The 69,796-nt window shown below is 45.9% G+C and overlaps 3 protein-coding genes across 4 annotated transcripts; 2 read left to right on the forward strand and 1 right to left on the reverse strand.

Annotated features, from left to right (window-relative positions):
* Positions 1 to 4,332: 4,332 nt before the first annotated feature.
* On the forward strand, positions 4,333 to 22,720 carry UBE2L3 (ubiquitin conjugating enzyme E2 L3). 2 transcript variants are annotated; one of them, XM_086623483.1, is made up of 5 exons: positions 5,097 to 5,132; positions 10,326 to 10,331; positions 12,971 to 13,066; positions 16,407 to 16,593; positions 19,959 to 22,720. In XM_086623483.1, the coding sequence occupies exons 1-5, from the start codon at positions 5,097 to 5,099 to the stop codon at positions 20,111 to 20,113; spliced, it is 480 nt and encodes a 159-aa protein (XP_086479609.1). In that variant the 3' UTR covers positions 20,114 to 22,720. The 2 variants fall into 2 exon arrangements, with proteins under 2 accessions (XP_086479608.1, XP_086479609.1); XM_086623482.1 differs by lacking the exons at positions 5,097 to 5,132; positions 10,326 to 10,331 and adding an exon at positions 4,333 to 4,403.
* A 2,288-nt stretch (positions 22,721 to 25,008) lies between these two features.
* YDJC (YdjC chitooligosaccharide deacetylase homolog) lies at positions 25,009 to 38,266 on the reverse strand. The gene is made up of 5 exons (XM_009992550.2): positions 38,109 to 38,266; positions 29,365 to 29,524; positions 28,571 to 28,670; positions 27,511 to 27,688; positions 25,009 to 25,333 (listed from the first exon to the last, which is right to left on the reverse strand). The coding sequence occupies exons 1-5, from the start codon at positions 38,264 to 38,266 to the stop codon at positions 25,009 to 25,011; spliced, it is 921 nt and encodes a 306-aa protein (XP_009990852.1).
* A 9,145-nt stretch (positions 38,267 to 47,411) lies between these two features.
* Positions 47,412 to 50,850, forward strand: SDF2L1 (stromal cell derived factor 2 like 1). The gene is made up of 3 exons (XM_086623430.1): positions 47,412 to 47,580; positions 48,415 to 48,611; positions 50,268 to 50,850. Exons 1-3 carry the CDS (start codon positions 47,412 to 47,414, stop codon positions 50,544 to 50,546), a joined length of 645 nt encoding a protein of 214 aa, XP_086479556.1. The 3' UTR covers positions 50,547 to 50,850.
* The last annotated feature ends 18,946 nt before the right edge of the window (positions 50,851 to 69,796 follow it).

Here is a 69,796-nt window from a genome sequence, read left to right on the forward strand (position 1 = left end):
CATGGGAGGAAGAAAATTAGTTTATAATTCTATCCTGGATACTTGCCTGATAGAACAAATGTCAGATAACAATCATCATGCATAATTAATTGCTTTAAAATACTTGTCATTAGAGATCTGAGAAACTGAAGGAACAAGAAAACCTATATACAAACTTTAATTTGTTGGCAATTTACAGGAATATAAGATGGAGGATTGTCAACAAAAAATAAATTAAGCATATCTTCATTTTCTTAATCCGTTTTAGCTTTAACAATTCCAATGGATAGGCATGTAGTGATTTAAAGCATTCATCATTTTTACATTTTTTTGTCTTAGTTGCTTCTGGAGGTGAGCTTTGCCCTTGTGGATTACAGGTAGATTGCAGTAATGTGTTTTGAATAAATTAGAATTGGTTTGAAATCTGAACTCTATCTATATTCTGCAAACCAGCATATCCAAGGAATCCTGATGTAAGGAGTGTCCTGTTGGACCAGAAGAGAGGTCCATCTGGCCCACTAATCTCTCCCTGTCCTTGGCAGTAGGGGATGCTTTATCTAGAGACCAGCATGCAAGCCCACGGTCTGTTCATCTCGTACTCCCAAGTATCCATAATTATGACTAGAGGTATCAATTAGAGGTGTTAGATGATGGTTCCATGCCTATTCTCTTTTTTTTATCTGTTTATAGACCTGTTATCCAGTTTGACTAGTTTCTTTTTGAACCTGCTACCTTTACTACAGCCTGTGGTAGGGAGTTCCAGACATTAATTACCTGCTGTGAAAAAAGGTACTGTCCTTTGGTTGTTAGTAATGCCCGATTAGTCTCTCTGTGTGCACTTCCCTTCTAGTCCTGTAAGATCTGATAAATAACAACTTTGTGTTCACCTTAGCCACTGCCTTTATGACCAAGGCTTACAAAATCATATCTTGCCTCAGCCTTCTCCTCTGCAGGTGGAAGAGCCCCAGCCATTTTAATCTCTCTTAATATGGCACTGTTCCACCCTCTTGATCATTGTGTCTGCCCTTCTCTCTACCTTCCCTAATTCTGTTGTAGTCTTCTTGACGTCTGTAGACCTGTCCCCCTGGAAACAAGATGTGAGGGTACCAAGGTTTCATGCAGCAACAAAATTGTCCTTACTCTTTCCTCCTCCCCTTCAGTTTTCATGAGTCTGTTTTCTTTCAGATGGCCGTTTCATAATAGTAAATAAGCAAGGAGATTTCTTTTTCCTAAACTTTTCAAGAGCTGGCCTGCGTTGTGGCTCACCTGTTCAGAAAGTCTGTTTACACAATTCCTTTTTTGAAGTTGAACAGTTATGTTCCTTAAAACAGTGGCAATTTGATAGAAAGTTATCTTTGGGAGTGGGCAGGCATAAATGTAGTGTCTGGTCCCTTGAAGATATTGCAGGATAAGCACTAAAACATGAATTCTGGATGCTCTTAATTGTCAAGTAAAATAATGGATATAACCTTGAAACCATATAAAAAAAACCCAAACATTAAAAAATGCGGAGCCATCCGCAAAACTCAGTGTTAATAACTAATGGCCTGTGTCTTGTTCCTAACAGGAAATTAAGAGATATAATTGATGAAATTCCCTCTGAAAGGGAATTCCTGCTGCCTCTTCAAGACCGTACAACAGCACATCATGACTGCCAGTAACTGGCATCCAGGCGAGATCCAGCAACAAGTATAGTTGCACAGCCCTTGTTCATAAACAAGATATGCACCAGTGTTAGCATCATAGGATCTGCTCTGGATCCCATCTAAAGCAAGACACTGAAAGGATCCAGGATACTGGTGGCAGGTAGTGAAATGTGCCTAGTTCTATGTAAATTTCTCAAACACCTGCTGCAATAAAGGATTTCAACATTAAGTGGCAATTTGTGAGGACAGCTACACTCAACAATGATTTCTTAAGAACTGGCTGGGCTATTGTTAGTTATAGTGTGGGTGGTATTTTTTCTTGTCAAAGGAAGTGCGGATTATCTTATAATTATCCCAGATACTTCTGACACTCTCTTACAAGCTATAAATTCATGGGTTAAAATTACAGATAGTAAATTCAGAATTCCCTGTGGTGCTTCTAGTATTGTCTTGTGTGTGTGGTGGCTATGTGTCTCAATGCAGGTATAGGCAAGGGCCTGAATAACTGCATTTTGAGGAAAAAAATGTTTAGAGAGTACTCTAAGACATATGGTGGTCCTGGAAAAGTATGCAGTCAAATAAAGAGGAGGTGAAGATATGAACAGAGATTTGGCAAATAAAGAAATCAATTTAATTTTTGAAGCAGCTTGCTTTTCATGTTGGTAGACATCTGGAAAATAAGTTGTAAGAACTGTTCTTCCAAGTTACCATGGTATCAGATTTAGGTATTTCTAAATTTCAGAGGCATATAATCCGAACTAGCCCTTTTATCAGATGTCAGCATTTTTAAATCTTCACCACCAGCATCCTATTTCAGCAGCACATCATGAATCCTCAAAGAAACTCTGCAGCTTCTGTTTGCACGTAACATGTACCTGCCTGGCACGTGTGTAACTTCTCCAGCCAGGGAGCACGCATGCTTGCTTTACGGCTCTCTGCCACTTCACCGGAATGGTCTGCCTTTTTCCATTTTCACTTTCCTCTGACTCCATTTGCCTTGAGTAAAATGGATGCAATAATCTTTAAATATTTAATAGAATGAAGTTATCATAACATTAAACATCTTCGAAGATCATCATATAATTATTTACAAACTATTTAATAATACCCATATGCAGTAGGTGAGTATTAAGTTGGTTCCTGTAAGTGCTGTATAGCTTACTTGATTAACAAATGTTAATTGAATTTTTGAGGGATAAGCACTGTATTAGTGCAAAATATTGATTATCAAATAGCTGTTCAGGGAATAATTTTAAGATAGCATACTAGAATCCTGTGCTTCATAATTAACGAATTTGTTGCATTTTAATGAGTTTTTGAAAGCCTCTTGTGATAACCACATTTCCTTTTTCAGGTTGTCTGAGTCTGTGAACCTTATTTTGGAGCTTAGAACTTTTTCAGGTGACAAAAGTAGCTTTTCCATAGAACAAATGTTAGATCAAGTGAGGACATCAAGTGACATGAGGGAGAGGGAAAGGGGAAATAGGGCCACACATCGACAGAGCACGTCTTGGAGTAATTCTTGAGTACACTGGGTCAACGAATGTTTTAGGGAGCGAGTCAGATGCCTGGACACAAACATCCGGTGGCATTTTAGATGTCATGTAGTGTAGTAACTTATGTCCCACACCGTATCTGATAGCTTTGTGTCTTAGATATCCTAGGGCACCTGAAATGACACTGGATGCTGATGTCATTTCATGCATCTGCTGATGTCATGCATCTGAACTGCTCCTACAATGGTTGCTACAGGCCAGCTGGGGAGGATCAGAGCTGGAGAGCAGTTACAATTAGAGCTCCATTAAAGAGCTAAAAAGCACATGGCAAATTACAGTCTTGATTAATACTGACAGTGACATTATCTCCTCTTCCACAGCTTTCCTTTCTCTAGGTGATTGTGGCAGGGCAAAGCAGGCTGGAAACTCGGAGGCAAGGCTGGGTTGAACTGTCATGGTAAGGTAAGGCCAGAGATGTGCTCCAGAGGGGGGTTAATCAGGGACCCTGGTCTGGGGATGGTTTCTGTAGGTCAGGTACCTCTTCTGGAACTGGAAACTGCTCTCTCTTCTCTTTTCAGAGCGTATTTTAAGAGACTAAGAAATCAAGGTTTGTGAAGGGCTCATCAAACAAGCCCACGTTACGTTCAAACCTGTAACTTCAGGTTGTTGTCTCCTCACAAAGAAGATGATACCGAATTTGAGGTGATGTACAGTAAATAAGCCACACCGGCATTTAAAGCATCGCTCGGTGATTAAAAAATGCACTCAGACAAAAGACATCACTGAGCACTGTTGGAAGGCAGCCAGCCTTCGCAGAGAGGATGCTCCAGGAGCGCTCAGCCCCCAGGGCAGCGTGTGCGCTCCCCGGGCCGCAGGAGGGCCGTCCGGCGGGCTCCGGCCCGGCGCGGAGCGGCTCCTGCCTTTTCCCGCCGGGGCACGAAGCCGCGCGCCCCGCACCGGCGCTGCCCCGAGCGCCGAGGAAGCGCCGCGCCCGGGGGCTGCGGAGCCGCCCGGTTCTGAGCGGGCAGCGCCGTGCGGGGCCGACGGGGCGGGGCCGGGCGAGGCCCGCGGGGAGCCGAGCCGAGCCGAGCCCGTCCGAGCCGAGCCGAGCCCGTCCGAACCGAGCCGAGCCCGCCCGAGCCGAGCCGAGCCCGCCCGACGCGGCCGAGCCCCGCCCTCCGGCCCCAGGAAGCGCAGGGGTTTAGCGCCCTGCCCGCCGCCGCCATGCATTGTGGGGCGCAGCAGCAGAGCCAAGATGGCGGCCAGCAGGAGGCTGATGAAGGTAACAGGCAGCGCCGCGCCGGGAAGGGCCGGCGGGCGGGCGGCGGCGGGCACCCCCCTCCGCTCCGGCGCCCCTCTGGGGGCGGGGGATCGCCTCCCTGGCCGCGGCCCGGCGGAGCGGCCTCCTCCTCTCCCCTCGGGGGCACCCTGGGCTGGAGCGACCGGAACGGGAGCAGCCGGCACCTAGGCCGCGGCCGGGAGGGCCCTCGCTGTCTCCGCCGCCGCCGCCCCGGGCTCCGGCGGCGCCCCGCGGCCCCCGGCCGCCGCCCGGAGTTGTGCGGAGGTGCTCGGCGGCGGCCGGGGGCCGCCGCGGGCCGCCCCGTCCCCCTCCCTCGGGGGGCTCCTGCGGTGACTAAGCAAAGAGGAAGGGCTGGGGGGGAAGGAAACGCCGCTGCCGGGACGCCTCGGCCCTCGTCCGGGGCCGGGGCATTCCCCGGGGCGGCGGGAGGGGTCGCTCCGCCGCCGGCGGTGCCGCAGCCACGGCGCGGTCCCCGGCCCTTCCCGCGAGGAGGGCTCGGCCGGGCGGCGGGGAAGCGCCTCTCCTCCTCCCCTGCGGGGGAGGGCTGTCCGCGCCCCCCGCGCTTCAGCTGGTAAGGAACCTTCCCCAGACCCCCAGGGGTGAAATAATTTCACGTTCGCTGTTTTGGAGAGTAGCCTCTTCCCTGTATGAGTAAGAGGTTTATCGCGCTGAAATATGGACCTGGGTTCAGAAGTTTCCTCCTTCACTGCGGCGCGGGGATGGTTTAGTCCTCGCTCTGTTTGTTCTGAAGCGGGGATGATACTCGCGAATGTAAACTCAGCCTCAGCTGGGTGTTAACCAGGAGCGCGTACAGCTTACGGTAAAATGCTGCTGGGATTATGTTTCGTTTTGCTTGAGGAGTAAATTACTCAGAAAACGATAGCTATTGCCCCCAAAGCATACGCGTTTATTTTATGTATATAATTGACAATTAACATTACAGACCGCGTGCAGTGGGGTTTGCCTAGGACATGCATGCATATAGTGGCATAAAATTTAGTCGTCTGTAAAATGCTATGGCAATACCCTACGGTATGTGCATGCAGAGTGCCCGTAACATGAATCAATGAGCTTTACATTTACGGGATCGCCTTGTGAAACGTGGGAGAAAGACCCTGTAACTGTCAGGGGATGTTTCAGCCTTATTAAAACACCTGTCCCTGTGGGCTGCAGCGTAACCACGCACTAGAATTGGACAGCTATATGGATGATTCTGTTAAATGTAGTCTCGTAATGTTGGATTTGCAACTGGCTTCAAGGACGGGGACCCCTCACAGGGCTGGGATTTCTCTAGGACGTGTGGATGGCGGGTTTTGAAGTTGCATTTCCTTAATTGTGCAGATTCATAATTAACCATTATAACTTGGTCGTTTCTGAAAAAAAAAAAAAAAATCTCCGCAGAGCTTTCATAAGGCGAGTTCTGTTGTTTCAGATGTGCTATGGAGTGATTAAAAATTAAGTGGTAAATACATCACGTGCAGAGTCATTCATCTATGTTAAATCAATAGGTGTAAACCTTTAATTGTCCTTAAGGATCCTGATGAGGTGGCAGTCATTTTTTTTAATTTCATTTTTGATAGCTGTTATGTTTTGTCGCAGCTTTTGTGTCGTAATCAACATGTCTGTTGCTTTATACTCAAATAAGGTTCCTATTAGTTTCAGACGGTAACGAACCATTTAATTTTTTCTTTTTGTAAGGCAGCCTTTCTGTCTGTTCTGAAAAAAATCCATTAATTGTTCAAAAGCATATCACTACTGCTCTGGTAGGAAAAAAAATAATTCCAATTATTTTTGCTTTTTAAATTTAGAATAGAACATAAAAGTCTGAAAGGCAAGAAAAATTGTCCTTAATATTGCTGTTCAGCGCCTTCCCCCCCCCCAGTTCCTCAATACTTCTAAAACGTTAGTTTAGTACTTTAACCTTTCACTAAAATGCTGTAAATACGGATTTTGACAGTGTTGACCACCTCCTTTTCTAGAAAACCGGTGTGGCAGTTGCTTTCAAGAGGGAGTGGTGTAGGAATGAAGGAGACATTGATAACTTCCCTCTTACATTTTTACTTTCGTTTTTATTGCCTGATGTTTGTGGGTTGTGCTTGTGTGAGGGTTTTTTTTTTTGCCAGTTCGAGAGCTGTGAGATGCTGTATCACACGACTTGTAGAGGCTGTTAAATAAGCAGCTACCTTCGTGCCTTTTGGAGAGTCGAGTCAGCCCAAATGGCTTTGAGCTTTGCCATTCATCTCAGTAGGAACAAAGTAGAGCTCTCGTACGGATGATGTAATCTGGATTGCTGCAGCACGATGTTTTGAAGGTCCAAACTCACGTCTATCAAGCTGATATCATCATTTAAGTTCCAAATTCACATCCACTTCAAAAAGTCTTTCACTACTGACGTTTTGCAGTATAGAAGTCTGTGGTTTCTTTCTTGGGATCTTAGAATGATGAGTGATTGTAACTAAAGGAAATAGAGTTTTTCAGTGTGTCACTCAATTATGTTTAAAATAATTGAGGACAAACATTAACTGTATTTTCTTTGAGCTAAATATCAATTTTGTCTTTGGTAAGTGAGAATAAACTTTGAACATTTTATAGATCACATAAAGCAATTCGCGTCTCATTAAGGTCTTGCCAACATTTTGAAGTACTGCATTTTTTCTGGACTTGTCATGCATCATAGTTATTCATATTAATCACAGTGGCTCAGAGAGACTGGATGTAGTAAGTTCATAATAACTCACTGTCCGCCTGTGGAAAACTGGGAGTATGAGTATGGTTTCCACCCTCCAGGTGGAAATGGATGTCCTTTTCAGAGTGCGGAAGCCATTTCTATCCGCAATTTGCAAACCTCCTTGTGAAAGACGTATTACAAATTTTGCCATTGTACTTGTGCAGGTCAGTTTTAAACATGAAGTCAAGTTATAACAAGAATAAGATTGTCTTGTTATCTCAGACTTTGTTTGAGCAGATTGTATTTCCTAGGCCAAAGACCTTATTTATGGCCCATTTTTGCAGAGCTTTATACCATCAAATAGTCTAACTGAAGTTTTCCTTACTGATTTACGGAAAATCAGTGGAGGTGTGCCCTTTCCAGGAGCACACCTAGATTAGGAAAAATGCGAAACAAACATAGTTAATTAATCATATTCCGGCGACATGTGAGGTGGAGTTTTGATCTGTGAGCCACCATTACACCTCTTGAAAGAGCCACAGTTGTCAGAGCTCGACTCCACCTGAAATGTGAGAGGTGGTAATAAAGCGGTCTTTGTCAAAGGTATGTTGTTATGGTCGATTTTCAGGGTAAAACCAGACAAATATGGAATAATTATATTTAGGAAAGGATCTAAGGCTCCTCTTTTAAGGGAGCTACTTTGCTTCGTGACCCTTTCTTGTAAAAAAACAAATTGTTTCTGAACATGTATGATTGGGAACATAGATCTCCAAGAGACATGCCAGAGATTGCAATGAAATACTTTTCACAAATGCCACCCACTAATGTAAAACAAGCCGTTTTCCATGGAAGATCCGTAGCAAAGTGCTATGTGGAGAGGTAGTGGGTAGTTGCAAAGGGAAGACTGTTTCAGTGCTGGATACTTGTAGTACTTACTTGGTGGTGTAGTAACGCATGGTACTGAGATGCCCCTTCAGTAGGTGGTTCTAGGTGGTGTTGGAGGAGGCCATCCTGCCCGGTGTGTGTGGAGCTACTCTGCTGTGTTCATCTACTGTATGAGTAAGCTAAGGTGTCCGTAAGATCCATGCTGTTGTTTCCTGGATTTTAGATGTTCAAAAGCATTTTTAGTGTTAAAAATTGAAAATAGAAGTAAAGAGTAAATAACACTTCACATACGAAGTGAGGTACGTAGACAATTTTAATCTTAACTGTTTTCACCCTGCTTCCATAATTGCATAGTCAAACATTTATGCAACTGTTGAACTCCGTGATAAAGTACAAACACGAGGCCGCACCCAGGCACCTGCTGTAGATCACCCGTAATCGCCAGTGTGCTGTGGTCTTGTAAAAAACAGAGCCCTTCCAAATAAAAGGGATTTAAACAGCTTTGATATCTGAAAAACAATTCTAAATTGATCCAAACACCGGTTCTCCGTAACAAGGGAAGTGTGATTCTGAGCAGTGTATGATTGTCCTTATGCAGAAGTGAGAATACCGATTCATTTTCCCTTTTCAAAACTGAGAATTGACAAAAGGATTTTTAAGCAAATGATAACACTTTGCCAGAAAGTCCAATTGCTCAGTAAATAAGAGTCATGAATATACAGGGTTGTGATTTTATAGTGGAAAGTTAGTAATAGAGCTAGAATCTATTTGGGGTTTTGTGGGATTTTTTTAAATTGTATTTGATTTTAAGGTGTTGTAACACTTCTCTGTAGTGTATGAGCTTCAGAAAGTAAAACTGGCCAGTTCCTCATCAGTGTCTTGGAGCCTGTTTAACTTTGTCACTCTTCTTTTAGAGAATGTATTCATAAACAGGTAAATATAATTTGTAAACAGTAGAGAAACATGGCTTAGAGTTATTTCAGTAAACTTTTGTTTTTCTTTGTGCATTTAGTAGCATTTTGGGCTTGATGCAGACCTTACTGAAGTCACTATGAGCTCTTACACTTATTCCCATATTCTTGGATTGCACTCTTACAAGTACTTGTCTTCACTGCATTTTCCTGTCTGGCTTGGGGCTTTTAGAGAAGTCTCATAACTTGAAAGATGTGTGGGCAGAACAGTTGCAGGGTTTTTAAGACTTACTACGTTTCAAGCCACTTTTCTTTTTCATTTCAAACATGTAATTTTTGCTTTGAACAGCACGAATGATTACACAACATTGAGAATCAAAATTTTAACGCCTTATTGATTATACATGAGAGGTAGTATGTGCTTTTATGACTACTTTCAGCATTATACCTGAAGACCAGATGCTACCTCTGAAACAATGTTTTCTCCATTTCATGTGCTGTGTATAACATTTTATCTGAACATACCCAAACCACAAACATCACATTTCTGGAGGACCCCACGAAGTAAGATGACGTTTCTGTTTTACAAGTGGGGAAAGCAATGCAGCAAGATGGCAACAGAGTGGGGAATGAAAGACTGATTGAAGCTTATACTGGAGTCTTCTAACCTTTAGTTACACTCTTCCTGTGCTCCTTTAATTATGTTACGTGACAAAATTAAGGGGTGGAGGACAAGAAAAGGAATTAATCTACTGTCTGCGTAGACTCTTAAGTATGATTTTGAAATAAATATTTGGACTATATTTTTTTACCTCATAAAGGTAATTTTTGTTGCTTCGGAGTTGCTCAAGTCCATGTTAAATGTGGTATTAAATTTTAATCTGTGCTGTTTGAAAGTATTTAGTAGCTCATTCACTTTCTTAACAGCACGTTTATGCTGTAGTTGTGTCTGCCTCTGCAGCTCTGAGGCAGTTAGATCTTGATTATGGGTTTTGGCAGTTGCCAGAAAAAAAAAACCCAAAACAACCCACACACCCCTTTAAATTGTGAATGCTGAATCTCCTACCGCTCCTGATGCATGAGATGCAAAAACCCTGAAATCCTGACTTGTGAGTACAGAATTACGTTGTATTTGTGGGGGTAGCAGTACGAGAAAAAAACCTCCTTGTAAATAAGTCTAACATGGAATTGATTAATTTGGAGTGTCATATGAAATCTTAAACACTTCTAGTATAAGAAAAGTAATTTCTCTTATGAACTGGAACCTGTCTTGAGCATGTAGTTCAGACAAGTCCTGCGCTAAGGTAGGCCTGATTCTCCATGACCTCTGCAGCCGTGCCTGTGTGCGAGGGAAATAATTGCCTGGTTTATCCCCATCTATTCCCTTTTTGGTTGTCAGTTATTACCACAGGGCCTAAGGCAGCAGGAAGAGAAGGACAGGATATGGTCCTGATACACCGCAGAAATTCACCACTTTTTTGATGTTGAAAGTGAATTCCTGCAAAGGCTTCACATGTCAGTTTAAAGAGGAAGAGGTCTTGAATTGTTTTCTGCTAGTTCTTTAGTGTCTTCTAGGCTGTTTAATTCCCGCTCTCCTGCTGGACTTGAGGGAAAATGGGGAGCACTTTACATATTTGCTTTAAACTTTTCTTTGCTTTCCTACAAAGTTTTACAATTTTGTAATGATCTCTGTACTGGATTCTTGCATTTCTTAATTCAGCATCCGTTTTTTTAACCTGAATCTAATTATTAACCGTAGGTGTTTAATTTATCAGTAATGTGAAGCCAGGCTTTTCTAATTTGTTTTATTAGCCTAATAACATACCTGAATTATAGAACCAGTCCTCCCTTTTTCTGTGTCTGCGCCAGCAGCAGTGTAATGCTGCCATCTGAACCTGCCACAAAAGCTGCTGCAGGGAAGCTGCGCTCCCACTGGGACATTGTGGGGGAGATTCCTGTTGTATGTATGATGTTTCTAATATAGGAACTGGAGAACTGTCTAAACCTGTTTTCCTTTCCTTCTTTTAGAGTGAAGGCACTTGTGATGCATGTTTATTCATGCTTAAATATGTACTGGTTAATTGGCTTGTTTTGTTCCCAGTATTTGATGCGCTATATCTAGTGTGGAATGGGATTTATCCCTCTTACATGCTGCAGAATAGTGATTTGCCAGGACTTCTGTTCTGTATGTGTAGAGAGTGAGCTGCTCCAAACACTGTTCCAAACGAGTTCTGCCCCTGACCCTGCCAGGGCAGTCGGGCTGGTATCAGCCAGGCTCTCCCTGAGCTGCTGCCGTGTGCCCAGGGTGTTCCAAGCGGGCCGGAAGGCACACCGTGGGTTTGTACTTTCAGTGATTGTAAAGCATCTCTCATAGCTGTGATAATAAAGGTGATTTTATTTTGAATATTTTTATTTGCTCTGTATCCCTATAAATGTGCTTCATATGATTATTTTTGCAGGGTTTTTATAGGTTTTCCTACTTTAAGGAAATAGGATAATCCTCTTACCCTTTTTTAAAAAAACGAGCCCAAACTCTCTGGGATATTGCATAAATCTAGCAGCAGTGGAATTGGGAGATTAATCCACAGGTCTAGACTAAAAATTTGGTTTTAATGTCGTCAAGATTGTGTTAGGCATCAAGTCGATATCCAGGACTCCAAGGTTAAAATTCCATGTTCGGAGTGTGCTCTTGCTTTCGTAGGTGCAGTGGGTGGGAGTCTAAATGTTCATCATCTGATGTGTGGCTGTTGTGATTATTTTATTATTATTTATTTTTTTATGTGCATTTGGAAATCTCGTTTTCCCTTTGAGTTTGCGTTTTATCACGATGCTAAGTTTATGCAAGAGATTACTGCACGTATTAAATCTCTGCCAGTCAGATGCAGAAAAGTTTGATCTAAGATGAACATAGAGCTATTTTAGAGGAAAAAAAAAAAAGAAAAAACCCAAATCTGGACAGTGTAGCACTTGTGCCAGGAAAAATTATCTTTTTTGTTTTTCAATGTATAGTGCCTTTTCTTGTAGTTGGTGTTGCTTCATATTAATGTACAGTCTAGTTTTGCAAATACGCTAGCACCCAGTAAGGGCTGTGTGCTGGCGGAGTGCACCAGTGTTGCTATGTAAGCAACATTTTTCCCAACCCATGTAGACACACAGGCATGTGCTTCAGTTTTGAAAGCACTGGGAAAGCTTTGCATTTCACTGTGGGTGACTTTTGAATTTGAATTCAGTTAAATTCTCTTTAAAGATAAAACTCTTGAATTCAACAGCAAAGGACTGTAATTGCTATGGAAAAAAGTGGAATCTTCAGGTGTTTCTCTTTTGGTCTTATGAAATACTCCAGGAAACAGTTGCTACACTAGGGCTTATGCATCATTTTAAATTTAAAAATGCCTAAATACTTGTTTTCGTGATACCTGGATCGCCAGCTGATCAAAAATGACTTGACTGGTGATTGACTGGTGCAGAAACACACCTTGTTCAAGAGCAATGCAGCTATAAAGAGAGCTATCTTAATATATACTGTTAACTTTGATGTGCAGAACAGAGACAAAGCTCTGTCTTCTCAAGGTATTGGTGTAAATAAGGCTAATTTGTTAATGCAGGAATTTGTTAGTTTTCGGTTGAAACAATTGGCCTGTTCAGTGACTTTACCTGTGTTTAAAGCTGTTAAGAAATAATTCTTCCAGATCACGATTTTCCTTCAGACAAGTCCTAAGATGCACTTTATTTCTGTGCTTTGCAGAGTTACTGATAGTCTGTTATCAAAGGTGATTATTTGCATTAGAGATATAAAAACATTTTTAAGTACTTCTACTTCATTGTATCTGTAATGATGCTAAAAACAAGGCATTTTTGTGTTTTCCCAGCGTATCAAAAAGTAATGTTTTTTGCAATACCTGTGTCAGAGAATTTTACTTCTCACAGGTACAAAATTTTCTTTCTTAGTTGGGGGTTGCCACTGCTAAAACCTCAGAACTTCTTTAATGTTAAAGAAACCCACATTGGCCTCCAAGCGTTTTGAAAAGTAAATATGAGCATCTTGCTCAATACTGCTACTAACTTATACTTTGCTTGCTTTTCAGGAGCTTGAAGAAATCCGCAAATGTGGAATGAAAAACTTCCGTAATATCCAGGTTGATGAAGCTAATTTATTGACCTGGCAAGGGCTTATTGTTCCTGTGAGTATTGACTACTCCTTATTCTAACGAGCTTTAAAATAAAATGAGGATAAGTTGTATCTCATGAATCCACAGTTTAGTGGTGCTGCTGGTGACCATTAGATAATTTTTGCACCCTGACAAGAATCTGTTTTGTTATTACAAAACCTGACTTGGAGTCGGGGGTTTGTGCAGAAGCTAGTTGTTTATAAATACGACATAAGATTATACTGCAGCATCTTAAACATACCCTGGGCACTGAGGTGTGGTCCTGGATGTAATTCCTGTCTCTCTTCAGGTGTCTTGTGTAATCTTGGGCAAATAGCGTGATCTGTCTGCTTCATTTTGTTTGAGTGTCTTGTGTGTTGTCTTATCGAAGTCTGATAATGTTAGTCAGTGTTTCTTATAAGTAGTGTGAAGAAAAATCCATATGTAATTGAAAGGTGTTCTAGAAATCTCTGATTAATACCTGCCTGGATGTTTCATAATTGTGGGGCTGGTGCTATGCATGGCTGCAGCTGGTGAGGGCTGTGGTCTCAGTGATGGCACTGGGTTACTTGGGAGAGGTGCTGGAAGGGGGAAGCAAATGAACTTTGTAGTTAAAGGTACAGAATCTACATTATCATAGGTAGAAGTCTAAGGTATGAAACATTTCTTTATTCATTAATAGGTTTTTTTAATTGACTAGATTTTATTTGTTGTTTAAATTGAGTGTTGGAAAAAGTTTCATACAAGGAAAAGGTTTGGATTTTAAGAATTAAGCTTTTTAAAAGAAAGTTTATTTAGGTATTAATGCAAAAAAACCTCTCACTTTAATTTTATAAAACTTGACTGTCTTTTAAGAGAATGTTTCATAGGAGTAGATAACCACTGTATTAGTCACATAGAGAGGGATTTGTTCCTAAGGGGAAAGCAGGAAATCTAGTATGTTGAATTCCTCGGTTGAAGTCACTTGGATTTTCACCTTTATTTTCCACTGCCATGGCTCATGCTCCCTTTGTTACATGAGCTGCTTTTAAGTCTGCAGAGCAATAGAGACACTGCCACTAGGGCATCAGTGCTGCTTTTCCTTGCGTGCTATCGAAAAGGTCCCCCGACCAGAGTAAATTGGTCTTTTTGTAAAACTCTTAACCATCTCTTCAGCAGTTTCTCTGCTCTGTTAGTTGGAGACCATTCTCGAATTCAGATTATACAGGCTGAGATAATGGTTAGGCCTTTGCACTTTAAATACTGTAGAATACATTTAGTTGACTGTTTGTTTATATTCCTGCAAATTAATTCATTTGAGTAGTTGAGTCCACTCTTGCAAGTAAAGCAAGCGCATTTGACATTAAAGTTTGACAAAGCCGAGAAACAGTGTGCTTTAATAAGCCACTCAGATATTTGTGGCTTCTGTGTAACAGTTTACTGCTTTGATAATACCTTGAAGCAGTATAGGGTTGGTAAATATGGCTAATAAAGCAAAACACCAAAATGCTTGTTTATTCCTGTTAAAATTAGCAATACGTGGTGTGCAGCATCTATTTTTAACAGTTTCTGCTCACCAGAGTATGAGCTTAGTGTTTGTTTTGCAAAGGTTCGTATCATAACAAGCTTTTAAACATCGTTGCAGTGAACTGTGCTTCATACCTGCTTTTGGATTTGTAACGTGCCCTGGTGCAAGGGAAGTAGCCTTAAACTCACTACTGGTGTAGTTAAGAGGGAATTTTGTCACAAAATGATACTGACTATAGTAATTATTGAAGTGCTGTGTTGGGTGTGTTTACAGAGGAGTACGGTTATAATTTCAGTTAATCAAAACTACTTGCTATGGACAAACTTTTCCTTTGCAAAAGTGCTCCAGGTGAATGTGAGTTGTGTTTGTTGTTTGTGTTCAGTATTTATAATTCTGACTCTCCCTTGTCAGTGTCAAAAAAAAAAATAGAACAAATTATTGGAAGTTAATTGTTTGAACATTCTGTGTTTTGTCTATTAAAGCATGAGCAACCCTTTACATATGTTTCTAGTTCAGTTTATTGGTGAGTTGTAATGAAGAGCTATTCTGACTGACAGTCACACAGAAAAGGGCCGTTTTTAAGCCCGGTCAGTTCACTGAACAGCCTCACACATTATATGTGTGCTCGAGGTAAGAACAAGTGAGCTGTGTGGGGAGACGGAACTAACTGCTGAAGTTGTCACCGCCACCAGAAAGGTATTGGTTAAACTTCTAAAGCTTTTAGGATTGCTTGGATAAAAAGTGATTTTAAAGCCTTCTAGTTACCTCGTCCCTTGACTGCAAAAAACGTGCTATATTTCCTAGAAAAGCATGACCAGACTTCTCCATATGGATGAAACTAAAATTGCTTTCTGTTGAATCATATTTTAATAGAACACTCCCAAATATTGGTAAACCTTCTTTAACTTCTGGAGTGGGTTTGATTGCAGGGAATGGTCTGGTCGCTAATGAAGAATGTGTGTGATTATACTTTACACCAACTGGAAACTTTCATCCTTTGATTCTTACTCCCAGGGTGTTTGGAAAGGCTTCGTGCCATAGTTACTGTTTTCGGTGCAGAATGATATTTTCATAAGCTTTAAATGTAGCAGTGGTTTATTTTTTCTTCTGCCTTTCTTCTGCAGTTAGTGTTTGAAGCAGTATCAATAGTCTAACAGGTTTTCTAAATGAGATTCAGGGCATTGTTTTTTCTGTTTCAGCATGAAGAACTACTTTGCTTGCTTCATGGTTCTCTCACCATGCTTCTTCAAAACTGCTCTGATAAGAGTGGGTGCTAAAACTGCACACAAATTCAGAATGTTCTCATCAGCAGGCAGTGAATATCTATCTTTAGTATCAATGAATGCTCAGCAGATTTTTGTGTAGTCAGCACAAAAGCGTTCTCAGAACATATAGGGAATTCTGACAAATCAAATTGCTTTGCTGTTTGTGCCACCGTGTTGTGAGACACGTCAAATAACTAGGTTTACAGAAGGCAGTTTTTCTTGTCAGGCTTCCTGTTTGTGTCTAGGAAAGGGTTTACAAAGTATTTTGAAATACAAAGTTGGGAATAAAACTTCTTATTAGATAGGACCTTGAGTTCGGAATAAACGGGATTGGATGCTTTCTTAGCAGTAGAAGTGTCAGACAAATTCAAAACAATGTTAATCTCCTTTTTCCAGGGTGAATACGAATGTTGTAGAGATTGTATTGCCTGTGTCTTACCAAATAGGTTTTGATGTTTCCTGACACGTAGACACAGCAGTGTGTGTTGGAATAAAGTGTCTTTAAGAGAGGCCATTTGATAGATTGAAGTCTGGAGCATGTTTTTTTAATTGTATCTGTTAGGATACACTAGATTCTTGATATTCTGCCTTCTTGTTGCAGGACAATCCTCCATATGATAAAGGAGCCTTCAGAATCGAAATCAACTTCCCAGCAGAATATCCATTCAAACCTCCTAAGATTACATTTAAAACAAAGATCTATCACCCTAACATCGATGAAAAGGGGCAGGTTTGTCTGCCAGTAATTAGTGCTGAAAACTGGAAGCCAGCAACCAAAACTGACCAAGGTAGGACTCCATGTGGAGAAACAACTGGATACCAAGAGACTTTGTGTTTAAATTTAAAGCTAATAGCGTTTCAGCTTGTTAGATGGTCACTGTTCTTATGGGATATTCGTTGTCATAAGGTTTGTGTCATGAATCACGTGTTGTGAGCACAGTGTGCAACTCTTTTGGAATCTCGTTTTGTTATTGGAACATCAGGTAATGATGGTGATGTGTGACACATCCACCTCCGGGAAACCAGAAAACTTCATGACTGAAGAGTCCACTAAGGCAGTGTCCTTGGCATGCTTAAAACTTCTAGTGGTAGTTTGTGGGGGGGTTATTTTTTGTTTCTAAACAGTGAGTTTATAATCCAGAGGTGTTCAGTACATTCCTGGATGTTTGAAAGAAAGGGTCTAAAACCTCAAGGCTTTGTCTGTGTTACAGTCTCTGCCTGGGGTTCAGTGATTCGAATGTATAGTTTGAAATATATACACAGTCATACACAGAACCTGAAATCATACAAATTATTAACTCTTAGTTCTTAAAAGATCACTGCTGTGAGGATTACTGTGTGGAGTCTCTTTGGATAAGTAATTAAGGAAAAAGGTTTCATCAGGTTCTGTGACAGACTGAGAGTGTGATCTGAGTAGGTTTTTTCTGTGTTGCTGCCATTAGTTGTTGGGTGAGAATTTTGTGTTTTCTGGCAGGTAACGATTAGTTTGATATTAAGCATTTATTGTTGTACATCTAGAAAAAGCAAGCATCCTTGCAAAAACTGCATATTAATAATATCAAGTCAAATGAGTAGCTGTTTAGTCCAGTGCAAGAGCTTCAGTGACACTGAGGTATCTTGCTCTGTAGGAGACAGTTTCCTTCTTGCAGACTCCTCTTCAAGGTGTTTTCACTTGAACTGTGTTCCTGATAGTAAATGGTGATGTGCTTAAGATTTCCTTCTTTACGTGTACTTGTGTGTGCTAATAAACCTACTTACAGCTTGCACGGTCTTGCCCCAAAGACAAAATAGGGAAATTCCTGTAGCTGTTTCAGAAAAGATCAAGCAGTTGAATGTTGGGGGAAAGAAGAGGTGGCAGCAAAAAGAACCTCTTAAATAGACGAGTGAAAATCTTACAATTTGTTGTTGATTTATCCCAGATTATACAGGACAAAGATCCTTGGGAGAGATGAAATGGAAGCAATGTGCAGAAGGTTTCTGTTAACACCTTAGCAGCTGTTTTAATCTTACGAGCCTTCTCTGTAGCCACAGGAACAACACATTGTCTCTCCCCAGCTTGACATGCAAGTTGGCATCAGTTGGAACTATTGAAGCAGTCATTTGTGTGCAGGAAATAGTCTCCCCTTGGGAAGTAGCAATTCCCTTTTTATCTGCTAAAATCAGAATTTGGAACAAACCTTGAGTACCAAAATACTACAAATCTCTCCATTTCTGCTGTTTTCTGGTCTTTTGTTTGTCTTTTTTTAACTCTTTCCTTTCAAGGAGTTGTTTTAGTGTCAATGTCTGCTGCAGGTTCATATGATAGTGTATAACAACAACGTTGTTACAGCCTTGCTTAAGTGTCTATTCCTTTCTTCTCCAGAACTCTTCTGCACTGAAAACTAAATGTCAGTCTTTTCGCTGATCAGGCCTTTCTCAAGGAAATAATGCAATGTTGTTAGTACAGCATCAGTGATTGGTTTTGATCAGTCAGGTGTCAAAGTGGAGAGATTAGGTTTATCATAAATAATTAACTCACCTTTCGTGTACTAAACTTGCATCTTCCTGCTGTACCTTTTTATTAATTTATGCTTAATATTTAAAACAGGCTGTTGTGACAGTATAGTTTTAAAATGCTGTAGATACTGAGGCAACTCCTGTTATGACAGTCCTAATTTTTTCTAGCTTGTGTGTTAAATAACGTTAATAACACAGTAACAGTTTCTCTGTAGTGTTTTAGCTTGTTTTACTGAGTGAAGAGGGACTGTCACATGCAGTGTCGATGCTAATTTCATAAGTAGTCATTAATATGATGACAGTTGTCATAAGTCCAGGACTGGTGAGTTCCGGTGAAGTAAGCTAATATCAATTCTACATTCCTTAGATAGTTTGTTCAGTTTAAACTCTGATTTGTGGTAAGAAATGTTCCTGCTTAACAATACAGAGACAAATGTATTTCTCTGGATTTTGAGTATTTGTTTTGAGGTATGTTCTCCGTTCCTATCAGCTAAGGGTGGAAAATAGTATGAGCATGAAAAGATTGATGCTCTGAAAGCAGCCACTGTGGCAGTCTGGCATCTACTGGAGTGATAAGTATTTTAAGAACTGACATTGCAGAACTAGGAAGAATCCAGTTAAACTGCTAAGCAGCAGTTTCGGGACAAATGATAAACTGATTTTTAGCGCCACGTGTAGCTGCGTTGTGGAACTCCGGGCTGCCGGCGGTGCAGGTGTCAGTATTTCATGTGAGTTCGGGAGGGGACAGCTGGCCCGAGTGTGCGATGCACAGAGTTAAGAGTTTTGTTGTGCTCACTTTGAAAATGCTGCTTTGTATTACTCTGGGTAGCCCAAACTTACCTCAAATGGAATATTATTGATACGCTTTTTGTCTGCCCACTTTCTGTGGACTTGCCCAGTTACACATGCACCTTTTAGTGGATGGATGAGAGAACTCCTGATTGTTGTGACCTGTGTAGCTTTAAATGGTGGTGACAATGTATATGAGGAAAATGTGGCAATAAATGTCATCGTCAGGCACAGTTCAGTTGTTTTAAGAAGTTTCCTTTGAAGGCGGTAGGGGAATGTTGACGAAATGGCTGTCAACAGTGGGGTGAAAAGCATCTTGTGGTTCTTACCCATCCGTGTGCCCAGTGTATCTCTACTGGGGGATGTATTTGGCAGGTCAGAATAAAGCGGAGAATTGTCTGCTGTTTATAGGGGAAGTAAGTCATGGAAAAATAAAGCTGAAAGAACAGTTACAGCTGCATCATTGTGACAAGTGTTAGGAAAAAATGCTTCATGATGAACATTCCCTCTTTACCCAATCCCTTTGAGATGAACTTGTCTGTGAAACTTAGTTTCTTTCTCAGCCATTGGAGCGTATTTCAGACAGGACGCCAGTTACATGGGACATGATTTGTAGTGCGTTTTGGTCTCTATTCAAGGTGATTTTGTTGACAAATAAGATTTTCTGGGGTTCATTCACAGTCATCTAAGTAAATTTTGGCATATTGCTGTAGCTTATTCATGCTCTGCTTTTGAAAAGATCCTAGATTTATGGGGATGTATTTAAATGCAGCTAAACCTCATTTCTTACTGGGGAATTTTGCTTATATTCTGATTTTGACAAATGAACCACCTTAGTCTCTGACAGTATTTATACTTCTTTTGACAGTAATCCAGTCCCTCATAGCACTGGTGAATGATCCACAGCCTGAGCATCCCCTTCGGGCTGACCTAGCTGAAGAATACTCTAAGGACCGTAAAAAATTCTGTAAGAACGCGGAAGAGTTTACAAAGAAATATGGTGAAAAGCGACCAGTGGACTAAAATCTGACAATTGATGTCAGCAACGTATGATAGAAGATCGGAGCAGTGCATTTGAGACACCCCGTAAAGCAGGACTCTATGGAAAATTGACAAGTGCCACCTTTCGGTGTTAACTTGTGGCTGTTACTAACTTTCTACAGTTTTCTTAATCAAAAGTGGGCTAGGTAACCTGTAAAGAAAGGATTAAAATTTAAGATGTTCTAGTTCTGCTTTCTTTGTTTAAAAATCACTGCTTCAATATACTTTAAAGTATGCTGTTTTCTTTTTCTTGTCAGAATTTATCAAAAATATCTTAGACTTATATTCTGCCCTTAAATTGAAAAGGTTGTGGCTGTCATTTGTTATTTTTCCTTGCAGTTCCCACTATTTTGAGTTCATTTAATTCTTCATTGAATTTTATCCCCCTCCCCAAACTGATGTCTTAGAAAAAAATATCCCAGTTCTGGCAGAAAATGATTGAGTGTTTGGCAGTTTTGTTTACTTTTTAAATGTTGCACTGTGCTTTTGGGACTTGTTTCAAGTTCCCCTTAACTTCAGTTTGTAACGTAATAAACAACAAACAAACCAACCCCACAAAAACAATCAGAAATAATCTCCAGGTCTTATGTAAATCTGGCTGATGTTACCACAAAATGTTTATTAAATGAGGAAACCCAAGTTTTTGTGTGCGTTATTGAATTAAAATATGGCTTATGTCCTGCTTTTGGAAAACTTTGGAAAAAAAAAATTGTAGCAAACGAGTAGTGGAATGTGATTACAAACTTCTTTCACTTCTATTCTTAATACCTATGCAGAGTAGCTGGGGAAACATGCACAGAACAACATTGCAACCAGTTTAGAAGAGTTCCAGAATTTGGGGACCAGGAGGTACCAAAGCGATAAACTGGTTTTTGAGTTTAAAATTGGTATTTTGGAAATGTTAATTTTGAATTCAAATACTAAATCTGACAGCACTGCTAGTCATCTTAGAAGATTTTTCCATCAGAATGCATAAGAAACATGTGTGTTTTATGGGAGGGCACTCGTGCCACTTCCCAGCCCAATTGCTGTACCGTTCTCACTGACAATGGTATGAAATAGGATTAAGCAATAACCTGTAACAGAGAACGCTTCACTACTGCTGTGCTGTGGTTCAAAAACACAGGTTAGATGATTCAATGAGTGCTTCAAGTATCATTCTATCATTCTAACTTAATCAGGCAGAGCAGTTTTCCCGTTGCTCCGGGGCACACCTGTGCATGCCGAAGGAAGCCTGTTCTTTACTGTGTCTCTGCTTTTCTCCCAACTGCCTGTCTTTTTCACCAGACTGAAGTGCGATCATAGCTCCATGGTCAAACTGCCATACAATCAAACTGCCGTCTCTCCTGCCTGTCGAACTTGGGTATGTTACTGAGCAAACAGATGAATCTCCAGAAATCCATAGGTATCTGGGAGCACATATCATTTGTTGTGCAGAAGGTCGAGTTAGAAAATCCCTCACACCCAGATGGTTGCCTGTACTCCTAAATTCACTTTTAATACAGCCTCTGCCTTTGCAACCTTTCAGAACTAGTGTGTCAAGCGGTAGGTCTCTTTTGAAAAGTTTGAATGTCTTGTGTATTTGCTCTTTCTTCATTCAGCCCTCTCGTCTGGCTTTCGTTTCTGATTTAGCGTAAAAAATGACAGCCCAGTACCTCACCTCTGTTGAAAGTAATTTTTTTTTATAAGTTAGGGAGCTAAGAAATTTTATGTTGAAGTGTTCTTAGACAGATTCTTTGGCAGGTAAATAAAGTTAAACCACGTTCACCTTATTTACGGAAACTTGCATTTCCTAAGTGTTTTCAGGCTTGTGAGAGCACTGTCTATTACCATATTTTCACATCTTTATGTCTTCGTTTGCAGAAAGTTGGTACTGATTTTGTTTCGTTCACACTCACTCAGATTCATAATAAAATAATGCCAAATTATCTGTCAAACTGAAGTGTGTAACTTCCGCACCACGAGTCACTGTACCTTTTGGTCATGTCTGTTGGCATGGAAACTTGCCATTCTCTAAATTTTCATTTTATTTAAACCTGAATTGTAGCGCTAGCTTGCTGCCCTCATTACTATTAAACGGTGCCATTCTGGTTGTGAGCCTCTCGGGTCAAAGACTGCGTTTATCTGGAGCGGGGTGACTTGGAGGCCTGCAAGGGAAGCAGAAGGGCTGTGCAATCAGAGGAACTCCAGGCGGTCTGTACAAGCCTACAGCAGCGCTACACCAGCTATTCTGATGTCATCTGCGAAGGTCACGTAGAAGACAGATCCTGCTATCAGTTCTCTTAGTGTGTTCTCCATAGTCCCATTTCCGAACTACGAGATGTGTAACCTAAGTCACGGCTTTTGTTTGCAGGCAGCCCTCTGAAAAAAGATAGAGATCAAATACTGTATGGCTGAAGTCTGAGGAGAAGAAAAAGTGTGAAGTCCTATGTTAACTCAGGAAATCAAGCTCTTGTTCTCTCTGGTTCCCCAGGCCATGCTGAGTTCTAAACGTGCAGTTTAATATCGAAAATAAAAGCAACGTACTGGTGAAACTACACCCAGGAGTACTGGTATAGGCTTTCTGCAATTCCATTCTGCTACCCTAATAAAAATTGCTCTCAAAGGCTTTGTGGCATGGTCTTATTTTCAAAGAGATCTGGGGGTTGGATGGCTTTTCTTGAGTATCTTGGTACAATGACGTTCATAGTTAGTGGTCTGAAGGTGTTTTTAATTTGAACTCAGTGTTGTCTTTAAAGCTTTCATAGAACCACTGAGCAATTTCCCTCTTTATCTCTGTACGTTTTATGCAATTGAAAGGTTCCTTATTTAGAAGTCTCTTAGTTCTTTATTCATTTCTCCATTTAAAACTCCCTTGCATTTAAAGAAAATTTGGGGTTTAATGCTGTTCATTTAGACATACGGAACTTGCCAAACACGCTTCTGTTCGCGGTACGGAGGTAACTTGGGTAAGACTGCTGTCGTGTTGTCATCAGTCAGCTGGTGTGTAACGTCCTGATGGCTGTGATCAGAGCGAGTTCAAGGGTTAGAATATGGAGCAATTTGAATGTTAAAAGTAAGGTTTAAAAATGTTTATCAAAATACCGTCACATTACGTTAAAAAGCTGAGATCTGGTATTAAATAACTGGTGTTGCGATCAGGCTTGTCTGTCTGTCACCAGATGGCACTCATGGGTCTGACTCCGCTCTGGAACTTCAGCCGCTTTCTGCAGGTCTAATCTCCTGGGTTTTTTTTACTCTCTGTTATCACGTAGCAGGAACTTTGCTGTCGAGCACCAGCAAGAGAAGCTTCAGAAATGGAGTCGTTCCAACAGGTAACTACTGCTCTGGGCTGTGTGGTGTAGCACTTGCACAGTACAGTGGACGGGGTTTTTTAAAAACAAACTTGTCACAGAATTAATTTGGTGTGACAACAATGTAGGAAAGAACCTGGGAAAATATTTTATAAAGCATCTTTGATGGTGTTCCTCATACTTGTAAGAAGCAAAACCTCTGAGGTGTTCTATAGGGAAGGTCAGGCGGTTCCTGTTGATGGGGAGAGGCGTATCCTTTCAGTGCTGCGCAGGCAGTGGCAGCAGGAGCGGGTGGGTGAAGGGGTTTAGTTTGCTCTCCAGCTGTAACTAAAACCAAAAGCCTCCTGAAGCATTACAATAGAAAAAGGCCTGAGTTTATTTTCCACTTAAAAGAACCATGATCATATTGAAATTTTAATATTAAAAAAATGGTTAACCAAAAATGAGTACATTAAATGGATCACTTTTGTGCAGAAAATGAGCATAAACAATCTAAAATATTGGTTTTGCTTGTGGAAGTTAGATGTGAGTGACAGGGCTATGGTTAAGAACACAGTTAAACATATCGGTACTACCAGCACTTGTTGAAGTTCAGGGGCTTTGATGACAGGAATAAGAATGGACAAACACAAGGGCCTTCTCCAGTTGAAAACTTGCTCATGGTGCGCAGCCATCCCACGTGTTTGTCAGGAGAGGCAGTGGGCAGTGCAGGAACAGTTGCTGGTGAGCTCTCATGTGCAGCAGTTACTGAAATAGCAGATGGGTCAACAGTTGCTGTTCTTGCAAAGTCATCCAGAAAAAAAAAAAAAGAAAGAAAAGCCTCTCTGGAAGGGCTGTGGCTGATGTTACTTTCCTACAGTGGCTTAATGCCAAGAGGGAATGTGAACAGGAAGAGCCGTAATTACTCCTGGCTGAGACTGTAGATGGAACACGGCTGCAGACGCCACCAGGCTAAACCCGTGATCCGACTGCTCTGACCAGAGAGACACCCTGAAGTAACGTGCTCCCGTGTCCCTCACCATGGATGGGCAGGCACGAGTGGAGGGGAAAGGACCGTGACTGTGTGCTGTAAGATGACCAAACACTGAAGGTTTCCAGGCCTCCCGTGGGCAACCTGCACCGAGCAGTTGCTCCAAAGCAGCACTTGCTCCTCAGCATGTTTCTTTTTTTGCAGTTAAACCTTCAGGGTGCTGGTGTGCTCCTTGACCACGCAGCAAAGCCTTGTCTTGGTGCTACTGACCATCGCTTTGTCAGGAACTGAGCCCTGGGAGAAGGGCTGGCCCTTGGCTGCCATGCTGCACCGGAATGGTGTGCGAGTGGATGACACAGAGGAGGTTTGTCCCATTGAGAGCAGATGCTGTGGCCTCAAAACTGCCAGTCAGGGTTCTGAGGTACTGCCTGTAGCTGCTCACAGGGTGTTGCTCTTCCATGAACGTCCTAATGCAATTCCCAGGCTGTTCACAGCTCCTGTCAGCTGCACCAGGGAGGTACTACACTGGGAACAGTGGCCTGCTTCTCAGGACATTAGCAACTGCCTGTCTTCACAGTATGAATAAACGTATGTGGGTGTGAATGCTTGATTACTTAAAGATCTTTGAATGAACAAAGCTGAACGTTCCTGGTTTTGTAATGGCTCTGCAGCTCTGGCTTAATTAGTGTCTGGAGTTCATGGAGGCGCTCCCAGGACTGTGAGAAATCATCTGGTCCTTCCCCACAGCCGCCGACGGGTGGGACACTCGGGTACCCTGGATGCACCATCAGTTCGATTGTCACTGCCGTGCTCTGCGGCGTCGGGTGTGCGGGCGCCTTGGACGTGAACTCGGCAATGGCACTGTCAATGGCACTCCAGATGTTACTGACAGACATGTTCTTGCCCATGGTGCTCAGACCTATGTAAATGTCTGGCCACCTGTAGCCAGAGGAGGCAACACTCATGTTAATGCTAACAAGGCAGGCAGAAAAAAGCATGTTACGTCCAGTGGATTAGGAATCACAATGTACCTAAAACTTAAATTAGAAAAGGAGAGGGAGGGAATTAAAACTTTCAACTATAAACAAAAGTAAAACCAGAGCTAGAAGCCAGTCATGCTTTTTCTTTCCTTACTGAAAGCAGGGTACTATTTAAAGCAGCAGTTCTTCAGGCTGACAGAAAGTCCCAGCAAAGCCCCAGTACCAGAACTGCTATTATTACTGTATTTACGTGTACTGTGTCGCAGCACAGGGGTTGTTTGGCATCTGTGAGCTTACGGGTGCATTTTGTTGGCACAAAAGGGAAGAGCAGAGCTACACTGAGAAATGCCACGCTATCAAAATAAGCTACTATTGCCAGGCCAATTACAGCCTGAATAATAACCATCTCTAGGTAATAACCCTTGGCTAAGTGGAAACAAGCGACTGAAATAAAAGAGAAAGCACCCTGCTAACAAAGCATTCTGCCAGAATGTGTCAAAGAGCCATAACAAGCACAAAATGTTACTACTGAAGACCATGCAGCTGAGAGGACGCCAGCCAGAGGCTTTCTTACGTAGCGTCAACACAATTGTTTGTTCAAGTCTGGCTACAAACCTCAGTTCTTCCAGCGTGGGGGCTGTGCACGTGTCTGCGAGGGCAGGACGAGAAAGTTTGGAAGAAACCAAGGCTGGAGTCTTTACCTGCTTGATCGAGGAAGAGCCCAGCTGAACACTCATCTCTTCTTGAGAAGAGTTTGCAGAACTTAGGTTTAACTTTCAGTTAACTTGGGTTACGACTTAGGTTTAACTTTTAGTTGAACTTTTTTTAGCTGTAAACTGACGACACTTGCTAACGCCGTGCTGCTACGCGGTGAGCACAGTCTCGCGCTCTCCAGTGCCGTAAGCCGGCCCGCGGGGGCTCAGCACAGTACCTTCTGCACAGAGGCTGAACTGGCATTGCAGAGCTGGGTTCAGCTGGCCGTGCTCCTCTCGTTTTCCTGGTTTCCTCCTGTTACATGTTTCTTTTGTAGGAGTTTGTCCCTCCTCGCCCCACACGATGCCGGGAGTCGAGGTGCAGCACGGGGCGAGTCCGAGCAGCCGCAGCTGCGGGGCCACCATGGTATAAACGGGCAGGTCCCGGGGGTGGCCCCTTCCCACACCCCTGGAGAGATGGATCGGCGGAGCAGCGGCTTCTCGGAGGTGAGACTGACACCGCCCCGGCCCATTCGGTGGCAGGGAGAGCCCTGGAGTGTGTGGGGTTTCCCTGAACTCCCCGGCACTGTCCCTGTCGTGAGCCTGCCCTACAAGGAGGGTTACTCTCTCCTGCTGAGCTGCTCGGAGTTGCTCTGCCCTTCTCTCCTTTAGAAGTGGGCTGGTTTAGTACAGTCCACCTGTGCTGGCTGGAAAGAGCACTGTGAAATGCCAGCCTTCTGCTCGTGATGAGAACAAGTGATTAAAAAAAAAAAAATCCAAGAAAATAACTTCTTCAGTAGACAGAGAAAGTGATGAAATCTGCCCTAAAGGACAGGTGACTGCAAGAGTCTCAAATGAAATGTCTTTAATCTGATTTAAGCTTTTTAGAGGAGTATGTTACTGGGGGAAAGGCTGAGCTTTTTAGGTTTGGCCCCTGAGATCGAGGGCACTCACAAGACTCTACTTAGAGCAGTGATCACCTGCTGTAGCACTGCAAGCTCTCTGAGCCTCTTCTCTCCCCTTAACAACAAACATTTGTTTCTAATTAGTCTCTTTCCTGCTACTTAAACCCCTTTCTCCACTATTCCAGGGAGATGAAAACTTACTTATTGAAAGTTTTCCTTAGATCACACTTTTAAAATTCCAGTGTTGATACAGCACATCAGCCTCCTGCCATCCCAGATGCCAGGCTAAGGCAGCTTCACTGGAAAGGCTGAGAAACACCCTAAAAAGAACAATCCCTTTCAGGTGGGAAATGAGTTATCTGTGCTCAAACAAAACTTCTTACTAAGCCCTCGTGCCCCCAGCACTTGTGTGCTCCTGAACTCTTCCTAAGCCCCAAAGTGGAAAGAGAAAGGTAGTGTTGCATTCTGAAAAGATGCCATCAGGAACTGATAAGATCTTAAACCTTTACTACAAAAAGGATGAGTAATGTCTGTCTTACCTTATTCCATGCCTTGTAAACACATCCACTGTGTTAAAAGAATCTTCTTCTACTCCCAGATAAAAGTCCATCAGGGATGGTGAAATCCAGTCACAGTTATGAAGGCCTGGCTCTATTGGGACACGCGTGTACTTAATCCCATATTCCTCTAACACCTCTGCAAATACGTGTCTGACCTCTGTAAGTTAAAACAGAGACATTTCAGTCAGGAATTAGATAACCAGTTCATCGTGTTCCCTGAAAGCTGTTAGCACAGAGAGGTCTTTCCTTCCCATGTTGAAGAAAATATAATCCCCTTTGGCTTCTCTTCTGCTGAAATGGTTTTCTTCATCTGGATGGGAGTCCCCTTCTACAATAGAAACATTGCTCCCTCAACGCCTGCTATAGGTGCCTTGTCTCCCCTTCGGCACTGAGCATTTAGTCCAGCAACCTCTTCTAAGTTAGTGACTCCTGACTCCTGCACTGTCAGGAACGAGTTCTTCATCAAGTCCCTGCACAGCCAGATTTGTTGTGAGGGTAAATGGCCGAGAGCAAGGTCACCTAGAGGCAGCTGAGTGCTGGAGTGGGGAAATATTTTTTTCCTCACTCAGTTTCCCATCTCTGTACCACAATGGCCTTATTTGCAAAACAAGGACAAAGATACTTGCCCACCTCTGTAAAGCATGGCGAGGCCTGCAGGCAGAGGTTGGTGTGGAAATGCAACTGACAGGATGGAGTTCTAGCACCTTGAAAGAGCTACCAGCTTTCCCATACTCAAGCATTCAAGTTTAAACTGGCCAGTCTGCTGCTGGCCGAGGCCTGCCTCCTTCCATGTGCGCAGGAGCATGGAATTAGGATGCCGAGGTGAATTATCAGTCCTGGGAGGAAAAGGTGTAACCTGGGCCGTTTGTGCTGTTAATCTCTTTGCACTGCTACGGGCCCAGGTGGGAACATTCAAACCATAATTGTAGAGCAAGTATCTTAGGGTGAGGTTCATTGCCCAAACAGGTTGTTGTGCCAAGGAGAGTCCCCTCTGACTCTCACCTGCTTGGTGCTGGGAAGAAGAGGGCTCCCCTCTTACCTGGAAGGACGTGAACGTGCTGGTGCCCATCCATATGAGGAGGTAGGTGTCCTGTCAGCTCATGGAACAGCTCCACTTGGGCCTTTAGCTCCTGCTTCACCTGCACAGCAGAGAAGGGTCAGAGCAAGACCTGTTGGAGGGCTGAGATCAGGAGAGTGTGAGGGGGCTGCTGGAGACCTTTCTGGCCAGTACTTGGGACCTGGCCCTGGGAGGCACACAGACATGCAGTGCTGCTGGGCTGCCCAGAACCTTCCCTGGGCATGAGACTCTTTATGGTACTGGTTATGCAGATGCTGCTTATACTGGGATTTTCTAAAATCCATTTCTCTTTAAAATGGGAAATGGGTGCTTATATCGCATAGGCAGTTTTGCTCACCTGAATGCATTCATCCTTACTCATGGGGCAAAACCAGGCATCTCCCTAGAGAACAAAGGCCTCTCACAAGGTGGTGAAAAGCCTACTGCCTACTTAGCACTTCTCTGGCGTTTTTCCTTTACTGATCTCTAGGTTTTTTGTATGCATCTGCTCCAATACCTCTTCTGCCCCCTCAGATAAGTAGATAACAGGACATGAGTATATGCAGGCACTGGGAATGAGCAGAGCGTTTGGTGGAATTAGGCCCAGGACCCAAAAAGCCAGCTCCAGCTGCCCAGGCAACACAGTTGAAATTCATTTCTAAGCTTACTCACGGTTGGGACCTGGGGAAGATCTTCAGTTGTTATGTGCTGGGATAAGTGCAGGCTGAGCTGTACCAGGAACACAAGTGTCATGGTTGTATGTGGCTTTCTCTTACCTCTGACATATTCAGGAGACCTTTTGATAGAGCTGTTCTGAATCCCATTTTCCCATGGAAGAATCCATGTTGGTTAAGCAGAGAAGAGTTTGTCTTGAGCGCCTCACATACAGGAGAGCCCTCGGAGAGGTTGGCATGCAGGCCTATTGGTATGTTGTGTCTGTAACAGGAATGAGCTATCTGTTAAGCCTTGCACCTCTACCTCCTTTACTGCGGCCAAAGGGGTAGATTTCAGTGAAAGATCTAGACTGATCTGAAAAGTGGTGGTGTACTCTGAAAAGTGGTATTGTACTCACTGGAATACATCTTCGTATCCCTGTTCTTCTCAAAAGCAAAGCAGAGCGACACTAACCAGAGCAGAGTGTCTCCAGGTAACTGCCCTGTGCAGTCTGCCAAGGGCCAGTCTGTGAGACTCCCTGAGTTCTGTTCTCACCCTGACCCACGTGGAGAGAGCAGCCACAAGGTATCTCGGGCTAAATGCTGTAACTGCACTGAATGCTGTAACTGCGTGCTACTAGTACCTGCCCTGCAGTCACTGGTGACTAACAGAGAAATTTGAACCTTGCAACCCTTTTCTAAAGCACTTCATTCGCCCTTGCTAGGTGTTCCCTTGAGTTGTTTACCCTATTAAAGATGCTACATTTATGAGACATTTGAGTTTTACTTGACAACTTCTAAAGCTGCCCTTAAGTAGAATCCAGCTGTATATAAACAGTGCCCAAGGCAGCTGTTATGGCAACATCACAGGCTGCAAGTGTAAATACTGGCTGAGTTTAAGGGTTTCCTGGTCCAAGAGTTTGCAGCTGAGATTGCCCGCAGTGGCCAGGTCTCTGTCTACTGGTGCGGATGATCACTCACTGAGCGACAAGGCTAAACTGTAGAAAGCATCTCTGTGGCACAGAGGAAGGATTACCGCAGGGAGGTCGGCAGTTTAAGTGTAGAGCCTTGCTAAGGAATCACAAGGGTCCACTTTGTTAACTAGTTGCACTCTGCAACATTTAAAAAAGAAAAGAAACGAACTATGGAGCTAGTGTGTCTGCACAGCTCCTCTCAGCCGCAGGGTTTTGCAGAGGGCTGGTGTCTCCTTGGTCTGTGCTGTGGATTCCCCTACAATAAAAACAGGACCTGTGAGTGCTCAAATTTGTGTTGAGTTTCATTAGCACTTCTGGAAATCCTCAAATAAGTGGCCAAAATAATGCTTTGAAACTTTTTATAAGATGGCCTCTGGCTGACCCAGTAAGTAAATGACAGAACCGCAACATTCCTTCTGCGCTGCCCAGTCTGAGTCATGGTGCAGTGTTAAATTCAAGGCAAGAAGTCTGCGATGCTTTAAATCCTTCCTGGAACTTCTGCATGGAGCTGCTAAAACTGGGCATGGTCTGTCCCTGTTACAGCCCGTGTACCACAAGTAGGAAAACAAAAGCAATCTCTATTTAGGCAAAGTGTGCAAAAAACCCAGAACTATCTGCTGCCCTGAAGATGACTAGTGAAGCGCCAAGTTACTGGAGACAGAAGAATTGTAGATGGATTGGACCAAGTCAGTCTTTTAGCTCCTTCAGGTCTTAAGGCTTTGGCCCTTGCAGGACTCAAAGTCCCTTTTCTTGGCTTGTGCTCCAGGTGGATGATGTAGTCTGTTGCTAGATACTGGTCCTCCTCAAAGACATAAATGTTACGAGTCAACTTTTATAGACAGCTCTGTGAAAAAAAAGAGTCCATGTCTTTCCAGTCCATTGTGTGATCAGGGAGCTTGAATGTTTGCTTAATGGAGCAAAACAGCTTGTGGAGAGAAAGGTCCTCTCTGACTTTTCTGATTTTGTGACTTCTCTGATTGTATAATTGATGATAAATCATGTTCATCTGGTTTTCATACAAGGGGCCCAAGCACATCACATGTGCACACTAACTCCTTGTTAACACAAGAACTGGAAGGTGCTGTCATTGGGATTGGGGGCCCTTAAGCAGGAGCTGATGGCAGAGCAGGAAGCAGCTAAAGTGCAGAAGGGGTGCTGTGGCAGGAGGGCTTCCCCTCCATCCTGTGACCTGCTGTGTACCCTGCATGAGCTCAAAGGCAGAGGGGGAGCCTGTGGTTTCATTTGGGTTTGGTGTTTGGTTTTTTTTGAAATCCACTCCAGATTCTTTATCATGTCTCTGGGAAGCTCTGACTGCATCAGCTGATGGCATTATTTGTACCACAGCCACTGCTGTCTGCAAAAGGATTCATGTGGTACCATGAATCAGCAGATGGAAGACTTTTTTGTTGAGCACTCTCCTTCTCATGTGTTGTGGGAGGGCAAGAAATGAACAGCTGAGCCTCTCAGTGTAGTCTCCCAGGGGCATCGAATGAACTACCTCCAATTGTGCAATGCCTCAAATGCTGCGAGGGAAGCTATATCCAGGAAAAGGCAAGCCCCTCCGACAGGTGTGGGACACCAAGGAGCCAAGCACTGCCCTGTGTAACATTAGAGCTGCTCCTCTGCCTGGGCTGAAACCAGCGCCAGAGCTGGGGAATGTGCAGAATGTGGAAGTGCAGAGAGAGCTGGCCTTGTTCTCACTGTAAGGAGAGACTCCGACTGTAACATTAGAGCATGGTTTGGAGCTTTGGCTAACACCAGCTGAATATCTTAATAGTTTTCTCTTGAAGTTAGTCCCGGCTGGTTTGACAGACTGTCCGTGCTGAGGCATCTAAAGAGGAACTGTTAATGTTTAACAGCTCTGGGATTCAGGCACTGAAACCAAAACTCAAAATGCCGCACGTGAGAAACTTGTTCAGAAATATTAATCCGTGGGAGATGCAAAGAAGCAGGCATGCTGGGAAAGCCATAAGGATACGGGAAGGAGGACAACGCAGTGGGCACAGCAGGGTTCTGCGGCTACCTAGCATTTTCCTGTACCTAAATCTGTGTTTCTTCTGGATGCAATGAGCCAAATGATGCTCCTATTCAGCACCAAATGTCCTGCTGCCTGGTGTTTATTCCTAACAATCCTGACACTGCATGAGTATCCAAAGTCCTAATTGCAATGAGATGAAAACATGAAAAAAAACTTAAAGCATTATAGTTATTAGCTGGGCTGTACATGTGGAAACAGGGCTCCAGTCATGCTCTGTCCTGACCAGAGGCTAGGGCTTTAAGACTGAATGAACAGGCTTTTTTCCCACTGACTGCTACACACACTGGACTAACTCTTGCTCCTGAGTGCCTCTCACCTCTGAAACATAGCCTCTGCAACCATAGAGCGATGGAAAGGTATGCTGTTATGTAAAAAAGTCAAGTTATGGGAACATCCTGGAAGGGTCCCTTTTTCAGAGGGCAGATTATTGTTTCTGCCACACAAACATACTTTACAGTTACCCACATCTTTTCAAAGACTGTGAAGTATCCACTATTTTATTGGCAGAAATATCAAAGCAGAGCCCAGCAGCTCAAGCAGCTTATATAGCATGTGATGCCACACTGGGAACAGAGCACAGCTGTTGTGGGTTTGGCCTCATACCCACTCCTCTGCCCAAGTCCTTTACAGACGGACAGAGTGAGCCCTGCTGGTCATTGCCAGTCAAGTCTAACTGCTAATTACTCCACCCAAGATGCAAAGTGAAAGGACTGGCATTGAGCTTCAAACAACAGTTTCATTTCCGCAATAAAAGCACTGCAGTAACAGCTACCGTTGCCAACATAAAATGATGCTGAGGAATCTGCTTGGTCCCTCTAAACTCATTCTGGCAGTTATTTTAAGCAGCAATGACCCTTCCACAATCTGTTTGGAGAGGCCCATGTGTAGGTGTTTGCAAGCCTGTCCCACTGCCCTGGAGAATGCACAGACGTGAAGAAGGATTTAGCACAAGGGTTCAGTTGGCTACAAGTGTGTGCTTCTATAGCGTAAGGAGCATTAGACTGGGCTTTCTGTGAGGTCGTGGAGAAGAGGTTCAGGCCAGTAGCTTCTGCAACCACTAAGCTTAGTCCATTAGTGAGCTGTTTCCACTGACAGGAAGTTGGCTGTTAAAGCCAGCCTGGCTCCATGGTTCTCTGCTCAGCATCTGCTGTAAAGGGGGGGGAGGGGAAGGGAGATACCATTACAACAAATGCTACAAGGGGCAACAAGGAATTTAGTCTGGAAAGATTTCTGAGTCAACGAGCCCAGCCCAGTTATGAAATAGAGAGAGGAAATACAACCAGCTAAACCACTTCCTTTTCAAGAAGTTGCTTGTTTTGCCACATGAGTGCTCTGAACAAATGTCTCTGCTGAGGCAATGGGCTTTTGTGCAGTTGTGATCCCTGTCCATTCACATCCTTAGCAGTAAAGGGGCCCTGGAGACTGTTACTGTACTGAGTCACTCTTTAAAGTGCTCATCAGCTTTGCACATTCTGAGCTTGGTGGATGAGTAACAGTGCCCCAGGTCCTGCCTGGCTATGGCATGGACTCTGTGCAGTCCCCGTGTTCCTGGGAGTGGTTGCAGCTGCAGTGGCTGTGGGAATTATGTGATTTCTCAAGCCCAGTAAAAAAGGCCTTGCTGAAAGCTGCATGCTCTGGCTTAAGCATGGGACTTACCCTTCTCCTTGATGGGTAAACAGATCCCACCTTCAGCATCCTGTTTGTATCCTTATCTGGGAAGTTACTAGTTCAATCAGGTTTCAGCCCAAGTGTGACGCAATGAAGAGCCTCAAGTAAATGTCTGTATCCAGACATCCTGCTTCAGTAACCATACAAGTGTCTGAAACCAAAGCAAGGCTGTGCTTTGTGTGAAAAAGCACACCTCTTAGTTCTCCATGTTGGCATTTGTATACTTTCCCCGCTCCTGACATTCACCCTTCAGCAAACTGTAAGATCTAACTGTTGTTCATCAAATAACATCTTGTCTTGCTCCATTACTGCTAAGGACTTATTTTTGCTGGAAGAAACACTCCAAAGCCTCTGCACTATTAAGAACTGGTACTGTAACACAACTTAGGGAAGTGACTTTCTTTTTAATTACATCTTTGTATCAGCTGAAGCTCCTGTGTCCATGACCTTAGATCGGCAAAAAGTGCTGCTGCCAATAGAGTTAACATGATCTGGGGTTCTAGATTAAGGCCTCAGATCGGGCCCAACTCCCAGTCCAAGCACAGTTCGGCAGTGGAACTGTCTGCCTTGCGACTAACAGTCAGATAAAAGAGGTGATGGGAAAGCATGAGAGACTTCTGGATTAGTCAGATGTTGACTGGGAGGGTCAGAATTAAGTCACAATTTACACACACATTTTGCAATTAGTGTTGATGGGAAAGGAAGTGAAAACACAGACAGCAATTAAATGTGGTTTCGTTAGATTCTTCTGTTAAATGTACCCAGATGTTGTGGAGGATTCAGCTTTTGTGTAACTGGTGTTCAGCATTTAAAATGCGAAAAACCCAGGAAGACTGAGGTTGTGTTCTAAAACATGTCACTCTTCATCAAGTATTTGCACATAATCATCTGCAAAAGGGTCCTAATAGTCACATTTGAGCTGGTTGATAAAAGGAGAGAACATACGGCAGCAAACAATATTAGGTCTCTGTATTTCTGCTATCTCCAAATTTCCAAGGAAAAATTAAGGGACCTATTTGTTTCAGGTAACAAAATAACCTTTCATTCTCTGGGAAAGGCTTCGGAATAAGCACCAGGAAGACTGGCTGACTTCAAGATGGGGCGTGGTAAGTAGAAAATCAAGATTATATTGTATGGATAACCAGGAAGTCGCAGTCAGTCTATGTCCCATGAAGAGAAAAGTTTTGAGTTACTGAAAAAAAACCCACAATGGCAGTCTGTTCTCCCACCTGCTGTTCTGGTTATGTACTGCTGTAGCCAATGCTATCGATAGATTTGTCGTTCAGTAATGAACCAGGCCTCTGCCGAAACCTCTCTTTGCCTGAAGTGAGCTGGTCTCTTCTGTTAGCCTAGTTGTGACAGTGAATGAGAAAAGCCCAAGATCCAGAACCTAGATGTCAGGGAAGGTGTATTATTTACTGCTTGGCTCTGCTGTTTGTAATTAGTTTGTGTTAGAGCTGGTACAAAGATCTGCTGACTGCCATCACATTTCTGCCAAGGCTTCTAATCAAAACACAGGGCAACAGATGGTATACCCAGAAGCCTACAGAATTATTGTGAAAATGAAGGGAAGAATGAAATTCCAGACAAACTGTGTTCCTTTCTGAAGGATGCTGAGTCCTAACATTGCAGGGCAGCATGATGTGCTTAAGAAGGACTATCCTGGGAAAAAAAAAAGTTGTCTTGTTACTAATTAGCTTTGCCTGGGTTCCATTAACCAAAGACCAGGTGAGGAGAGAGAACTCAAGACCTGCAGTGATGAGCAACCATGTCATAGACAGTCAGTCAAGAAGCACCCAGATAATCTCCACAAGCCAAAGACACAGCCCAGCACTCTGACAATCCTGGTACCGTGTGTGCAAAGGGCCAAATCCCACAACACTGGAATGCACCACAGGAGAGAACAAGCTACTTGCTTCAAGCCTCTTATCTCAGCTGATGATAGATCCAGCCTTCCTGCTCACACCACTGTCTAGTCAAGGCTGAAAGGTCTGCTGTGGAGTTAAGCATACATGCATGTGTGTGCATATATATACAGTACTTAGTTGAGTGTCTGTGGGGAAAGACAAACATGGGGAGAAAAAACAGAGCAGGCTTTCATCCCATAAAACACAAAATGTTGCAAAGCCACAACATTCACAGTGGGATGGGAGACAACACCAAGCAGGAAAAAGAGGGAATAAGAGTGCCAAGGCATAAAGCAACAGTGATACCTTCCAATTTTTGCACCACAAGATGAGGAGGATTCAATGACATTTCCAGTAAGTCTGACCTATTAGACATCTGTGTCTAAAAGCAGTTTGCGTGAACCTTTGCAACAGAGGAACAAATATCTTGGGGGAGATGGGGAGTTTGTTTACATGCACAGGTACCAATTAAGTGCACGTGTACTAGCAGCACCTGAAGTGGGGCTGGCATCAGAAGACCACCAATCCTTTCCCCCAAACCTGCAAATGCTTCCCCCGTGCATGGGCAGGGCTGAACACAGCTGCAGAGAGTTATACAAACGAGGAATTGCAGAACATGGGCTGTTGATCTTCAGTGCTGACAGATGTTCCCAAAGTTACCCTGCTTATATTCTCAGAAATAGATTCAAATCCATTTCATTCACATGTACAACTCAAAACTGCTCCCCAAAAGAATGAAACTGTAGCAGCAGGTTGCAGCTTCTGCTGTCACCTGCCCTCCAACCTGGCTTTTCACACTTGTATGAGCTGTCAGCACAAGTGTCATGACCTGGATTCAAAGATACTTTTTAAACCTCTGATTACATGGCCTACTTTCTGGCTATGGAAATGAGGCCAGGTGGATTCTATATTTAAAAGCCTGCTAAAGACCACAGCTAAAACAGCTGACAACATTACCAGAGCATTGGAGCTTAAAGGGTTTCATGGTGCCTTCATATCCGAGAGAAGTTCTGGCTTTTGTCTCCTTGTTTTACTTTTTTTTTTTTTTTCTATTTACTAACAGGATTTTAGGCATCTCAGCAGTGTTGCATCCTTCTGCCTCTCCCCTTATCACCCCAGAGGCAGTTCCTCTCTCAGAGTTTGTGTGTAATCTCTAACCTTTTTAACAGAAGACGAGTTTGCCGCTAACACTGTACCCTGGCTTTCCTACACTACCCAACACCAAAGAAGCTACAGGCTTTAAACCATTTCCAAGTTCCCCTGAAATCACAGCCAAAATGAGGAGAGATGCCCAAGGAGAGCAAGGACAGCGTGACTCTCATGAAACCATCCCCTGCAGCAGCTGTATCTGAAGTGTAAGGTCTCAGTTCTTCTAGTACCAGTACAGCTCCTTTCCTTTTCTGCTTTCCTAATTTTTTCCCAACCCTGCTGCTCTCTGTTTCAGGACATACTACTGCTTCTAAGTGCCTGCCCACACTGGAGCTGAAGCATTAGCTGGGTTTTACCTGCTAAATACAAGTAATACTTCCTATTAAAGGATTTGCAGGGCTAGTCCATGAGAACAACACACAGCATTTGATTTGCTACGGACCCAACCGTGCCAGCAACCTCTGAGAAGTTCGTGAAGGAGTAAAGGTGGTGGGTACAAGCCAGGTAAAAGGTATTGTCCCTCTCTTTGTGTATGCAGTTTTTACCAATGGATTTATCAAGCTTAGAATTAATAGAAATATTGAAGTGCTTTTTTTGAAAGGTTTCTGGGGTAGAAAAATCAAGTTTTCCACTGCCCAGATTTATAATTTAGCCCTGACAGAATCACACCTTTCCCTGATTCTGCAATGAACCTGTCTGAACTGCATCAAATAAAATAGGATTTAAAGATTTGTGCCTTCATGCTCTAATAGTTTTAAGGGTGGCAGCTTGGCCTGGGTATATAGTGTGGACTTTCATTCTGATGGTGCATCTTTTAGAAGTGTAGGAAGAAAGTCCAACAAACCTGAACTTTACTAGTCAAATTATGTAAGTGGCTTTTTATCTTGAGGAAAAAAAGGTGCAGTGCAGCGGCTGATACCAGAGAAAGCACTATTATGGGTATGGTGGGCAGGTCACTGGTTTTACTAGGAAGAGTTTTAGTAAATACGTCTGGAATCTAGTTTTTCAGCCCAGCCTGGGCTATGATGCTGTGTTTATACTGGGGCTACAAAATACAAAATGTTACAGGCTTGGCTTTCTGTGGGTAGCCTGTGGAGGCTGTCCACAAAGGAGCTAAAGATAGCAGCTTACCTCCTTGCCAGCTTGGCTGCATCTGCTGCAGCACTTCCGTTGACTAGAAGAGACACGTTAGATACCGCACCAGCCAGGAAACAGTCCACGATGCCTTGGTTTCTCCGAGGACAATAGCCAAAGTCATCTCCAGTTACTATTAGCTTCACCTGAAGCATCCTTAGGGGTCATCCCTAGCAAAAACGGTAAAGGAGGGAAAATCGGAACCATCAGCAGTCTGCACATCACAGGCGCACAGGCAAAGACAGGCTCAGCGGGGGCGAGCCCCGCCGTGGCTCAGCCCCTGACTAACTCCTCCTGCTCCACCTCAGCCCGCCGCGGGCTGGCGGCTCGCACCGCAGCCGGATTTGCGTGCGGCCGCCGGGCTCGCACCGTGCCCGCCTTCTCCCGCAGTGAGAGCACCGGAGCCGCCCTTGCTCCGCGGGAGCGAAGGCCGGCCCGCGCTTTGCGCTGCTGCGGAGCAGGATACCTGTGCGTGGCGAAGGGCAGGGACTGATTTAATCGACTGAGGGCGCGTCAGGGCTGCAGAGTCCCCTCCGCGCTGCACAGCCTCGCCCGCGGTGCCCGGTGAAATGGCACCGGTGCGAAGCACTGGAGGCGGTCCCGCAGCCGTGGTGCCTCGCTGTCCCCGATCCCCAGCCCGATGCAGCGCGGCCGGAGCGGGGTGCGGGCCGTGGCGCGGCAGGCGCGTGTCCCCGCGGAGAACCGGAAAGCAGCAGCCTCCGCCGGCGCGGCTCGGGCCCTGCCCTCCCGCTGCGGAGGGGGCCCTGCCAGCCGCCCCGCCCCGGGGCGGTGCGTACCTCCGCTCCTGCCCGCTCCCGTGCCCAGGGCCGCCGCCAGGTGTGGACGGCTGCAGCCGCCGCCCCGGGGGGGATGCTGGCCCCGGCGGAGCTCCGCCCGCGCCGCCCCGCCGCGCATCCCCCCCCCTCCCCCGGTGCTGCCGAGCAGCCCCAGCCGGCAGCTCACCCGCGGCGGGCAGCGGCCCCGCCGCAGAGCCCGGCGCCTCCGCAGTGCGGCCGGCACCGGAGCGGCCCCCCCCGCCCCGCCCCGCCGGCGGCCCCTGGCGGCCGCGGCTCGCAGCGCCGCCCGGCCCGGCCTGGCGCCCGGCTGCCGGCAGGTCGGGGCCGCCGGTTCGCGGCCGGAGCGCTCCGCAGCGGGCCGGGGCGCCGCGGACGGACCTGGGGTTCGGTGCCGCCGGCGCAAGGATGGGGCTTTTCCGCTCCAGGCTCCCAAGATGAGACTCGCACCTGTAGCTGCAGCTGCAGCTGGGAGAAGCAGTTCGGTTCGTGCTCTTTGGTTGCTTCGGTGCAAAATTGATCATCCCAGTGATGCCGTGAATATATAATTCCTCAATCCGTGACCTCCATGTAGCCACTTGCTTGTTTTTCCCCCACTTTGGTTTGCTGGCAAAGTGAACTCGGTGTGAGTTTCGAGTTGCAGTAGAGAGTTGGGGCTGTTCAGGCTGGAGAAGAGAAGGCTCCGGGGTGATCTTATTGCAGCCTTCCAGTACTTAGAGAGGGCCTACAGGAAAGCTGGAGAGGGACTTTTTACAAGGGCATGTAGTGACAGGACAAGGGGCAATGGCTTTAAACTGAAAGAGGGAAGAGTCAGATTAGATTTAAGGAAGAAATTTTTCACTCAGAGGGTGGTGAGGCACTGGAACAGGTTGCCCAGAGAAGTTGTAGATGCCCCATCCCTGGAAGTGTTCAAGGCCAGGTTGGATGAGGCTTCGGGCAGCCTGGTGTAGTGGAGGGTTTCCCTGCCCATGGCAGGGGGATTGGAACTAGATGATCTTTGAGGTCCCTTCAAACCCAAATCATTCTATGATTCAGTAAACCCTGGTCAGGAAGTTCCCACAGCTATTGATGCTGGGCTGGGGAAGGGCAGGGAGAACAGAAGAGAGCTCCAGGAAGGGCAGCTTCTAATGTGCTGTCATTCAGTGCCAGATGTAAGCCGATTCTCCAGCAGGCTGTAAAATCCTGTTCGTCCTGGCATTGAACTGCTGCTTTTTCTTACTGCAGAAAAGCTATTCTTGATCTATTAGAATGAAAGTGAAAGCACTGAGTAGCTTAGAAATGTTGAGTGGGATACTATCAGCTTGCATTTTTAACCTGTGGAAGGAGAAGATGAAGTTCTATCAAAGTAGAACACACCCCTTCGTGGTCTCTAATGTTATTCCAAAATATTCACCCACTCCTCCTATTGCAGGAGAAACAACAAACTGATGTTTCAGGCAGGGAGAGAGTGATAGTTCAGAAAGTACTGGGATAACATGTCCATGGATTCAGGGTAGCTGTCTTGGTGGTTGCTGTTAACCTGTTCCAGGAAGCAGGGATCACATTGGGGCTGGGACTCTTGCATGGATGATAGTGGTTTCCATGTCTTAACCTGTGCCAATGTAAGAGGGCTGAGGAAGAGAAGAAACAGCTGTCAGGCCAAGCACAGGCTTCTTGGAAGAGCAGCTAGGGTGGAATAGGTTGGAAAAGGCTTCAAGGGTTGTTTCTGTGGGAATAGACTGACCATCCTGTGGCCTGCTTCACAGCGAAGGCAAAGTCATTTGGGCTAACTTAGCTCTCTTTCATCGCAACCACAACCCTGTTCTCAGCTCTAGGCAGTCCTTGCATAAAGAAACCAAAGCCACCAGGTGTACCCTCTTTCTGCAGAATTCCATTCCTAAAAGACAGCCAGCGTACCCAAGCCCCAAAGTCAAGGTGGTGGTGCACAGGCACAACCAGAGACTGCCTGTCCTTCTCAGCAAAGGAAGAACCATCGGTTTGTGGAGACAAAGCAGCGGAGGAAATTCCACTGCTTTTGCACCTGGAGCTGAGGTATGAAACATCTGTATGTGGGGGCATGAACACCTGTGTAGCCAGTGGTTCTCCATGTCTGTTTCCTCACAAGGAATTTGGAATCAATGAATCAAGGTGGGTCGAAGGCCCGTCGATCTTTAGGCTCTCATTGATTGCAGTCCACATAGCAAACTGCTACGATGGGACTTTGGGAGGGGAATGCCTCTGCGTCCCAGCTCAGATCGCTCTGCAGCAGAAAAAAATGTTTCCGTTAGCCTGAGAACAATTTGAGGGGCAGCTATGTAAGAGAATTTTGATACTTTGAAGGAGGAAAATAAAAGTAGAATGGGTGGTAGCAATGTTATTCATGGAATAATTTGATTCTGAGGCTGTGCTTTCCCTGTAGGCCCTGAAATGGGCAGCATGGAGACTTCTGCTGGATCTAGAGCGGACATCAGCTGTCCATCACTTTCTACAGCTTAATCTTCCCTGACATGTAAATGAACACTGACCACAGAAAACCACTGTGAGAGCTGGAGACAGTCTTCTGCCCCCTTAGTGACTCCTTTCCCATTCAAAAATTATATGGAATGAAATTACAAACAAATCATGCTAAAATGCTGTAAAGAACTTGCTAAATCTTCATTCTAGCAATTCCTGTGAGCATTTCCATCATTTAATAATTGTATGTCTCTGTTACAGAAAAGGTTTTGATGATCCGTAGGGATTTCCAGTGCCCTTGGCATTTAAGAGTGGATATTTGTGCAATTGCTACTTGTTTCCCCTTCTGGGAGATGAACCTCCCAGCCTGCCCGCATTCACCTAAGGCTTCCCTTACTGATGAGGGCTATTACTATAACAGGTAAGTCAGCACAACTCTGAAGTGATGTCATGAATCAAAACCAAGCACCTCCTGCCTTTGCCAATGCAAACTCTGAGGTTTTCTGCCTCTTTCTAGTCCTGTCAGTGCTGCTTGCCTGTGCACAGCGTAAGAACCTTAAACAAAGCCTGGCGCCTCAGCCTTCTTAACCTCAGTACGTGTTTAATGCTATTAACAGTAACATCCTTCTTAAATATCGAATGCAGTTCCCAAAGGCTTTTCCGATTTCATTCCTGTTTATCCAGCTCTCCTTCCCGTGACTGGAAGCAAAAACTCCCCAGCAAGCGAATCTTGCCACATAGTCTGGAGGAAAGTCTCTTACAGATTCAACCTGGAGCTGAAAGGCAAGGCAGGCTTCCTCTGGCTAGTCTCTCCTCTTCAATGAAGACAGGAATGAAAAGACCACCCAGCATTTCTGGTGGAGCTGCATACGCCAGGGCACGGACTAACACAGGCTGCATCTTCCAGCTCAACTGAAACAAAACACAGCCCTACCTTATCTTACTTGCAGAAGCCAGCTGGAGCTCTCTTCCTCAAGTGCTCCACTGGTTTTGAGCTTGAATTTTTTTCCCTAAACTTTGAATTATTTAGTAGTGGATTTAGAGGTTTCCTGTATTTCACAAAAGCATTTCCTAACAAATAATGCTTCCAACAAGCTGCCTGTTGACATAAAAAAAATATTTTTCTTTTTCCTTGGCTACAGTGAGTTAGTTCATTTGGGATTACAATGGTAGCACAGTAGGACTTGGTCTGTCTTTTCCTCGCATGAAATTTTCTTGAAAGTGGGAATCGTAAAAGACATTTGAATGAGACAAAGTAAAATCCACTTTTTTAATGAAAGTATGTTAACATTTTCTTCTCTTCCCCAGCCTCAAAGATTTACAAAATCTTGGGAAGTTCGGTGGCTTCTGTAGAAATGCTTAAATTAAAGCCTTTTAATTCCTCTACTGAGGTCGGTTTTCAGATGAAACGAGACATTTGTGTTCATGCTGTCAGCGCCTGTCTCAGTCTCCTCTTAGTAGCAGTGGGATGCCTTGGCCAGTTCCAGCCTTCTTTGCAGCAGAGATGGAGGTCCTGCAACAAGCCAATGCAGCATGTGGCTCTGAGCCTGCAGTCCCCAAAATGATCTGGTCAGTCAGCCAGGGCAGGAGATGAAGGAGGGCACTGTGGTGAGGCATAACGCAGACAGGAGAAGAAAATGAGTGGGCTTTTGCAGAGGTTGAAGTAGGTGACACGCAAGAGTGTTGTAGGGCATGTGTTCATTGGCTGTAATTTTCAGCATCTGAGCTGAGTGAACCTGAATAGAAGAAACGCAACTATGAGGAGAGCTGGACTGCTAGTTCCCAGATTTCCTAAAATTCACAGACATGACCAGCCTTCAGTGAGACAGAAAAGCGAGTTTCCTTGGTCTTGCAGGAGACTTCTGTGCTGTGCGGGGCCAGAGCAGGGATGAGGGTGTGGGACAGTGCTCTGAGGTCACAGACCCAGGGTGAGGGTGCAGACTGATGCCCACGAGGGTAGGACTCGCTGTGGGACACAGCTCGCTGGTTGGTGCCAGTGTCCTCGCTGGGGGTGCCCACCCTACAGCTCCTGCTGTGCTGTGCAGCAGAGGCGGCTGTTACGCTTGTGCAGTGCCTGCTCCCACCCGGGCAGCTCCACGGGGCTGTCTGGGTCGGAGGCAGACAAGCACATGGGTGCCATTTTGTGGCGAGGGAGAGGTTTTATCTTCTGGTGTAGCCAGCAGTAACAGTAAAGAGAAGCCTGAAGAAGAACTGCATGTTCTCTTTCCCCCTTCCACCCAGCTGCTGAGCAGTCCTCTAACGGAACTCATTAGCCAAAATATCACTCTTCTGTCAGAGATGACAGAACCAGTACCTCCAAAATTCTCTGAAAGTCTATCACAAGAGGTAGAAGCAGGCTACTGCTGAACTTTTAAAAGAAACAACCTCTAAAAAATCTAGTAGTACAAATGATAGCCAGGGAGAACTACCTATCTTAACAGACATGGAAGAAGAGATGGCTGTAGAATCATGAGTATTCCTTGTCATGTCAAAAGAGTTCCTCCTACAAAAGAGCTAGTTTTACCAATGAGAACATTGGGAACTCCTCAGCAATGTTACTACATGTGTAAATTAGTCTGGCAGATCACTTACAGTGATTGTTGTTGTCTCCTAGCATTGCTGACAGCACCTGGAAAATCTCAGCTGATTGAATGGAAAATAACGATAGTTCTTTTGGAGCTCTGAGGGGAGATCCCATCTTCTTGAAGGACTAGCATCGGTCAGGAGAGTAGTTGGGAGATGTTACTGGACACATCGTCAGGACTCTGCAGAACATTCAAGGAAGTCTTCTCTTCCTCATGGACTAGAAACAGAAGACAGCAATGAAAAAAGTCATCAACACTTCTCCCCTAGATGAAAAATTCTTCAATTTAAATAGGTATATGTTAATACTTTTTTGTCAAATGTCTTCTGCTTATTTACTTACTCTTACATTGTGTTTATATCTACTGAACACAAAAATCTGAATAGCTGATTTCGGGTCTCTAGTCCTTAAACAACTTGGGCTGAGTGATAAGAAACTGTGTAATTCTATAAATTTTGGCAAGCCACCTTTTTGTCATTTCTATTTCTCCCTGGGTGACAGCATTTTATTGTTATTACTGCTGTTTACTGTTCGTATTATGCTTAGGGGTAACAGAAGAGCTCTGTTGTGAGGCACGCCAATGGATACAAATGTGTGATCTGAAGTGAGGTTTATAACCATCAGTTCATCAGTGTGGGTGAAAGGAGGAGAAAGAAGGAACCACAGAACATTTACAGGCCTGATTCTCTACTGTTACTCCCTTGATTTCAGCACAGTTCATCCTTATTGATATCAGAGAAAGGACCAAATGCAAAGAAAAGTCAATGGAAGAGCTCACGTGGATGTACTTTTGCATCAGGTACTAACCTCTTCAGAACTGTGCCCTATCTATTTCGCCTAAGGTTAGTGACAGTCTGAGAAAGAATCCTGGTGATGTTACTGCAGTGTTCTCCATAAATCAAGAGCTGACTATACCCAAAGATGCAGGAGTGCTTTTCTGGATGTGGATCAAGCCCAGGAGTTGCCTGCTATGCTACCTTAGTTGCCAATGACTGTTTTTGTCATGCAAAGCAAACAGAAAGCTTAAAGTGTGTTTAACAACGGCCAATATAAAAAGAAGGAAAATCCTTTTCTATAATATGTTGCTTTGGGCCAGAATATGCCCTCTGAAATTTTCTAGTGCCACAGATTTCTCATTCCTGTACGCTAAAGCATTTGGCATGGCCAAATCCATTAAAACCTGTTTTTCAGGGAGGGCCAGGTTATACCGACATGTGCACCTCAGTGAAAATGCTAGGCGTTTTCAAAATCCTTGAAAATCAAGTATGCACGAGGACTGCAGGCTTAGGTGATTGAAGGCAGACAGCATTCTAGTTGCATTTTGTATTCTCTGCTTTTACAGAACTGTTGAATTATTTTCTTCATGTGCATCAATAAGACTCCTAATGAGATTCCTATCAAAAAAGCTGATGTTTCCATTACCAATGTGCACCTTCGTGTAATTTCTGAGGCAATTTTACCTGTGGCTTACAGCAGTCTACTAGAAACAATAGTGGGCCCTGTAGCAATGAGATGGCTGTTAATTGCCACGGATGTTTGGCATTGATGGGGTTCTTTGTTGGCAACCATTCTAACCCAATTATGTTTCTAAAGTAGGACTGAAAAGCATTGTAGGGAGCACCATGTAAATGGTACTAAATGCACTGAGACTGAGCGACCTCCCAGAAAGACAGACAGGTGCCAGCTAAAGCCCCATATGATTGATTTTCCACGGCTGAAATGGCCACCACAGACATCTGGTTTTGTCCCATTTATAACAGCAGCAGCAAATGCAATCTGCTGTCTTAGTCAGAACAGCAAGCCTTAGAATTACATAGAAATACGGCATTCAGCGATCAATGGGTGATCTTTTGCTTTTCTGTGAGCAAAAATTCATACTCCCAGCACTAGGAAACGAGTTTTTAGTCCTCAGAAAAACACACGGAGTCTATGTGTGTATACCTGCACTTATGTGACTGAGTTTAGTACTCGGGCTTGTTTTAATGCAGCCCTGATGTTTTAAGTCAGAGATTTTTCTTAGATGTAGGTACAGCTGTATAAAATGTGCCAAAGCCAGCGGAAAGAATACAAGCCATTCGATCGAGTGGTATCACATGGACGGGAAAAAACGTTGCAGAGTCAGGACTAGTGGAAGGGATAAGAGAGTCAGCTGAGTATCTTATAATGTTTCCACTAGCCAGCGACACTAATGGGCTTTCTCAATCATTCTGTAATAGAAAGTGCAGTGTTGCAGTTCTTTGGTTTTGCACACGCAGAATACTATTGTTACAAAGACTTAAGTCCCAAGGCAGGTGCCCTTCTACCTGTTTCATTGCTGCTAAGAAGGCCAGAAGCTTTTGCTCTGTTAAATTGCCTTGTATTTCTGGGAACGTTACATGAGACTCTCACCATACTGCCTGTGAAGTGATATATGGGTCAATCCAATGAGCAGTTTCAGAGGCAAAAGCTAATGGACTACATAGGAGCTCCTGTGTCCTTTGTCCGTGGTTGCTTCCTATTGACAAAAAAGACTTTTCTCTTTTTTTTTTTTTTTTGGGGGGGGAGGTCTTCAATCTGCAAACCTATGCAATGAAGGACAGTATGTATGTTAATTTATGCAGCTTTTATACAGAATAGGGCTTAATCTCTTTTTGTTAGAAGAACTTTACAAAAGAGACTGAATCACAGAAGGTGAACTTCCAGATCCAAAAGCAAAGGTGTGATCACTACGGCTTAAGGATACCACCACCGTTGTTAGCTCTTGTGTACCATTTATGCCCTATCATCAGCTCTAAAATAATCCAGAAATCACGGACCCGTGTGTATTATCACGCCATACAGTTCACTACCACGAGTTTCCTTCGTTTTCCAACATTGTTGCGTCTGTCTGTGAAGGCCCAAGCCAGGCACATATTCGTACAACGCTAAGAGCCAGAACCGCAGGCAGGAGCAGACCCGAAGGCGCCACCCGCACGTCAGGCCAGAGCGCTGCCGGGACACACCCGGCGAGCGCCAGCTCCCAGCCAGAGAAGCGCCGAACTCCTGTCGGCGCGGCCCGCGGGTGCTCAGGGATGCGCCTGCTGGAGCGCCCGGCAGCTGTGGTGACAGAGCTCCGGGGCCGGGCGCGGAGGCACTGCGGGCCCCGATGAGCGCGGGCCCGGCGCACGGGGCGCGCTGCGGGGGCCGCGGGCCCGACCCGGCGCCGGGCTCCGCCTGAGGGGAGAGCGCCGCGCTCCTCCTTCGCGTCCTGCCCCGGGAGGCGCCACGCCGCTTGCTCTGATTGGCCGCCTTATTCCCTTGGCCCAATGAGCGCCTCCTGCGGCAGGGCCCCCGGCGGTGAGGTCACTAAGCCGTGGCCCAATGCAGAAGCGAGGCGGAGCAGAGGGCGGGCGGGGATTGGCCGGCCGCCGTGCTGGAGGGGGACGATTGGCTGGGCCCGCGGAGGGGCTGCGGAAGCGCGCTCCGCCGAGGGCCGCGGCGGGGCGGGGGTGCCGGTCGGGCTGTGGCGCCATGCGGGGCGGCCGCCGCCTCTTCCCGCTACTGCTCCTGGCGCTGCTGCGCGGGCTCTGCCGCGGCAGGGAGCCGGCGCCGGGCGCTGTTACCTGCGGCTCGGTGCTGAAGCTGCTCAACACCCGCCACAGCGTGCGGCTCCACTCGCACGAGGTCAAGTACGGCTCCGGTGAGCAGGGCCGGGCCGGGAGGCGCCGCGCCGAGGGGCCGGGGGCTGGGAAACGGCGCGCGGACCGTGAGCGGGGCTGGAAGCGCTGAGGGGACAAGCAGCGAGAGGGACAGGAAAATGGCTGTGAGGGGTAGGGAAGTGGCGGGGGACGGGCGGTGAGGACAGCGGGGAGCTGGCGGGGTGGCAGAGAAATGGTGGGAGGGGGGAACGGGCAGTGAGGGGGAGCAGGGAAGGACGAGGAGGTCGCTGAGGGTCGTGTCCCTGGAGCAGAGGGAGCAGCAGGGCAGCGATGGGGCTGTGGGGTGCGCTGCAGACCTGGCAGCCCGGCAGGGAGAGGAGGATGCCGAGGCCTGGGGCACGGGAAGATGTTGCAGCTGTGCTCCGGAGGTCCTGGAGTGGGGGTGTGACGGATGCTTTGCCCTCATCCCTGAGGTGAGCCCTGTTCTGTATCCAGGGCCTCAGCAATACCTTCCCAGCGTCTGTTCTGGCAGCGAGGGTGCTGGTTTGTTTGGGGACACAAAGAATTTGATAGTGTTCTTGAGAAAGGTGGGACAGTGTGAATAGTATCCGTCATGGATCAGATTCCCTTCTCATGCGTTCACCATGAACTTTGACAGTTTGCATCCACTAACGCATGGTGTGTTTAGCTTCTTCAGTCTGAAAGATTATTTGTTACCTGCATTACCACTGTAGTCAATAAATGGACCATGACAATTAAACATATCTTAAACATTAAGACATGAGAACATTAGAGTAAATTTCTGTAGTTCTTTCAGGACTTTTTGAACTGGGGAAGTGGGTTAAGTCTCCTGCCATTTAATTCTGTTCAAACAGGAAGTGGGCAACAGTCAGTGACAGGAGTTGAAGCTTCAGATGATGCTAACAGTTACTGGCGGATTCGTGGGAAGAGTGATGGCAGTTGCCAGCGTGGGACACCGGTGAAATGTGGGCAAGCTATACGACTTACCCATGTTAACACAGGAAAAAATTTACACACTCATCACTTCCCATCACCGCTCTCCAATAATCAAGTGAGTTGTTTTAAATCTTAAGATTTTGTATAAATAGTGCATGCTATTGACAATGGTCTCTGCAGTTTCTCATGTTTTTAAAGGATCAGGCTTGGGTGCCAGCTGCCAGAAACAGTATGTCTGTGCGTGCCCAGAGTTCGAATATGTACTTTTCTGCACCTTGGAATAATGTGTTTAAGTTTTTGACAGAGATAAAATTTAATATGTACCAGTATTGGTATTTCACAGTAGTTTTAACAAATATGCTTTTTTTTTTTTTTTTTTTTTAAATTGTGCACCATTGCTACTGGGAAGACTGTTCTGGACTGTTTAGCACTTTCAAGGTGTAGGACTCTGGGCACCTCCCTCAACATTGTGAAGATTGCTCTAGTGCAAGGCAACTAATCATGTGTTACAACACCAGGCATTCCTCTGTCCAAGTTCCTTGGTGATCCACTCTATTCATCTCAGTTATCTTCTCACTATCCCTATTTTAGTTCACTATTCTTATTTATCTGTCATCCTTCCACAGGAAAAATGAATCTGCTCTTACAATCGTATTTGTTTATCATTTTGTACATGTCTAGAAGAATGTAATTTCTAACTGTAATTAGGTCCCAGTCTTGTCTTTGAACAAATGCTTCTCTGAGATTGAAAAATCTCTCTTGAAATAAATATTGCAAACGTGACGGAAGTTTGCCATTAGTAGTCATTTTAGTCTTCCTTCAGGCTTTGTAGATAGGTCATTACATTTAAAGTTACAAGACCTGACTCTTTGAGAAAAAGCTTTGTCTTTTACCATTAGTAAAGTGGCTGAAACAATAAGGTCCAGTTTTGTGTAGGATATCTAGACAATCTGGTTATTAAAACAAAAGGAATGATGGAAAAATAGCATTTCAGAATAATTATTTAAGGAACAGATTGACTCTAAGACCTTCTCCCAGTTTTCCTTTGTCAGTTTAGACAATTTATATAACATTGTTATTAATGTAAAAATATTCAGCAGCTGTCATGGTGTTTCTTTGGTTTTGCTGTGGGTTTGCAGAATATCTAAGCAAAAGGGAAGCGTACATGACTTCCCAGAGACTGACAGGACCGTGACCTGTGACATTATTGAAATATGATGTGGTTATGAACACAAACTTGTATTTCATATTCTTAACAGAAGTTGGGTTTTCAATTCCTATGTTGTCTTTCACACTTTTTGGATTGCATAAACTTGAATTAACACGACCCTGAAATTTTAGGTTGCTAGGTACAAAGTGTTGCAATGTTAACTATGAAGGTGGTCGTACTACAAACTAAATGTCTACAGTTACAAAGTTTTCTGAGTGGGGAAAATTTGCATCAGCATTAGAGTTGTTTCTTTTAAATTTTTTCTCAGAAGGATTGTTTTGATCTCTGTGCTCAAGTTCTCTTTCATTTCATTTGTAGTGTATGTGGTGGTTCGTTGGCGCATTTTGCTCAAATTACATGTTGGAGTTTGTTGGTGCTTTACGTTCAGATTGTCGTAGTGGAAAATTACTGCTTCTGGATTTGATAACTTTGATGTTGCACTTTTTCTTTCCTCTCTATCCTTGCCTTTAAACTCTGCTGGATATGTGTTGATATTTTTGTGTGTGTGTATTGGAGGTGTTTGCTTACGTGTTCACTTCAGGAAATTTCTGTCTCTAACAGGAAGTAAGTGCCTTTGGTGATGATGGCGAAGGAGATGACCTCGATATATGGATTGTGCAATGCAGTGGGACTTACTGGGAGCGGGAGGATGCAGTGCGCTTCAAGCACGTAGGAACAGAGGTGTTCCTTTCAATAACAGGGGAACAGTATGGCCATCCCATTAGAGGCCAACGGGAAGTTCATGGCATGCCTACTGCTAATCATCACAACTATTGGAAAGCAATGGAAGGAATCTTCATCAAACCCAGTATGGACCCTGCAAAACACGATGAGCTCTGAATTGACAGAGGATCCAAAATGCTTCAGCTTACTCCAGTGTTCGGAGATGCTAATCCTTGGTCTCTTGTAAGCCACGCCTTGCCTAGGTGACTGACTTTCTGTATTACTGAAGGGCATTAGTTCATTCTAGGAATGCAGCACTTCTGTGGGGAATGGCACCTGCAAACTGGTGAAATCCTTTCTGAATTTTCAAGCTTAATTGATGGAAGTAATTCATACATCTGTTAGTTTTCGTTGTCACTTGTTTTGCTTTTTACTTTTTCTCGAGTTTGAAGGAAATGGAAAAACTGAATACGTTTCTGTAGTTCCAAGTACAATAAAACATTGTATTTTATAATCTTTTTCCAATTATAATTAAATGTTTGGAAGGTGATTTCTACTTCTTAGTGAGAGAATGTTATTCCTAAGGAGATGGATTAAGTCTAGAAAGGGAAAAATAGTTTTCAAATATGGTGTCTTGTGAATGGCTTGAAATCAGCTATTCAGCCTTCTAGAAAAACGAGTTTCAATGTGTACTGTATTGGAAGAGTTGAAAATATTTTGTATGTTGGAGTAAGAAGACAAAGTTTTAATTTATTCACTTTCTTCAAGAAGTTCAGATTTTCTGGTAATGGTGATACTGCTAATTGTCAAATGGTAAGACCGCTCTGCTCTATGAACTGGTGCAGAAAGCTACTGTTTGTTTAATTAATGTTAGGATTTTATAAAATTCCATGTGGTGTGAAGGAACAGTTAATTTTGACTTACGTTGTACTTGCATGTTACTCTGCAAGATCAGTATGAGAATCCAGCTGAATAAATAGTGGGGTGTATACCCATGTGGGCTTTTTTTTTAATGTGAATCCAGAAGAGGGGAAAAAAGAATCTTAGACAACGGTTTGGTCCTGGATTTTTGACAGAATGGTATGCTCTGGAGTGCTAGCAAGGAATCTTCACTGAATAAGTTATGAATTTCTGTGTTCCTCTGTGAAAAGGAAAAAAAACTTATTCTTGAATGTGTTACTAGAAATACTGATTAAAATTCAAAGTACCATACATTTTCTATTTGCTTTATACAGACAAGGTCACAAAATGAGAAGTCAGAAATTTCAGGTGTTCTTGTCTCCATGTGTAAATAGTTTACTGATTATGGTCTTAATTAGTCAATCAGTTAAAGAAGCAGGAAACCAATTTACTGCTTTTAGGGCTCCACTCACGTGCCGCAGTGTTAGGGAGTGTTGTGTTGGGACAGTGCAACAGGCAGTTGCAGTGCAGCTTTATGAAATACCTGCTGATCCGTGCTGCGTGCTCAGTGATCCCTCACGCAGTTGTGCCGTACAGGCTGGCTCAGGTTTTAGTTAAGGGTTTGCTGCTGCTGCTGAAGGTGCTTCATACCCCGTGAAACAAGGAAATTCTGGAACAGTTGTTTGGTGTGCCTGGTTGTTTTTCTTCGAAGAAAAAGGTAAGACTGTTTTTCTGTGTATCTTAGTTGCGTGTGGGTATTTAAGGATTACAAGCATTTTGGAAAGTAGGCGAGCTTTTGCTGTTTTGTGTCAGAAGTAAACTTTTATGGGATGAATGTTTCAGGTTTGCTGCTATTCCAGACTAATTGATATTGAAGTTGTAACCATAATGGATAACTATTTAGAAACAAAACAAACCTCCTGCATAAACAAGCTGACCTTTCCTTTATTAAAAAGGAGGGCTTTTCCTTTGAAGTTGGTGTATGAGTAAACACAAAGAGAGGGGTAGCATTTGGCAGAAGGAAGAAATAAATTTGGCAATGAGCTCTCTGTCACTAAGAGCTAAAGGCTTTATGCCCAAACCGTGTGGGCTGCGTGTTTGTGTGCCTGTGGAATACTGAGTTGGCTGAGAAGGGGTAGAGCTGTGTGGCTTATCGTAGTCTGTGTGCCAGGTTCTATCCCTACCCGATGTTTCTGTCCCTAGCAAAGGTATTTATCAGTCTTATTTATTATGCTTGAGTGGGATCTCGGTGGACCTTCCTCTTTCTGTGCTGGATTTAAGCTAAATTGGTTTGGTGAGGCTGAGAAAGAGCTGACTTACAGTTCTTATTGCTTACTTTCTAATATAATCTCAGTTTTGAAACATTTAGAAAACACTTATACCTTCTGTTCCTAAAGAACCGAGCTTCCATGCACGCGTGTATCCATGAATGTCTGTTTAAAGTCATATTCAACAATATTCCTGTGAACTGAGTTTCTTTCACTGTTGATTCTGACCAAAGTGTAGAAGTCACTTGGCCTTAATATTTCATTTGTGCATGGGTCACGATAGGTTTTGTTTTTCTAGATCTTATAATGATAAAAGTTGTGCTGGAGGACTCTTAAATAAGGCCAGTTAAAGTACCTCTTACTCTAGTAGTACAATAACTGTTGGTACTCATAGCATGCTAAATGCAGACTACAAAAGTCCTAAGTTCCTGTAGGAAGTGCAAAAGCTTATAGCGGTGAAAAATTGTGGCTTGTGCAAGTGCTACCTTGTTTCTATAGAACTTGTAGATTTTTACAAGACTTGCATTAGTATCTGTTTAATGTCATGTTTTGTGCTTTAAACTGAAGTACTGCAATTTCAGAAGCTAATTCAGGTGGGTTTATTTACTTTGGCTGCTTACAATTCAAGTTTTTGGTACTTCCCCCACAGCTGAGGACTAGAGACTTGGAGAATCTCAGGTTTTATGTTGTTAGATTTTGTTGTTGTTTGTTTTCCATATGACTTTCATCATCTGCCTGAAAAATGTTGGGACTCTTGGGTAAAACATTAAATACTCAGAGAAGTAGATACAACACTTGGGAACACTGTTTTGCTTCTTTCTTTCCCTTTATTTTAAGGTGATAAACTAAATTTTATGATACCGCTTGTAAAAATTCTCTAAACGCTTCAAGATTAAATGAAAACTATTTTTGCTTCTGATGCTAGCAGAAAATAATTCTTTCAAATAACTGACAGGTGCTTTCCAATTTCTTGCTTGCTACTATGATAAGAACTCTTTGAAAAGGTACACCAACATTGTTACTCTTTAATTTACTAGAAAGGCTTTTGGGGAAAAAAATAGAGGAATCCTTATTTATAGTTGTTCTCAGTGAGAATAATTGCTGAAGTCAATTCTCTGCTTCAAAAATTCTGCCAAACACTGCATTTTACACATGTGTATATATCTAGTTCAGTGTAAAATGATAGAATTCGTTGGGTATGTTAATTTTGGAAGCAAGTGTGTGTGTCATTTTTACTCTTTATTTCCTGAAGCTTTTTAAAGCTCTGTGGAACTGCTCAGCATATGAACACTTGCCACACGTTTTGATGTCTCAGTCAGTATGAATGAGGACTGGTTTTCCGTCTTTGAAAGTGCTGGAAGGGGTGTACTGCTCATTGATTCTTCATTACGAATGTGGAGGCTAAAGATAACCCAATGGTTTAATCATGCTTTATGTTTGGGAATACTAATGGGGTATATCTGTTCTTATTAAGTTAAATTACCATATATATTAAAAAAAAAAACAAACAACCCTTAACAGTGATGCTTACTCAGCAGTATTTTTAAGTCTTTGTTTTTCTGAATATTTTCTTTTCTGCCTCTCTTCTCCAGCACTGAAGCACTAGCTGTCAGTGTGGCTGTACCACGTTTCACGGCCATACCAGACAGAAGCTGAGCCTTAGAAATATCTCCTTCCAGCAGCAACAGCATCTTGCCAGGTGTCTGAGCTGCTGGTTGGCATGCTTGCTGGCTTTTTGGTTAGGTTGCCTGCTGACAGCTGGGAAACGGGTTATGAGCCTATGAGAGGTTTGTGTATGCAGGGTGCCATGATGCTGCCTGCCCCTCTGCCCTAGTTTTGACTTCTCATCTGTGTCCTTTTGGTTTTGCAGTTCTCTCTTCAAATGCATCTTTCTCTAATCCAGCTCTGGGCCACCATTCAAAGATCTTTGATAATTAATTGCTTCATAACATGACTGTTTCGTCAGCTGCCTTTCAGGAACCTGTGAGTTTGGGCTTATAAGACAGCACTCATGGTCGTGTCATTGAACTTTTTAAGAAAACGGTTTAAAAAAAAAAAAGTTGCCCTTAAACAGGAATACTCAGACCTAAGGAAGTGCTTTCTTCCTTTCTTCCTCCTTGATTCTATTCAATGGAGTAGGAAGCACAGGGAATGGTTCACTTCCTCAAGAAGGAATAAAATGGTCAACCTTACCAACCTGGCGTTGTATTGGGAACACAAGGCAATTCAAGCCTACCTTGGGGTATGTAGCATTTATTATGTGTGCAAGTCACAAACAGCAACAAACTTTAGGATCCTAAGGTTATTTCAAATACTTAGAGGAATAAATATTTTATACTTTCTGCCCTCCTCCCACTGATATTCTGAGCATCTCAGTGCTCTCATGCTTATAAATACTTTAGCAGGACCTTGACTATTTATACCTAGTAGCTGATTTTTACATTATGCAAAAGACAGAACACCAAGATTAGCTCCTTCTAGTCTGTTTCTGTAGTCAAACTTGCAATAATTTCAGTGGTGTGTGGGAATTGATTGAGAAGTGGTCAACCAACTCCTCTGAGGACAGTACTGAATTACTTTGAGTGTGTATAAGACAAGGAGGGAATGTAGTGAGCACCTTGAAAGTAGAATTCAGCAGTTGCATGGTTCAATGCTTTTTTCTCCTTAAATTGCAGTGAATTAAACTGATTATAAATACCTCTTACTATATTTGCTATTGTACTAATTCTAATTTAGCATAAAGTTCACAGTGGAATCCTCCTATGACAGCTCTGATGCTGATTCAGGATGCTATTTTGTGAGGGATTCAGCTGTCTTCAGTCCTTTGGGAAAGTGGTGTCCTGCTTCATTAGGGTTAGAAACTGTATGACATCTCAAGGGTACCAAACCCTTATGAAACACGTTACAAGTTAATCAGAACGTGTGCAAGCTGTAAAGCTGGCTAATTAGTTTCTGTATGCTTTTTTAACTATAAAAATAATGTGCAGGTGCTGGCTTTGCATGACTGCAGGAAGGTTCTTTGCTTCATCTTTGTGAAGGTCGTGTATTTATTCACCTAAGCTTCATTTTCTGAGAGAACCCATTAGTGGTAGAGGTGTGTGCGTGCTGCAAATGGAAGTATCTGGGGTGAATCTAGTGTAAGTCGAACCACAGCTAAACACACAACAAAATGGGTGCCGCGTGGTGGTGGGTGGTGTTCTGCTGATGCCTTCTCGGCCCCATCTCTACCTGCCTTCTCGGCCCCATCTCTACCTGCCTTCTCGGCCCCATCTCTACCTGCCTTCTCGGCCCCATCTCTACCTGCCTTCTCGGCCCCATCTCTACCTGCCTTCTCGGCCCCATCTCTACCTGCCTTCTCGGCCCCATCTCTACCTGCCTTCTCGGCCCCATCTCTACCTGCCTTCTCGGCCCCATCTCTACCTGCCTGACCACTGCAGGCTGGAAGGGTCGGGCTGACTGCAAACACCTCCCCGCTGCTCCCTGGGTTTGCAGGTGCCGCACAGACCGCCCGTATCACCAGGGTTTATTTTCTACTCGCTTAAATCCAGACGAGCGCTCTGTCCTGCCTCGGAACCAGCCCTTTGGATGATCTGTATAAACCACGGGGGTGGCGTAGACGCGAGCAGGGTCGTTCTGAGGGAAAAGGGACTTTCTCTCTCCGTCTTTCTCCTTCGTCCCGTCTCGGAGCCCGAAGCGCTGCCCGGGGCCGGCGGCGGCGCGGCCGCTAGTGAGCGCTGCGCCTCCGCCCGCCGGCCCGAGCGCTGCCGGCCGGCTCCCGGGAACCGGGCGCCTTTGGCAGCCCAGCAATGTTTCAGCAGCGGAGCTCCGATCGCCTGCGAATTTACACCCTTCGGGGGGAAACAAATAACACCCACTGCCCCTGCGTTACGCTGCCGAGGCGGTCAGCTGCTGTAGGACCTCCTGTGCGGCCGCCTCTCGCGTTAAGTGCGCTCTGCCAGGTCATGTACCACTCGGTTATTTGAAAGGGAAGTTTAAAACGTCAAGCGTAGGCTGTAAAGCGATGCTTTAGGCGTTTCTCTTTACTATCTTTCCGTAGGATCGATAAAATGCGCCCAAGGCTCTAGTCTGTTTGCTTAAAGCAGACATTTAAGGCAATTACCTGCATCATAAAATTAAATACCGGTTTCCGCTCAGTGGGGGGAGGAAAGACACAAAAGGATCGTTAAACAGGGAATTCTTTTCTCCTCCCGTCATCTACAACAGTCCCGTTGCATTTTGCGAGATCTCGAAAGCAAAAGCTAAAATCAAACGACCTGTTTCTAGCCAGTGTGAGATACGCTGCACGTCAGTGGTAATACTTACATGAAGACATCTTGTCCCTAGTGCTGTTAAGCGGGCTCTCCTCGGCTCTTGCCTGGACCGTTTCCGCTGGAGCGGATTCCGTGCCATCCGCCGTGGATTCTCTTTGGAGTTAGGATGAAAGCCGAGGTGCCATCTCTTACCGAGACAGCATCGATTTGCGAGCCGCAGCCAGGCTGCACCCGTCGGCTTCCCCCCGCAATCCTGCGAGGCTGCAGCTCCCGCTGGCTGCGTGGGTCGTCCACGTCGCGCCCAGCCAGCCGTCCTCGGTGGAGACCGCGGGTGGGTCCAGCTCCCCTGCCTGCCGGCGCAGTTATTGCTGAAGGCTTCGTTCATTTGTCAGATGGACGCAGATTTTTCTGCAAATCCGCATGGCAGTGCGACTTTGGTTTCTCAGCATCAGCCGCCTGCCGATATCTTTCCATCAGACATGAAGGAATGATCTTGAAAGGGAACCCTCTGCGATCCCCGGTGGCAGTGTTTGCGAGCCAGCCTTTGCTAACGGCGATCCTCGAGTGATGGCAGGCGTCTTCCTCCCGAATCCGCTTTCCCGTAGCCGAAAGCGTCCTCACGCCGCGCTCTGCCCCCTCCTCTCGTCCCCCCCCGCCACCGCTCTCCTTTTCCCCTGCTCCGCCGGGCACGGTCGCCGTCTCTTTATTCAGCCTCTCCCGCCGCAGCGGGGCGTGGAGGGCAGCGGGGAGGTCCCACCTCATGCGCACAGCCCTCAGCCACGTGTGCCGGCGCCGCTGCCACCGGCCCCGGCGGTGGGCAGAGCCCGGCTCCTGGCAGGAGCCCTGGGGGATCGAGCGCTGCGCTCAGCGGCACCGTGGGAGAGCTCCGCGCTCAGCCCTTTTCCCCGCGCCGCACGGCCGTGGCAGGGCTGAACCCCGCGGACGGGGCTGCGCTGGGCAGTGCCGCCGCCCTGTGCCCTGTGGGCCGGCGGAGAGCGGGGGTCCTTCCCAGTTCCTCCGCTGCCCCCATCCGACTTCCTCTAACCAGCGGTCAAGTTTAAAGCCCAGTAGCTCAAGAGCCGGAAAGGCTACAAACAGAAGCGTTAGTCTGGGGAATTGCAAGAGAGCGGTGCCTCCTTCTGCCGAGAAAACACAGCAGCGGGTCAGCACCTGCCCGGGAGAGGGAGCCGAGGGGCACTCGGGCACTCCCGGATGCCCTCAGCGCTTGTCCCGCATCTAGGGCGTCCGGAGGGCTCCGTGCTTATGGAAACTCTGTGTTGCTGTAGGGCTTGGGAGAGGGTTTCTAGCCCTGTCCGCCTGCTGACACTGTGAGGGAACACGCCTTAGTGCACCTCCAGCAGTTCCCTTCCTGCTTCAAACTGATCTGCCTCCGTAACTGGCTTCGATGGGCTCGCAGAGTGTGGTCGATAAAGTAGCTGTATAGGCACCTGTTTAATCACCGGTTTACTCCACTTGTATCCTCCCCGCTTGTTCAAAACGAGAACGTACCAGCAACATCTGATACTGGGCTTGGGTCGTATGAGCTTGTGACTCCATCGCCAAAAAGGCTGTTGTAGCATTAAACCTGTACAGCTAAAACACATCGGAAAGTGCAGAATGCGAGGCTTCTCCTGAAATTGCACCCAGGGGAGCACCATCTGCTGTGTCGCGTGCAAATATTATACTTTTGAATGCATTACCTCTGCCTTCTCTGGGTGCGGGTATGGAGACAATTACTGTCGAGCTGGAGGCAATTTTCTATAAAGCTGTGCAGCAAGCCGCGCTTGTGTCGTGCTGCATTTCCTCAGCGGTACGAACGCGCGGTGGTGAGGGTGGCTCTCAGGTGAATTTAGAGACTTCAGTCTCCGGGGCAAAATAGTTTAAAATGTTAAAATCTTTATCTCCTTACATGGCCGCTGTTTTCTCTCATGAGATGTGAGGCTGTTTACTGTAAGTGATTAACTGAACCTTGCTTAAAGGTCCCAGCAGTGACTCGACAGCAGCCTCAGAGTCCCCTGGTCTGGGCTCTGGGGGTGAAATTGCTTTGTGTCGTCCCTCAGGAAAGCTGCCTTTCTTGGGGCTGAAGCCGGGCGCTGGAGGACAGGGAGAATGCTGCTCGGCAAGGGGGGTGTGACCGGACTGGCCAGAATAGATGCATTTTCTCCTTAGGGTATAAATTCTCAGCTGGGAGAGCACAACTTCCTCCCTCCCTACCCAAAAAGGAAGAGGTAATTGTGACTTTGGAAGTGGCAGCTGGAGTGGACACCCTCCTCCGGGAGAGCTGTGGTGGGTAGCGGTGAAAAGACTTGAAAACCCTCCCGATACTGGAGATTTCACAATGCAGCTTTTATAGCTTCCTGCCCAGCGCCACCCGAAAGCCCTGCCAGGGAGCGAGCCTCGCCTGGGCGGTGTTTCCCCGCGGCGCTGAGGGATGGCGGCGCGTGTTCTGCGGTGACAGGAAAGTCGGGAGGGGGATCCTGACCGTGGAAAATGTCAGAACAAAGTGTCAGTGGCGGAGAACGAGGGGTTTTAGTGCTCCCTTGGGGAAGGAAGGTTTCGGAGCCCGGCAGTCCGCAGCAGGGCAGGGGCGCGGACCTGGAGGGGGCTGCGTGGGGCAAGGCGCACGCGTGGAGGGGACGCGCAGCGAGAGCTGGCGGGGGCACGGCGCCTCAGCATCCTCAGCCCGCCCTTGCCCGCCGGGGCAGCCCCTGCTCTGCCCCGTAGAAGCGTCTGGCTGGGACCGGGCGGCGGAGCGCCGGCAGCGGAGCTTCCGCCGGCGGCGTGCCACGGCACTGGTCCCGCCCGGGAAGGGATGCTGCACGGGGCGGCGCTGGGAAGGCTGATGCTGAGTAGGACGCTACATTAAAAGGTGCATTTGAAGGAAAAACAATAATGCAGAACCGCTCCTGTTTTTCCAGAGTGTTTTCTGCTCTCTCTGTGTAGGATAGTTGTCCAGTCTAACGGTTCTTGCCAGAAAACCACTTTGACACTAGATCATATTTTCTTATCTCTGGTGCCTTAAGAAACCGAAGGAAAATTATTATGTTGTTCGCTCTGAGACACCGCGGTTCATACCAAAAGAATGGCTTAACACTTAACTTAAAAAAAGATCCATCCTAATAAAATGTTAGCTAAAGTCGAGTCATCTTTTGGTAGGAATAGGTGGAGCTATGCTTAAGCAACTGGGCTGGGACTGGTGACCAGGACTCGGTTCCAAGCTGCAGTGATCCCAAGCACCACGTCAGTACCTCTTCTTCCCACCTGGAAGAAAAAATATAGGTTTTCTTTGCCGTGTCTGTGAGCGGTGCGCTGGGACCCGGGCTTGGTGTCCGGGAAGCCAGCGGGAAGGCTGGGTGACATGCCCAGGGCTGTCCAGATGAACCCCTGCCCTCCCCAGTGTCCTTCCCCGCTGCTCCGCAGAGCGGCGGACGATCACCCGCTGCCCTCTGGCCTCTGGGCCTGCTCGGAGCAGGTTAAAATGGCGACGGCCACCTTGACCCTCGAAGGCAGCAGCTTCTGCGTGGCTCTGCCCGGCTGCCCAGGGGCTCCGGGGTGACCGCAGCGAGGCCGGGTGCCCTGCCGGGAGCCAGCGCCCCTCGGGGGCTGCTCTGGCCCCTGCTCGGCACTGCGGGGTGACAAGGTTTCCCCACTGCCCGCGGCCCTTCGCCCGGTGCTTTCCGCCTCCAGGACCGACCAGCTGCGGGTGGGAGAGCCGCGGCGCTCGCTTGTTTGCGGGAAGGGCGGCGAAACCCAGCGCGGTGCCTGGGTCGCCCCGGGCTGCCCGGGCGGAGCTCTCCCCTCCCGGCAGCACGGTCGGAGCAGCAGCGGGCTCCCTCCAGGCTGGTCCCTCGGGCGTTTATGTGCATTAGTGGGTTTACAGTTCAATAGAGAAGAGCCAGGGAAGGATGTGCTTGGATTTCAGGGCTATTTTAGGCAGAAATAATCGGACATGTGTGAGTGAACAGCCTGTGCAACACTTACGAAGCAGGAGAGACTGTTCAGTGTCTCGTCCCCTCCCCCAGTCTATTTTATTGTGTGGCTCCAAAGTAATAAAATATTTCGAGACGTCTATGTCGAGAAGTGGCTCTAGTCGATGTCTCCTTTGCACCGCCCTGAGCCTCCCCTCCCTGCCTCTGCTAGGACCGGTGGACGTGACTTTTTTGCGCCAGCCTCCCACGGAGGGGAAGGCGGTGGTTTCGAGCACACCTTCCCCGACGGAAGGGAGGCTGCCCTCTGCATCCCTCTAGCTCGGCGAGGGAAGCTCCTCGGGCTTGGACGCCTTCCCTTTGGACAGAGCCGTGCGAACAAAGCGGCGGGGCTGGCTGGCAGCGGGGTCCTTTCAAGAGCCACGAGCCAGAGACCCTCCGAAATCCCCATGCAATCCGTTTGCGGAGGTCGGTTTCACTCGGCCGCAGCTGTCGGGATCGCTGAACGCCGAGGATGAGTCCTCGGCACTGAAACGCTTTCATAATGCCGGCGGCAGCGCGGCTCGGCGCTGCCCGTCCCGCCCGCTCGGATGCTGGCCGTGCCGTCGGGGCACCGGGAGCAGAGCGGAGCCCGGGGAGAGCCGCGCCGCCCCGCTCCCCGCCGGGCACGGCTGCCCCGGGGGAGGCACCGTTCTTGTTCCGGCGGGAGAAGGCAGGCTCGCAGGCTGATGGCTTTAACCCACTTGCGAAGGACTTTCCTGCGGTAGTGCCAAGGGCCATTCAGCTGGTCGAGGATTTAAGGAAGACCCCTTACCCCACTTGGCTCCCTTACAGGGTACAAACGGAAAACAGTTCGGCTTTGCTTTTCCCGATTTAAATATTATCCTGATTCCCCCCACCTCTATTTAAATTCTCTCCTGCCTTTGTGTTTGTTGGGGTTTTTTTGTGTGTTTCTTTTTTTTGTGGGTTTTTTTGTGTGTGTGAGGTGGATTTTTTTGGGGTGGGTGGTTGTTGGTTTGTTTGTGTGTTTTGGTTTTTTTTTTTTCTTGTAAACATTTACCTTTCAGTAGGGATGCCTGTGCATGAAAAGGGAAAGAAGGGGAAGTAGGAATCAATTCTGAGCAGAGAATTTGGCCAGATTCAACAGGAGAGCACCAAAAGTACTCTTCAACTTGCTCCAAACGCTGCTCTAAACACCCTAAATTAACCACTTGGTGTTTAGGGGTAGGCACCGAGGAATCTTTAGCTTTGATGGTGGTTGTTGTCTGTAACAGCTTGCATGTGAAAGTGCTCTCCATGCTCGTCCAGGGCTGTTAAAAGATTCCCTTTTCCTTCAGATTGGGAAGTCTTTTATTTTCTGCTTCTCTCAGAGCAGAGGCTCCCTTTTATTTGAATTTATCAAAATAGTTGAGGTGTGTTAAAGGCGTAACCACTGTAAAAGGAAAACCAAGCAACAGAATTTTCTGCTGGTGGGCTGTGTAAAACCAGATTGCTGTCATCCTAAACTTGTTCTGAAATATGATGGAGGTTCACAGTGGAAGAACAAACCAGTTTGTCTTCTAGCACTATGTGATGGTGGCTTTCATACTCTGTGTAACTCCCTATTGATTCTAATTGGGCAAATTGCTCGCAAAAATGTAGCGACTTCTGGCAAAGGTGTTGTTCCTCAGAAGATCAGTGTTTGAGGGAGGTGGGGGTCTGCCCTTTGTAGTAGCAGTAGCAGGGTGACCCTTTAAAATATTTAACTTATTACACCAATGCAAAATGGTATATTCAAGTTTGCACTGTGCACCACAGCTTATCGTCGTCACCTGATTACTCTGTGTGTCTAAGGAGGTTTACAAGACCTGAGGAGGTTTACAAGGGCTCACCCACTTCCCAGGTGAGTGAGTAAGCAGGATTTTTACCGAGTCGGTGTTTGATGCTGAGCCCAAGTGGTGTACCTAGCTCTGTGCAGTGCCACAAAGACTATTTTGGTTTGCCCCAAGGAACTTCCATTCTCAATTAGCCACCCTCCTGCTGTTCTACTAGCTCCTTATGGCAGAAATCTCTGCCCGCAGAGCTTCTGGTAACAACACACTGAAGAGAAGAGCATGGTTTTAAAGCTCTGATGCTTTGAGACTTTTCTTCCCATCTGTTCATTTCTGAGCAGAGGGATGGGTCCTTTGCAAGGACACAGGGCTGCTAGATCCAGGCCTTGCTTGGGGAAGCTTGCCGTTCCCAGGAAAGGTTTAGCCGGAGTCTCAGAAGTTGTGTACAGATTGAGCCAGGATTCCACTGAAAAGCTGAATGGATAATGCCATTGTCAAGCCTCCAGTGGAGCAGTTTGGCCACCTGCTACTCCCTTTGGATGGGAGGAGGATGCTTACTGGAGGGCTTATGAGAAAGGGAATATACTTTCAGGTATTCCATGTGAATAGAGTTCTCTGGAGGAGCTAACAGTGAATACTTTTTTTCCTATTCAAATGCAGCTAGGACTATATATTTTTTTATATGCCTTACTCTCTTAGCACTTAATTTGTCATAATTGCCAGAACATGTCCTATCTTCAGTCTGCTGGGATGAATCCTGAGGACTGGATGCAGAGCAGTGGCAGGATATGGCCCTAAAAACCAGCAGCTTGTGCTTCCTGCAGGGAAGTGGCTGTCTGTGGCAGCCCTTGTAGAGGCAGTGTACACCCTCCACTGCAGTGGAGTGAGTGCAATGCTGACCAGCAGGTCTAGCAGAAAAATTATATTGTGCCTCGGTTTTCAGTAACTGTGCCATGAGCTACCTAGCGGTATTAGGTATAATCACAGGAGTTTTCTGCTCAAAGCTGTGGCTGGATTTATGTTGATCACTTTAAAACAAATCTCACAGATATATTTAGTAGAAGAATGTGTAAAACCCCAACCCCCAAATGGTATTATGTAACCAATACAGTATTTAAGTGCCCCCTGTGTAAACTAACTGAAAAGCCTGCTGTTTGCCTTCTTTGCCTCTGTTGTGTATTGGTCAACTGAAGCCAGGCGCTCTGTTTGCTGTTCTGATTACTATTTTAAAAGGAAAGATCCATAGGATCATGTTATCCAGAAAGTGAAAAAGACTTAAACCCCACTCACTGGGCTTAGAGAGGGCTCAGGGGCTGAGTGAGAGCCCTCCTGTGGGCTGCCCAGGGATGTGGATTGCCAAGGGAATTTGTGCCGTTCGAAAGCACACGCACATCGAGGATACAGCCCCTCACAATGTACTTTGTCCCTTTATTTTGGCATGTGTGGTGCAACCGGTCTCTGTGGCCTCTGCAACTTCAGCCATAGGGTTCAGCTGAGCTCAGCAAAGATGAAGATGTGTTAGTGTAGGGTCAAGGAGATGGAGGGTGCTCGTGGGCCAACTGGGAACATGTTCCCACTGCTATATCTAAAGCTGGTATCAGGTGGAAATGAGAGGTGGATTTCCTCTTGCTTTGAACTAAGAGGAGTTTGTAGGCTTTCCCCCTAATTTACTGTTATTGATCTGCCATCAGCTCCTTGCCCGGTTAAATCCTTTATTCAAGGTGCTGGATCTTAGGAGCACAGTGGTTTCCCATTATTGTTATAATCTTTCGCCAAAGAGAGATTCCTCCTTCTCAGTAATGCACCAAAGTGGAAGTAATCGCTCTTTTTTCTTCTTGCATTTGTCCTTTCCTGTTTCATTCACCGATTGAAAAATGGCTAAAGAGCAGCCCCCATTTCACCTCCCCTTTTCCCTGACTGACTCAGCAGCTCCTGGGACAGAGAGAGGAAAGGGGCCTCGAGGTCACAACCTTCACAATCTTCAAAGCCCCTGCCGCTTCCAGCAGCTGTCACAGCTCTCACTGACCATATCCCCAGAAGGTCAGCAAAAAAATAAACACTGGGGCCCGACAGGTCCCCTTCTCATGCAAACTGGCCATTTCCCTCCCCAGCTCCCATTCCATGCATAGCTTACACATAGGAGACCCCCTTGGATTTGCACAGAGCTATGCAAGAGCAAAATGCCACAGAAAATAAAAGCAGAAGGGCTTCCTGGGCAGGCAGGGTGGGAAAAAGAAAAGCAGCTTCCTGAGCTCTCCGTGCCCACCCACAGGCTGTTGCAGCCATTTTGTGTGCGCAATGCCTGAAGGTGAAGCTGGGGAGGGGGCTGACTTTTCCCTGGGAGGGAGACTGCAGGGAAGGATTCAGCTTTTATATCTGCTTGTGCATGTGAGAGATGGAAGAAAGAGCGAATCTAAAAGAAATAGGAAATTAAGCATAGACTGTAAAAAGCCTTTTCATGAGGATTAGATTGCATCCCTCTCCTACAGCCAGCCGGCTTTCTGCACTCACCTTCCTCTGCAAAAAGTCATGATGAAGCAGAAACAGTGCCACGGAGAAGCGCAGGTTCAAAAGGCCAGAGTGGAAAGGTCCTTTGCTAAAGGAAATACCCTTCCACAGCCCTCTTTTATAGAAGTATCCATTTCACCATGGCCACTATTAACCAAAGGGCTGTTTCCTGGCCTTGCCCACACAGCTCCGAGATGCAGAGCGCTGTTCTCATCTCCATTATTGCAAACCCTTCCCCTCCCGCCCCGCACACTCGTTTCCCCACCCGTGCTCCCCCATTGCTGAACCCAGCACTAGGGCATCCCTCAAGCCTGTTTTTCAGGCTCCACAGTGAAGGAAGATACTCGTTTTCCTACCAGCATTTTGAACCTCTCCCCACAAAGACCAAACGGATGATCGGCACACGGGATTGCTGGACAAAAACCCGTCGAGGTTTTTATCTGCGTACAGCTGCTCGGGAAGCGGGAGGGGCTGGTGACCTGCAAGAAAACCCACCAGGAAGAAAAGGCAGCGACAGGGGACGTAGAAGTCACTTTATTTATTCGGTGTTGGCCAGGTACAGCAGCGGCGCGTCCTGTCCCGCGGCCCGCCGGGGGATGCCCGGCGGGGGCGCGGAGCGGCGGCCGCCACGGGCCGGGGCAAGGCGGTGCGCGGAGGCGCTTACCTTGCCCTGCCCCTGCGCGCACACTCTCCGCCGCTGCGTGTTTAAACAAAGAAAGTTGCACAACCGAAGCCCCCCGCCCCCCCTCCGTTAGGGCGGCTCTCGGGGGAGGGGGGAGTGGCGGGACGTCCCGTCCCCGCACGCTGTCACCGGCTCGTCCCCGGCTCTCGCCGCTCCCCGGCGCACTGACGCCCTTTCATTATTGCACTGCTCGCTGCGACCGTGACAGTAGTGCAACAGGGAAAGAGGGGCAGCCCGCCCGGTGGTCCCAGCGCTGGCCCAGCAGCCGCGGCCGCCTCTCGGCCGGCAGCCCGACGGCCGGGCTGGGGGCGCGGAGGCAGAGCGCGGCGGGGTTTCCTGGCTTTGTTCCCGAGCTGACCGCCTCCCCCCGCACTGATGCGGGGGGGCGGGGGGTGTTCAACCGAGGGCAGCGGCACGGTCAGTCGTACAGCCGCGAGGCAGAGGGAACGGGCCCATCGTACGGCCCCGGGCCTTCCCGGGCCCGGCGAGCCCGGCCACAGCGGGAGACGCGCCGCAGCGACCCCGCGCTCCGCGCCGCCCGGGGACAGGCTCGGAAAGCCCCGCGGCAGCGGCGCCTCCGCCGCGCCCCGATCCGGCCCCCAGTCCCTCCCACTATCCCTCTCCCTGGGCCCCTGAGGTCCCGAAAGGGACCGCGGGGACCACCTGAAATGGGAGGCAGGGCCACCCACTCGGCCATCCGGACTGCTGTCAGCCCCCGGCTGATCCCTCACGAAGCCGAGAGGAGATTTAACACCCCCGCCCCTGCTCCGTTCGTTCCCGCGTACCTCGGTGAACAGCTCTCGGGAAGGGCTGGAGGCAGCGCCCAGCCCTGCTGCGCCGCCCGACCCTGGAACAGTCCCCGGGCAGCAGGGCCCGGCCCGGCCGCGGAGCCCGGCGCTGCAGCTGGCGGGCCGCGCTCGCCAGGCAGAGCCATGAGCTTTGTTCCGAGGAGGTTACTGGGATTAGAGCCGCGGTCTCTTTGTGCTATGCTCTGCTTCGCACTGCACTGGTTTTCAGGCTGGGATCAGGCACAGAAACATCAAGTGTGGCTATGTATCTCCTCCCATCCCTTGGTGGGTGTTTACATCATTATGTAAAATAGGCACCCTTCAAACGTCTCAGGACTTGTACTATTTTAAAATGGAGCCATGATGGGTTTCTCCAGCTTCAATCACTGCTTGTGCGTTTTAAACATGAGGCCGTTCTGAATCCTGTGTGATAGCATCAAAAATATGCCCATTAGTCACAACCTGAGTCACCACAATAGCACGATTATTTGTCACAAATAACGTCTCTGCACAATTACTTGCCTATCTAACAAGGCTCGGCACTTCACAACTTTTCCCTTAACTCGATGGGCACATAGGATTATTTTTTTCCTGCTGTGGCTTTCTTCTCTCCGTGAAGAACAACCCTCAAAAGAAAAGACCCTATAAGCAATATTGCACTACTACCCTGATCACAAAAGCAGAGGCAATATTGATAGGGTCTCATCCTTAAGGTTAGGAAGCTGGATAATGTGTCTTGCGGCAGGTGACTGGAGGGAGCTTCATTCCATGCCTGCAAATGGGGAAGGGGTAAAAAGTTAGAAAGCAGTGCACTGCCCCATGGATCACAGCACCGAGTGCTCCTGGGAGGCTGGGGACGCAGGAATGGAGTAAACCTCTGAGCCCACAGAATCTGTGCATGGGCACTACCCCTTTCTCCCAGAACATATTTAACTCCAGTGTGGATTTTATTCAGGTTTCTATACCTCTGTCCTCAGTTCTTACGTTCTTCGTGTGTGTAAATTTCTCTCCTTTATTAATAACCTCAGTCAATTGGTTGCCTAGCTGTTAGAGGCTGGGAAGTGCTATTTATTTGATTAACTGATAGTTGTATTTTGAACCTCTTAGTAACAGGCATCAAGCCCTCAGAGAACTTCCTTTCCACGGCTGTCCTACTTGGAGAGCCCAGTGTTTTAAAATATCCCTCCCTTCATTGGAAATCACGGGATTAAGTACACACCAAAAATTAGAAAGCGAAACAGGATCTCCAGGGCTGGCTCTCCAGCACTGACTTCACATTAATGCACACAGATTAAGCAGTGTTTGGAGACGCACGCATGTCTTGCCTGAGCTTGTTTGTTTGGCTTTTCCTCCTCCTCTTCCCCCCTCCCCAGCGACTTTTCTGTCCTAGGCTGGAAGGCATGATGTTCAGCTGGGCCTGGCTTAGTGTTGAACATACTAACAGCCACAGAAATGATTCCTGGGGAGGGGATGAGACACCTCCAGCTTTAGGGCTGCTTTGCCAACTACTCTTCCTCTGCAATCTGGCTCCCAGGTAACCTGCTCCAGTGCATCTCTCACGTAGGAACACTTGAGAGTCCAGAGGAAGAGGAAGGAAACTTCGTTCCCAGGCCATCCCAAACCAGGTCATGATTTTGACACTTTAAGCTTCTCTTTCCTCAGCCTGCTTTCCAGTGGATTAAATAGGAGTGTAATGGACAGACAATCCCCCAATTCATGGATTCCTGGCTAATTTATGCATGCCACATTGATCCAGTCTTTGCCATTAGAGATCTCTGGTGTTTGGCACACTGGTGTGAGGCAGCCCTGCGTCCTCTTTGATGTTGCCTGACTTGCCCAAAGCAGCTGAAAACCAAGGACATGCCAAAGAAAAGAGAACAGGGGAAGCTCCATTAATTGTTTGTTTTTGTAATGGACTGATAAACAAAATCTCCAATCTGCCCCAACCCCTCCCTCTCCCTATCCTTTGTGATGCTTCTTGGAAGCAAACAGGGATCTTTTTTCCACATTATTTATTTGTATTAATCTTTGCTCACTCTAATTAAAAGGCCATGTTCGCAGAGATTGCTGTAAGCAGCTCAGAATGAGTTTTATCAAACTTCTGTATTCTCGTTACCTTGGCAAAACCTCAGGTTTAATCCTGCCACTCTGCTTCTCAACAATTTCTGCAACCTAGACATCCAGTTGGACTGAGACCATAAAAAAAGATGCAACTAGGCTTGGCCTTACCTTTCCATCTATTCCCGTCCAGACTCTATTTTGTTTATTGTTTACCATGTCTTTTCCACTCTTCAGCCTGGATGTTATCTCAAACAAGACTTACACTTAATACACACAATTTAACTTCTCCAATGGCCCCAGAGACAAACTCACTGGCGAGTTTACAGAAATGTACAATTTGCACATGAAGTGACATTACTAGTGCATCGAGGGGAGCGGAAGCACGATTTGACAGTTTCTACACAATTTAAGAACTTAGGACTCCTCACACCTTCCTTTTTTTTTTTTTTAACAAGACAAGAAAAATAAAGACTGAATCAATTTCCAGTAATATTCCCCCAGTTTTCAAACAATATGCAAAGCTAGTGTCATGTCACGTCCTATAGCAGGGAGACTCTCTGGAATGTATATAGGGGTTATTTTAAAATAAACGTTTGAACACGAGATTATGAAATGCACGCTATTTATACACCAGGAGGCTCAGCATCTCTAGATATGTTTAGAAACCTCTCTCGCCTTTAATCACAGTTATAGAAACTAAATGGAAATGTCACCCAGACTAGCATGGAAATAACACTTTACATGTTGCTCAATAATGGAAGTTGGGGGTTTTTTAGCAGTGCGTAGGGGGGAATCTTTTACTGTAGTGGAGCCATTGCTATATGTTTAAGCCTCCCTTTTCTGATGTTAGCAGACAAATAGACTGAAGTGTCCTTATGATGAAGCTTTGGGATAAATAAAGTAGTGAGCTGACTCTCTGGAGCTCAGAGGTCTCCACTCCTTGGGAGATCAGACCTTGTCTTCCCTGGTTTAGTTTAGGGAGCCATTTCCCCTTCCCTTTGTTGCTGCTTGTTTGTTTCTCTCGTGGTTAAAGGTGCCACTTCGGCCAAGAGGGTTTTTTACATTTTCACCTCCGTTGCAACCTCACAAAACATAGCAGGGCAACAAAGCATCAGTCCAGCCTTGTTTCCCTGGTCACAGCCATTTCGCTAGCCTGAGGAAAGGAGACCGTTTAAAAGCCATCTTGCAATTAAATACATTATACAGTCTACA

The sequence above is a fragment of the Tauraco erythrolophus genome, chromosome 19 (assembly GCF_009769465.1).
Source record: "Tauraco erythrolophus isolate bTauEry1 chromosome 19, bTauEry1.pri, whole genome shotgun sequence".
NCBI lineage: Eukaryota > Metazoa > Chordata > Aves > Musophagiformes > Musophagidae > Tauraco > Tauraco erythrolophus.

What these genes read in the sequence shown, in the direction of transcription:
- SDF2L1 (XM_086623430.1), top strand. Translation starts at nt 47,412, where the DNA reads ATGCGGGGCGGCCGCCGCCTCTTCCCGCTACTGCTCCTGGCGCTGCTG. An exon ending in CGAGGTCAAGTACGGCTCCG is followed by an intron (nt 47,581 to 48,414) that starts GTGAGCAGGGCC and finishes CTGTTCAAACAG; the next exon opens with GAAGTGGGCAACAGTCAGTG. An exon ending in CACCGCTCTCCAATAATCAA is followed by an intron (nt 48,612 to 50,267) that starts GTGAGTTGTTTT and finishes TGTCTCTAACAG; the next exon opens with GAAGTAAGTGCCTTTGGTGA.
- YDJC (XM_009992550.2), bottom strand. Translation starts at nt 38,266, where the DNA reads ATGCTTCAGGTGAAGCTAATAGTAACTGGAGATGACTTTGGCTATTGT. An exon ending in GTCTCCTGAATATGTCAGAG is followed by an intron (nt 28,671 to 29,364) that starts GTAAGAGAAAGC and finishes TCTGCTGTGCAG; the next exon opens with GTGAAGCAGGAGCTAAAGGC. An exon ending in GCACGTTCACGTCCTTCCAG is followed by an intron (nt 27,689 to 28,570) that starts GTAAGAGGGGAG and finishes TTTAACTTACAG; the next exon opens with AGGTCAGACACGTATTTGCA.
- UBE2L3 (XM_086623483.1), top strand. Translation starts at nt 5,097, where the DNA reads ATGGACCTGGGTTCAGAAGTTTCCTCCTTCACTGCG. An exon ending in GGCAAGGGCTTATTGTTCCT is followed by an intron (nt 13,067 to 16,406) that starts GTGAGTATTGAC and finishes TTCTTGTTGCAG; the next exon opens with GACAATCCTCCATATGATAA. An exon ending in AGCAACCAAAACTGACCAAG is followed by an intron (nt 16,594 to 19,958) that starts GTAGGACTCCAT and finishes TTCTTTTGACAG; the next exon opens with TAATCCAGTCCCTCATAGCA.